The 72,089-nt window shown below is 32.6% G+C and overlaps 4 protein-coding genes and 1 long non-coding RNA gene across 9 annotated transcripts in view; 2 read left to right on the top strand and 3 right to left on the bottom strand.

Annotated features, from left to right (window-relative positions):
- LOC126739726 (ATPase family AAA domain-containing protein 5) overlaps positions 1–6,581 on the top strand; it is an 18,771-nt gene extending 12,190 nt beyond the window's left edge. Inside the window, exons 5-6 of the mRNA XM_050445524.1 lie at positions 1–978; positions 6,222–6,581. The exon at positions 1–978 is cut by the window's left edge and continues 49 nt beyond it. Of these exons, the coding sequence (XP_050301481.1) occupies positions 1–978; positions 6,222–6,477 (1,234 nt within the window). The 3' untranslated portion in view covers positions 6,478–6,581. The remainder of the gene's footprint in view (positions 979–6,221) is intronic.
- Positions 6,582–12,623: 6,042 nt separating this feature from the next.
- Positions 12,624–25,349, bottom strand: LOC126739839 (uncharacterized). Of its 2 annotated transcripts, none has more exons than XM_050445665.1 (5): positions 25,046–25,349; positions 24,571–24,848; positions 24,296–24,514; positions 13,029–13,268; positions 12,624–12,971 (listed from the first exon to the last, which is right to left on the bottom strand). In XM_050445665.1, exons 1-5 carry the CDS (start codon positions 25,093–25,095, stop codon positions 12,811–12,813), a joined length of 948 nt encoding a protein of 315 aa, XP_050301622.1. In that variant the 5' UTR covers positions 25,096–25,349; the 3' UTR covers positions 12,624–12,810. The 2 variants fall into 2 exon arrangements, with proteins under 2 accessions (XP_050301622.1, XP_050301615.1); XM_050445658.1 differs by having other exon boundaries at positions 24,571–24,861; positions 25,046–25,345.
- Positions 22,602–24,042, bottom strand: LOC126739917 (uncharacterized). The gene is made up of 3 exons (XR_007661732.1): positions 23,936–24,042; positions 23,748–23,825; positions 22,602–23,688 (listed from the first exon to the last, which is right to left on the bottom strand). It is a non-coding gene; the product is annotated as an uncharacterized LOC126739917 (long non-coding RNA).
- Positions 25,350–29,009: 3,660 nt separating the features above from the next.
- Positions 29,010–55,323, top strand: LOC126739757 (scoloptoxin SSD14-like). Of its 4 annotated transcripts, none has more exons than XM_050445567.1 (10): positions 29,010–29,281; positions 37,681–37,839; positions 42,909–43,129; positions 43,816–44,008; positions 44,068–44,274; positions 44,329–44,563; positions 44,615–44,805; positions 51,843–52,080; positions 52,135–52,251; positions 52,343–55,323. In XM_050445567.1, the coding sequence occupies exons 1-10, from the start codon at positions 29,271–29,273 to the stop codon at positions 52,505–52,507; spliced, it is 1,737 nt and encodes a 578-aa protein (XP_050301524.1). In that variant the 5' UTR covers positions 29,010–29,270; the 3' UTR covers positions 52,508–55,323. The 4 variants fall into 4 exon arrangements, with proteins under 4 accessions (XP_050301524.1, XP_050301533.1, XP_050301515.1 ...); XM_050445558.1 differs by lacking the exon at positions 29,010–29,281 and adding an exon at positions 37,318–37,470; XM_050445576.1 differs by lacking the exon at positions 37,681–37,839.
- A 13,342-nt stretch (positions 55,324–68,665) lies between these two features.
- LOC126739748 (E3 ubiquitin-protein ligase MARCHF6) overlaps positions 68,666–72,089 on the bottom strand; it is an 11,893-nt gene continuing 8,469 nt past the window's right edge. Inside the window, exon 6 of the mRNA XM_050445551.1 lies at positions 68,666–70,057. Coding sequence (XP_050301508.1) covers positions 69,153–70,057 — 905 coding nt within the window. The 3' untranslated portion in view covers positions 68,666–69,152. The remainder of the gene's footprint in view (positions 70,058–72,089) is intronic.

Below are 72,089 nucleotides of genomic sequence, written 5' to 3'. Positions count from 1 at the left end.
GCGTAAATCAGACGCTTTGGCGAAATTCGTCGCTAAACAACCCGCACCACAGCAACAAAATAAAAAAATGTGCATTTTGCTCCTGGAAGATATTGACCTAATTTTCGAGCAAGACGACGGATTTTTATCATCTCTGTCTCAGTTAGTGGTAACCAGTAAGAGACCCATTATCCTTACTACAACTGATATTACGCCACCCCACGTGCAAAAGTTCATGTGCCAATATGATTGCGTCAATTTTATGCCTCTATCGGTACAATGTTTGGCAGTTTGGTTGCAAATCGTGTGTCTAGTAGAAGGGATTTTAGCGGACAAAGACGATCTGGGCAGTTTATTGGAGTACAACAGGGGAGACATAAGGAAAACGCTTCTAGAGGTGCAGTTTTGGTGCCAAAGCGGCGGCCAGTTGGACAAAGAGAAACCGTGTCCATATAAAACTGTTACAAAAAACGTTTCTTCATTAGTTAAAATGGTAGATGATGATTTAAAGTTTGAATTGAGTGAGGAAGAAGTTTCCAATGATCATGAGTTTGTTCACAAAAACTCCCTTAGTAGCTTTGAAGTAATACATAGCCAACAAATACCTGAAAAGTTTGACATAGGATTGTTATGGTGGAACATTCCTGATTTACTTGGGGCACCTCATAGACAAGATAATGACGATCGGACGTTGACAAATGAAACAGATAACAATAACCTGAAACTAGTATCAAGGATTTATGACTCCCTAGCATTAACAGATATTTTATTCAAACATAAACCGGATAAATATTGTTCAAAAGAGCCGGTAATAAACAGTTGGAGCTCAGAGGTTCTGAATTCCCTTGAACTGACCGACAGAAGGGAGGACAGGTTGCACAGTGAACTCTCACAAGACTTATGTCATAATTTAGTAAATGGGAGTATAGAAAGTTATAGGAAAATTGAGGGAAAATGGGGTCTCTTTAATATGGCTGCACCTGATATTAAAGAAAGAAGGTAAGTCGTAAAATAAGTTTGGAATTTTTAAGTTTGGGAACTTTTGTCAAAATCAACTTAATTTAGTGGGATTTTTTTTATATAATGGTTTAAACTTTACCAAAATACATCATTTTCATAGTACCACAATGAGAGACCTTTAATTTGTCAATTTTCGACTATAGAATATTTTACATTATTGCCATACTTTACTAAATTCCATACTGTAAGGTTAGTTAGCTAGTAAAGGTTCGCAATTTAAAGTAGAATAAAGTCGAGATTTTAAATGAAACATACCAGAAATATACAAACGGCATGTACTTACGATATTGGAAATATTCATGTAATTAAGGTGTTATAAACACCTGAAGGTACTTACTCACATGTAGGAGATAATTAATAACTAAAATCTAGAAAATACCGTAACACATATAAATTATACAAGCCATAACCAATGTTAGATAATTGCAACAGTTTACAGTCTATAGCCAAGAATATCCAAGCCATGTTGCATTGTTAAAGTGCGTGTTTTTAACATTTAACTAAAGAGAGAACAACTGCACAAGTTATTACAAAAATCTGCCTGCATTTTTAACCTTAGATTGATATTAAGAACTCTTATTTATCAAATACTAGTCATTGTATGAAATATTATTAATGATGAGGTAAATATTGATACTTTTTATTCATGCTAAGAAAAAGTATAATTTTTTCCACACGTCAAAAATATATCTAGGTCTAAAATAACAGAGTTCGCAAAATTACAACATAATAAACTTACAAAACAAAAGTAAAAACTCCAAGTCAGGGTCCTATTAAGCATATATATAATTTTTAAAACTTTTAAAAAACCTACACGTGTTTCGCTCCTAATGGAGCATCTAAAGAGCAAATTACAAAAGTACAAAAAATTCTGAACAATTTTTAATTGATTTTTATAAATGTTTTAAAAATTATATATATGTTTAATGAGTCTTTGACTTGGGAGTTTTTACTTTTGTTTTGTTTTTTGTGTGGTCTCTTGGAGAAAGAATGGATGATATGTTTCTATATAATACACTTTAACCTATAGTAACATCTAACATTAAGACAAAATCCTACACAAATCAACTATACTAAATAAAATCCCTCAAACGGTGCAGAATTAAAATTTTGTAAATATAAAGTCAGCAACAATTTTATAGTTATGTAAAATCAAGTATTCAGTCATTCTACTAATATATCTAGAAAATTTATTAAAAAAGATCCTCAATACTGTCACTACGTTGAAGAATCTTACCATTCAATTGCTCTAATCATAAAAAACATGATGCAGTTTTTGTGTAAAGATTATTACATAGCATTTGTCAACATTTAGTGACAATTTGTTTGTAGAAAATCATTGAGAATCAATTGAGAAATTTTTTAGTTAAAACCTTAAAGATCTTGAAATTATCTGCAAAAAGAAGGCTTTTATAATGATTAACGACATTATTCAATACTAGGCAAATAATGAAAAGGGTAAACAATACATGTCCAAATTAATTCCCTTCTGCACATCAGACGTTGCTACAATTTTTTTTGAATAGTATCAGTTTAAAAAAAAATTTAATTAATTTATTAATTTCAAATTTAAACTACTTGCATTTTATCCCATAGATAAGACTGAACTAATAATTTTGCATGAATAGACAATCCAAAGAGCTTTAATGTTGGCAGCAACAACAGGTCATCCACCTTATCGAAATCTTTAATACAAACAAATGTTTTATCATTTGCTTGTAAAATATGATCTGTAAAGATATAGATGAGTAACTATTGACTTTGTTATTAACAAAACCATGTTGCTCCTTACATAACATTGGTGTAAAATGGGTTTTTATTTTTCTACAAGCAAAAGCGAGATTTCGAAGATTTTAGTTTCGACAATTTTTTTAAATAAGGTCACAGAAAATTATGTTAGAAAAGGGTTTAACAAGAAAATCAACACAGCCTCTATAGATATCTTAGAACATTGAAAGGCCTTTCAATGTTCTAAGATAGATATAGTAAGGAACGTTATCCTTACAAAACTTTTGTTTAGATTTAATTTCATAATTGCTACTCTTACTTGTTCGTCAATTCAAAACTCAAAAACACCTTCCATTTTCAACAAAGCAAAAAAATTACTAAATGCGTGTGGTATTTCAAGAGAACCCTGGAATATTATATTAAAATTCATTTCCCCAAAAATACCATTCTTTGATTGAAGTATTCTTTGTCAGTTTAATGGTTCACTTCATTTCTTAGAGTTAAAAACTTCATATGTTGAGAAGTATTAGCTGTTCCTGCCTTAATTAATTTATTTTTTTGTATTAATTTTATTTATAAGATGATATTTAATTTTATTGACAATATCCCTATACTGAATTGGCTTTTTAGGAATTCGTATTCGTAGTCAATAAATTTAAATATTTTTCTGAATACATTTACTTGACATACATCGATAGCCAAGTTGCGATCATAATTACACTCAATTGTCTGACTAGTTCTTATTACAGTCACTGGTTAAAAGTCATCTCTCGCATGTTTATAAGTAAAATACTTGTACAATGTTGTATACATTTGAATTCCCCAAATCTGGAAAGTCAAACTTTAAATGATAAAGAGGGATGGTGACTATCCTTCCCCTGCCCCTGTGCTATATTTATTTGACGCACATTTATATTAGGTATGAAAAAGCGCATTACTATGGCACCATTAGGCCCAATACCAGCAACAATCCATATACAGTATTGTGCAAAAAGATAGCAACATTGAACTTTCCTGTTATATATCTTTTAGTATCTATTTTATAAGTATGCATAGTATAAGTATAAGTATATATTTTCATATTATCATATTTTTTGTATCATAATAAATAAAACACCAAATTGTTTTATGCAAATTTATGATTCAAAAATATAGCAACAAAAAATAGTTTTGATTCTAAAAAAAATATAACCCAACTAAATTAAAATCAATTCAATATTTCGTGTAGTACCCCTTCTCCTTTATAACATCTGCACATCGTCTTGGCATGGACTCAATTAATTTCATAATATAGTCATTGTTCACTTCTTTCCAAGCCTTTTCCATTATTTCAAAGAGAATATTTGTATTAGAGCATGTTAGGTGCCTGATTTTGGTGTCAATGTAATGCCATACATTCTCTATAGGGTTTAGGTCTGACGATTGAGATGGCCAGACCATTACATTTATTTTTTGATCGGATAGTTGTCATGCTGAAATATGGCATGACTTCATCCATTTTGCCCACTATTCTTACTATGGGTCCCACGCCACGAGCCGAGAAACATCCCCATACAAGAATATTTCCCCCTCCATGTTTACCTGTGGGGCAAATGTACTTTTTGTTTAATCTTTGTTCACTGGGGCGTCTAACGTACATCACTCCATCAGTCCTGAATAAATTATATTTAGATTCATCACTAAATACGACTTTCTTCCAATCAGCTACAGACCAGTGGACATGAGATTGGGCAAAGTGAAAACGAGCCTTGACGTTCTTCTTTGAGAGTAACGGTTTTTTGGCGGAGCGACGAGCAGGGAAGTTGGCATCAAGTAATCTTCTCCTTACGGTACTGGAACTGAGGTTTACTCCTCCACCCTCTTTTAATTTTGCCAAAATTTGGGAAGAAGACAAAAAAGGATTTTCTTTGGAAATTCGTAGCAGCTGCCTATCCATCCTCAAATTTGTTTTTCTGGGTCTACCAGGAATGGGTGCCGGTGCAGCTGTTCCAGTAAGGCGAAATTTTTTGAAAAACTCTGGATACGAATGACCTGTAAAGCCGTAAGTTTCTTGCAATGTCACTCTGCCTAACACCATTTTCGTAATGCTCCACAATAATTTTTCTTACATCACCAGAGACGGTTTTTGAGCGACCCATTTTAAGTTAATTCTGAGATTCAAAAATAACAACTTTACAGCAGGTAAATCGATATTTAACTGATAAAATAAATGCGAAACAAGAATGTTGCTATATTTATGCACATTGTCTAAATAAACAAACATGAAGTTCCTTACTCTGCATTGGCATTCTTATGATATCTCGGTATATTTATAAATAATACAGAGGCGTGTACTTAAAAGTAAAGAAATAATATGGAATAAATAAAGGAGCAAATTATATTTTTGAAAACATCGCTTGTTGCTATATTTATGCACAATACTGTATATACCAAAAATGGTTCTGCTCCTTTTTAACATTTTATTGGTCAAAAGAATCTATTATTTAATTTTGGTTTAATTTGAAATAAGTTGGATTTTCTGAAGCTAGAAGAGGGAATTTTGAGATTAATATTGTTAACTAGATATGAACAATTTACACAACCATTCAAGAATTTAAAAGTGAAACATACGTTGCATGCATTACACAACTGAGGCGTATTCTGGGTGGGATATTGGAAGAGAATAATATAAGCTTTAATGTATTAATTATATAAACCTGATCACCTGCAAGGCTTGTAATATAGTAGTCTTATAAGCTTGCTCACCGGTCTATAACAAGACTCAAAAAAATGCCAGGAACAAAAATTAATTACTTCCAAAAGCCTGGAAGCCCTAACGAGATAAAAAAAATGCCCTCAAATACCTGGAATAAAAGCAAACTAAATTCTAAAAGCCTAGAACAAAATTTAAATTATTCCTGTTGAATTGTTGGTACATTGGATTACGCTTCGTCAGCGAAACCTGTAAAATAGAACATTTAGACCCGATGTTCTTGGATTATTCCCACGAAGAGGTGACATTTTTTTTAAAGAAACAATGCATTTGAAGAATATCTATGCCTGGAAATTTTGAAGATCTAAATTTTCCTCTACAAAAGTTTCCTGATCTAACACCATGTAGATACTGCCTAGTTTTCTTTGATATCACAATCACCTCAGACCATCCCAAAATATAACTCCGTACCGCAGAACAGAGTATACGTATCGCAGAACATAGTATAGTGGGTAGTTTTTTAATCTCCTCAAAGAAAAATAAGCAGAATTAAGTTATTTGAAGGCTTGTTCTCTCTGTGATGCTATAAAACGCCGAGAATGAAAAACATGAAAACTTATCAGTAGGTAAAACAAATGAACTCCCCGTACAAATCACATCCCTCTCTTGGCCAGGAGAGAGAAGAGATAAATCTTTTCTAAAATTGTCAAGTCAACACTACAGGAGTAAAGTGAGCCATTCTAACAAAAAAAATCGATTGCAGTAAATTCTTCTGTTTTATTTTTGTGTGATTTGTTTTTAGATGTCGAGAAAATCAACACTCATCTGAAGAGTTTCTTAAACGAGCTCTTCCGCTGTCCAACATTCTGGATCGAGGTTCTGTCGCCATGGATTTCCTTCCGGTTCTTCGGGATATCGGTAGGTTCGAGGATCAAAGAGCGGCTACCAACACGAAACGGGGCAATAGATTTAGGCATTACTTAAGAGATTTAAATATTAATTTCGACCCGGAGCTTTGTAAGTTAGCTTGCGGTCAGTTGAATTCATTAGAGAATTAAGAGTGCTTGTAGGTAAGATTTTATCGTATTATGAATTTTATTGCTCGTAACATTTTGGTTGATTTTGTAAAAATTCATAAAGGAATAAATCTGTACAACCATTACTTGTTTCTTTTCTAAATATTAATATTAATAAATATTTTTGCGAAATCAGTGAATTTTCATAATCGTTTAAGCTAGTTTTCTGGAATATTATAATGTTTAAATAAATTATTGATTAATCAATGAATATATTAAAAACAAAACAGAGGTAAAAACACAAAGTCACGGTCTCATCAAATCCATATAATTTTTTAAAGTTCAAACGTGAAAATATCGTTCACACACACAAGGACAGGGCTCTTCTTAGCTTTAGTAATTTCCATTTTTTCTAACAAGTCCAGTTTTTTGCCTTTTGAGCACTCATGCAAAATATCCGCTCCCTGAGTTAAAGAAAAACCATGTGAGGAGGCCAATAAATGATTTGCAAACGCCGATTTAGTTTCGGTCATGTCAGTATCCCTATACCTGTCCACCAAACTTGTATGTTCCTTTATTCTGGTGGAAATTTTTCTCCCCGATTGCCCTATGTAAATGGCATTACAGTCATTACATCTTAATGAATATACCCCTGATTTTGAAAAGAAATCTGCCTTATCTATTGTACTAACTAGCTGACTTTTTAAACTGTTTGTAGTTTTAAAAGCAACTGTAAGATTTATAGAATTTAGAATAAAGGCGATTAATTATATCAAGTGGCAAACCATTATTAAAAGCAATATGTTTAATTATATTTAGTTCATCAAGGAAAGCTTCTCTAGAAAGGGGGATGTTGAAAAGGCGATAGAAAAGGGAATTAAAAGTGGCAAATTTATAGGAATAAGGGGAGTTTGAGGAGTATTGGATGACATTGTCCATAGTGGTGGGTTTGCGGTAGATCTCAAATTCAAGTTTGTTGGTATTTTTTGAAATAAGAACATCAAGAAAAGGTAATTTTTCATCTCTTTCTTCTTCAATGGTAAACGAGATATTTGCGTGAAGAGAGTTTATAGAAATGAGGAAATCCGCCAACTCCAGATCATTTCCATTCCATACCACAAAAATATCATCCACGTATCTCCTATATACAGTGAGAAAAGCACCAAACTTCCCATTGACAATCCTTTTCTCCAAATGGTGCATAAAAATCTCACTGAGAAGAGGAGAGAGGCAAGACCCCATTGCTAGTCCAGTAACTTGTCTAAAAAACCTGTTGTTGAAAACGAAAAAATTCTGATCAAGTACTAGCTTGAGGAGTGTTAAAAGATCATCAACAATAAATCTGTCAAGCGGTGACTTAAGCAAAAGGGACCTGACTAGATCAAGGCAATCACCAGGTGGAATGCTTGGAAATAAGTTCTTAACGTCCAGAGAAATTAGTTTTGAACCCTCTGGTATGCAGATATTTAAAAAAAAATGTGTCAACTCTACTGAATTTTTTGTGGAATAAGTACTTCTAAAACCAGTTACATCTCTGAGTGTAGTATTTAACCAGGCTGACAAGTTGTAAGAAGGTGAGTTTACAAACGATACTACTGGCCTAATAGGGAGATTGGGTTTATGGATTTTAGGAAGGCCGTAGAGGGGAGGAGTTCTGGGATTCATAGGGTATAATTTTTCTTTCCTAGTATGAAAAAATCTAAAGTCAGATTACACCTATCAAGGGTTTGTTTAACCTTGGAGAAAAAGAGCTAGTAGGATCTTTGTTTACATTAACAAAGTCACCCGAACCCAAAAAATCCAAAACCTGTATGTAATCATCCCTCTTAAGTATAATCAAGCAATTACCCTTGTCAGCTTTCGAAAGGATTAAATCGTGATTTATTTTATTTTTAAGAGAAGTTAGATGTTTATTATTAAAATTAGATTTATTACAGTTTGAGTTAATATTAGAATTTAAAAAATTTATTATTTTAGCACGCAAAATATTTTTATTATGAATATCAGTAGTCTGCAAAACATTCTCAGCCTCCACAGCTAAAGTCTCCCGCGTGCGCAAGTCAGTCTTCTTAGAAAAATTATATTTTAAATTAAGATTCAAAAAACTTTCCTCGTCCGGTGTGAAAGTCACATTTGCTAAATTCAAGTACCTTTTATGAAATTGAAAGTGACATTTTCCTAGCTGCCTACGGTATACATTATTATTATTTTTTCTTAAAGATTGAACTTGAGATGTCTTAAGGTGATTTAATTTGCGGTTTAAACGAAAAAAAGGAGTTTTTAGAAAATATTTGAACCTTATCTCTAAGTGCTGAATCTAAAGTACAAAACTCCCAATGGGCTAAGAATAAGTTCAACGTAAAGTAAAGGTATTTTAGTACAGAATTCACCTTATTCAAGCTTCTATAATGGTTTTTGACTTCCTCCCTCAGCCAAGCTCTTCGGGCCACTTCCAATGCTCTGTCAGAGGAGTTGTTTCGTATGTTGCACCTTAAGTTGACAAATTTCGGTGTTAATCAATGAAATAAGCACTGTTGTTTTAAGCAACAAATTTTTTCTTGCGATAAGGTTCTTCTTGGATGATACGTTTCTAAATGAATATATTATTGTACAACAATATAGTTTCTATAGTGGTCAATGTATCTTGCATTGGCATAACTAATTCTCATTATAACTAACTTAAGATAATTCAGAAACAGTTTGAAATTTTATATTAAACACAGCATAGATATAAAATTTAAAAAACAATATAATTATAATAATAATAATAATAATGGAAGGCCTTCATTTTTAACTCGACGAATCTCAGCAGAGCTGTTTGGTTAACCGACCATACATATTACAATCGAGAATTACATACCAATAAACATAATTTAATAACAGAGCAAAGAAAATAAGTTAAATATATAAAAACATCAATGCTAACTAAATAAAACGATTTTGTAGAAGCGGAATAAGAAATTAAAGAACGCCTGTAACACAATCTAGAAAGGTAGTTTATTTAATTACCATTTAACAAATATTCATTAAAATTAGTCTTAAAGGTCATAAAGCTAACACTATCCCATCTTCCAAGCAATTCTGAATTTAAAAGTTTTGGAGCCAAGTATGAGAAAGATCGCTAAAAAAGTTCTGTTTTATATATGTTTCAAAGTTCAACCGATAGTATCGCGGACATGAAATATCTAAATTATTATAATTTAAAATCATTTAAAACGACATCACAAGTTAAAAAATCTGACACACTTGATAATTAGGAATCTCTTTACAACAACTTTGAACCTATTGAGTGATTATTCACGAATTTCTCTGGGTTATCTATTTGTAAAGGTAGGTGCACAGTGGAGAATAGCATTCTAAGAACTTCTTAGTCTAAGAAAAGGCACACAGAAAGCAGTTTCTCTTCTAGTGTGTTGATCATACGTCTCATCAGTTCTATATTGGCTCTTATTTTTAAAAGCATACAGAAGTGATTTATAGGTATACTGTGACGGATTGGTAAGTATCTCAAATTCTCAAAACGGTGAGAGAGCCTTAGACAAGTAAGCCATATAAACAAGCTGAATGCACAATAGAAGATAGGCTACCAACAACCTAACTATATTTGTGTTCTGTGCCAACAACCCTTTTACAGTTATTTTGTCAGCATATTGTTTAGAGAGTCGGGGGTGTTTTAATGTGAAAATCATGTATTCAGTTTTATTTTGATTTAGGTTAATATGATTTGCCTTGAACCAATTACTTACAGAGTATTTTAAATAGTAAAATTAAGCAGAGCTTCTTTTAGGATTTCAAAGTTATTGGTCTTCGTCATGAAACTGGTATCATCTGCATGGATCACAAAACAGTACGGCAGAGCTGTTATGCCTTTTATATAAATGAGAAATAACAAGGGGCTCAAAATGGAACCTTTTGGTATTCCCTGTCTCACAAATTTGACTTCTGAAAGCTTCGACTGCAAAAACTTGTTTGTCTCCTATTTGTTAGGTAGCTCTCGAATAAACTTAGACCATTCCCAGTAAGATCATAGCAAGAAAGCTGTTTAATTAAGATGCATAGTGATGGCTTTAGAAAGATAACAGAAAACTGAATCCAGAAATGTGTTTTCCTCAAAGCCCCTGACTATATAAATAATTACAAAACCTTCGCTCAGACACTGCAGTTGACCTACCTTCCCGGAATCCAAACTGTCCAGCAATAAAAAAAGCAATGCTTTTAAAGAATGCATAGTTGCTTTTTAAGTAGCACTCAAAAACTACCAGGATCAGGGAAATAGGTCTATAGTTATTGACACAAATTTTATCACCATTTTTTATACACTGGAATAATCTTGCTGACCGTGAAAGGAATTTGGGTACGCTTCTTCATTAATATTAAACTTAAGCAACTTAGAGGACACTTTCTGACTTTACAAGTCTCTAATTACTTGATAAAGATAGTCAGATTTGGGCGATATGGCTATCCACAATTTATAAAATTAATATTTACAAAGAATTTATAAATATTTTTTATTTCAAGAAAATCATTGCCGTACCCTTTTCTTTAAAAAAATATCCAGTTTAAATGAACTTCATGAACGCCAATGGCGAATATAAAAATTTAAATTGTGTATACGTTAAAACGGAAAAACGTTATGGATACGGCGTACCAATTTTCGGAAAAAATATCTACAGGAGTATCAAACTTGTCGAAGAAAGTAGGTTTTTTCTCTCAAGTGTAAAATCTAAACCGTTTAGGATATATGTTCATAGGAACTTCTTTGCTTGATTTCGTGCAAGGAACACGCCCCTGAATTTTGTCGCAATATTTAAAAAAACTGCCTATATACAGTGCATCCGTAAAGTAGCGGATAAATTGAATAAAAATTAAATGGACCGTTTCTGAAAAAATGCCCGAACCCGTCGATTTTAATATTGGGTTCATTGAATGGCCACCCAGATCGCCAGATTTAACTCCCCTCGATTACTTTTTATGGGGAGACTTCAAAAAGTGTATGTCACTAAACCAGCGAGTTTGGAAGATTTAAAAGAACAAATACGCCAGGAAATTAGAAATACTACTCCAGATATCATTGACAACATTCAAAAAGAATGTTTAAATCGCATTGGTTATTGTCAGGTTGTTAACGGTGCTCAATTCGAACATTTAATTTAGATAAGTATTTCTTTGATTTTACATTTTATCATCATTTTTCGTTTAAAATTGCTTATGTAACCACTATTTGTGCCATATTCTTTGTAAAAAAATGCGTTCTTTCTGATTCTGCATTAAAAAATATATTGATGACATCTTTTTTGAGTCACCCTGTATATTTCATTTCCACGTAGAAAAATCCTAATCAAATCAAATCGTTTATTCCCATCGACATCATACCAATGTAACGGAATTGTCAATAAAAAACTACAATCCTAATAAAAATAGTATAAAATTACAAAGATATGAAAGGAAACAAATTTAACTAAATTTAATCAATAAATCTACAGTTAAAGAACTCTGTCAACGAGTAAAAAGAACAGTCAGCTAGCATAGTCCTAAGAGCTTTCTTAAAAGTTGGAAAAGTCTTAGCTTTCTTTATTCTACATGGGCGATTATTAAAAATTTTGAGGGATGTAATTTCCGGAACATCCTGTACCTGCGACAACCGGGTAAAAGGGATGTATAATTTATCTGCATTTCGAGTTTTATAAAAATTAAGATCTCCAGATATTATGTGGTTGAAAAGATTTTTATGTACTTGAGATGCGCACTCCAAGATATAGATGTTAACTATAGTTAGGATTTTTTCTTTTTTAAAAGTACCAGGACAAGTTTAAGTACAAGTTTAGTAAGTTTACGTACAATGCGCTTTTGATTTATTAGCACTCTCCCAATACTGGAGAAATTACGCTAACTTAATAAGGCATAGGATAGAGTGGAATGCACTGAGGCATAATAAAAGCTTTTAAACTTGCATCCACATAGTCTCGAAGCTGCAAGATGGCATAATTGCGGCGGGACAATCTATTGCACACAGATTAAAATCGATGGACTCGGGAATTTTTTTCGTTTTAAAATTATTTTTTTCAAACGATCCATTTTATTTTTATTGAATTTATCATGAATCAGCTACTTTACGGATGCACTGTGTATGAACGGTTTTAGCAACGTTATACAGCTTGTTTCAAACAACTTCATAATTAAAAGTCGCATTACAAATGATAATCCTGCTATATTCATAGTTTATTAACAATTAATTTGAAACATGACTAGAATTTAATATTTACACCTTCATACTAAAAACAGTAATACGTCATAATAAATTACAAATCATGACAATCCTTATATGTCTGGTCCCAATTACACACAAATAAATACTAACAAACTTAGAAAAAATATTTAAGCATTTATTTTAACATACACCTTCGGCCGTTGAAACACTTTTATACCTCCGTCGATCCGTTTTAGTTCCTCCTCGATTTCCATCTTTCGTTTCCTCATTTTTAAAGTATCATTCCTCACCGGCATCATGTTCAATTCCTGAATTCGATCGGCATAGCCTACAACATTTAAAAACGAGTATAATATTACCGTCACTAAGGCTTACATTCCCTCACTTTGCCTTAACACCCTCAGAGTCTCCTTCCTCTCCTCCTCCGGCAGCAACACATGCCCCGGAGGACACTCCGCGTCCTGTTCCCCCAAAGAGGCATCGTCCTTCCGGTCGCGCAGGTATTTAGGCACGACCCCCCGTTGGTAATTCGCAGGTGCCTGCGCCAGAACTTTCACCGGGCTCTGTTTCACCGTCTTCGGCTTAATGTTCTTATTTTCCCTAATGAAATCTTTATCCTCCATCGCTAAAATAAAAACAGAACTTTAATCAATGTCAGTTTTATACGATATTGTTCAGATTTAATTTTATACCCAGAGGAGAGTTCCGTAAAAAGTTTTGCTGTAAGTAGCCAAGTTCACTTTATTTATTTATTTATTATTATTATACGGGACCAGTCCCATTACAAAAAAGAATAATACAACAAAATAATTCATTTATAATCTAACCACAATAATAAACTATTAAATTCTAACAGAATTAACAACCATATTAACCATTTAATTGTCATTAAAGCTGCGGACTTTCTGAGAAACGATCCAGGGGTCTTGTACATCTCTGCTCGCGTATCTTGGGTCATCAGGTGCATTTGGTTTGAATTGTTTAAATTGTTTTTTTATTGCTTAAACTGTTCTTTTTAAGTTGTTTTTTATTTTTTTTTAATTTCAATTCTTTATTGTTTAATTAAATTATTTATTTTTTATTGTAATGATACACGTGCTGCAACTCCGTCCCTGGACAGGTCAAATGACCTGCAATTCCTCAAAAAGTTGCCTCACCACCTATAATTTAAAACCCAAAAGTTTCATTCAAATCGCTATAAGCGTTTTTAATACAGAGGTAAAAAAACGATTTTTCTTTTAATTTCAACACCCTGTATTTTGAAAACGGTGCTCGTCCGACCATCGGTGTCCTATCTCAAACTACTTCTTTATGGCTCCTGTATATACTCTAGCATTTTTGACCATTTAAAAGGGGACACCCTGTATATGATCAGGAATTCTCATATTTAGCTTAAAAAAATATAAAATCGAATAAACCCATTCCAAGGCTAAGCAGCTGTTCATGTAAAATGGTGACTAAACCATTGAATCATAATCGAGCAAAGAAACTCCAAGTGAGAAATAAACTCTCTTGCAGGTCTCCAGTGAGAAATCCGTACCTACACTTGCGAAGCACAAAGCCGACAACCCTGGACGATTTTAAGATTATATTATTAATGTGTGTATAAAAGGTTAGTTGTTCATCAAACCATATTTCAAGGTCCTTTACTGTGCTGCAGTACTGAATATTATGATCAGCAACACTATAAGATGAATCATTCCTCTTATTTCCTTTAAAAAAATTATTAACCATTATTAATCAGTTGTAAAACAGTGAACAACTTAAATTTACAACACACTTTATATTTCTTTTAAATCTTCATCTTTTCACTCGTGTATATACGACAAAAGTATAAAATATAATATAAATAAATCCATGCTATTCAGTTTATTATTTAGTCTAATGTAAGTAACGCCATCTAGATAATATGTACAATGTAACACATGTTCCATTGTTTCTATTTCTGTTGGTTATTTGCTGTGTGCGGTTAACGATTACTACTTAGAATAAAAGTTGTCAGTTCTATTCTAAATACTTAGCAAGCGTGTCGTTTTATTTCGATCCACAAACCCGTTTTTCAACATTCTGTTCATGCATCAAAAACAATCAGATCAGGATTCACAATATTCAATTAAAAATAAAACCTCTATCAAAACTAAAAATCATTAGGCACTATAATAATTAAAAAACTTATTGTCATAAGAATAAAAAGCATTTGCTACCAAAATTATTTTTGTACACTTAAACTTAACCGCAGGCAATTCTCTAAAATTTACTGGTAGGGCATTAAAATATTTAATAGCCCAATATCCCTGACTATCACATCTTTTCAGACTTCAATATACCGGTACTTAATTTTCTCTGACCTGATTTTTATAATCTGTAAGTCTGGTAATAAGTCTTTGTAAAAACTGAGATAATCATAATAATAATAATAATAATAATAATATCATTTATTGCCAACAAAATGATCTCTTATAAAAAAGCAACGTCAAAACCATTATAGTACTGTGTGTGATACAATTTAATAACATAACAAATATATATAATGCTTACTTTCACGCTTAACATAATTAAAACTTAGTAACAAAATTTCAAATATGCTAAAAAAGATAAAATACAAACGCACAGTTAAGATACATCAACCAGACACCTAATAGGTAATAAAAGAGGTTTATTTATCCATAGAAATAAAAGAAAAAATACAAGGAATAGTACCAATACCAATGCATTCACGTACCGTAATATCTACCACATATTAAAACTATAGAGACATTCTTCTTCAAGGACTTTCATTGCTTCTAAACATTTTGACACTGTTTATTTCTCTAATGCACTGTGATAAAGAGCCTTAGGCTTTTACCGCCCTGAAATTAAGCACTCTTTCAAAAAAAGCTGAATGATGTAGAGGAATGCGTAAGTGACCACAACCTCTCGTAATCATTGACATTTCCTCTGATTAGTGTTGTGTGTGTTGTTGACAGACATAACCAATGCCAAAAAATATAAAGATGGAGCAGTCAAAACCCCCAGTTTATTAAAATATGGCGTACAGCTAGTGCTGTACGCCATACATACGCAACTACTTGCTGAAACACCAAAAACACATCTACCGATGCGATTCTGTGCTCTAAAAACACCCATAGCTTCAATAGACGACCCCCCCAAATACAATTCCATAGTTCAATATTGATTGAATGCAAGACACATAGTATAATTTAAAAGGGTATCAGTGAATAAATTGTATCGAGCTTGCGGACCAGAGCATAGTTACTGTTTAGTATGGAGATTAGTGTCTTGCAATGCTGACTCCAAGTTAGCAATGGATCAACATGCATCCCGAGAAACTTAAAGGAGTCCACTATTAGAACTGTTTTATTGACTCCCTTGACATTCATGAGATTGGACTTGTAAGACGTGGGTTTATTTTACTTATTATATTTTATCTGGTTTTTGTCGATCATCAAAAATTAATAAAAAAAGAAAACGATAACCGATCGGAATGTTAAGGGCTGACATGTAAAGATAAGGACGATTTGTGAAAATCTTTAAGTTTTATGGTTTTAAGAGGTTTTTGGAGATAACAAAATAAACAGAAATAACACTTACTAGTACCACTTACTGTGCTAGTACTTATGCGGGTAAAAAGGTCACTTCGGAGAAAGTTATAATGTATGGGAATGTTGGTATTTACAAGTTCTCAAAAACATAGGCGATGACAGATGTTATGGGATATTTCTAATATGATCCTTTTTAGAATTCAGTTCGACGGTCAGTTTACTTGAAAACAGTCGCGCAGCAGTGCCCACTTGTTCTCCCGTAACTTTTCTCTAGTGTTGTGGTTAGTGCCTTTATTGAACTATCAAACCTGTCAAATTACAAAGGTGAGAGTTTTCACTGAGCATTGTTTTACCTTATGTTTTTCCCATTATTTAAATCATTATCAGTATAAAAAAAGTTATATTTAAATGTGCATCCTTCCGTGCTAGGTGTAGTGACCTGATACCTTGGTACGTAAAACAACGTTAGCTAGTGTAAGTAGGTATGTGGCACTAGTGCAACCCAGAGTGTTTTGGCACCTGGGATTATTTTGTAGACTGTGTAATTGGCCATTACATCAGTGTGTTGTTTTGTGGAGTGCTTGCTAGCACTATCCCATCAACTCAATTTCTAATGCTGGACATCAGGTTTTGTTCTGCCTGGATTGGAGAACAACTATTTAACAAGGTCTACTGATGTCTATAATTTGAAGGATGTTAATCTTATTGATAGTTTTATGGTATTGTGTACAGGTGCTATAAATCTGAAATGGCCTTGTGTAAGCGTATTTTACTTTTATTTAACAATCACAATAACTAGGGTAAAATATTTGCTCACAGGTACCTTTTACTTTTTAGGTATGTAGTATCATGTCATATCAATGATCTCGAATCCTGACGTAAGCAATACATCTATCATTCTGTCTTCTTACACGTTCCAAATATACACCACAAGTTACTTTAAGTACATTTATCGTTTTGCTACAGTTTAAAAGTTTACTGATTACAAGTTTATTGTTGTAATACATCCTGACAAGATGTTGTACATAAATTAAAATCAAATAAAAATAACTGGAAGTATTATATTACGCCCTCTTAAGAATTTGGGGCCTGACAGATTTTATTAAAGTGTATGATTGCAGTTTTATAGACTAGGGAATCCAATCCCGCAATACAGGATCCTCCAAGTTTCTGCGGGATCTGCGGGAATCAATATTAAAATTCCGTATTCGATAACAAAACTACAAACGTCTTTTAAAACGCCCCAGAAAGTAAAAAAACCACTCACAAATAATTGCGGACTTAGTCGTACATCTGTTATATATGAATTGCATTACTGCACGGATTTAAATCCAAGGGAAATCCCCGAGCGCCGACGCTTCGTCGCCCGGGATTACTATTGGATTGACTATTGGAAATAAGTCAAACAAATAGGTTAGTTTACTTTCCGATTTATGTGTGTGCGTATGTGCGTAAGTGGAAAGCGTTTAACTAGTGACTGGAAACGATTTCTTCAGTTAAATAAATTACGTATTACATCGAATGTAAACTAATAATCGCTAAAATGAGTGTCAGTGTGGTTTATAAAGAGAATAAAGGCTCAAGTTTAGTTTGGAAACATTTCTTAAAATCTGAAGATGGTTTTACAGCTAAATGTAAGTTATACCCAAGCATTATTAAAATCTCTGCTCGTTCTACCAAAGGTCTACACACCCACTTACAAACGAAGCATAATATGAATTTAAAATCCAAGAATAACAGCGAGAGTGATGTTATTGACATTGACATTGATAGTGCCGTGCCAGTATTGCCAGTAGCTCGAAGAGTTCCTTTACTAGTTCTACCCTTATTTATAAGCACTCAGGCTCAGATGACATTAGTTCTTCTATGCTACTTCTACTGCTCTTCTATGGAAGAACTCGAGGCTCTATAAAAATCCAAACAGCGATTCACAATAACATTTGATGACTGGTCATCCTTAAGAAATCGGCGCTATTTAAATCTCAATCTGCATGCTTATAACGCTGGATCCGTTAGTCTTCGGAACTTAGGACTAGTGAGAATCCTCGGTAGCTTTCCTGCCGAATCATGTGTAAGAGAAATTAAAAAAAAAAACTGAAGGAGTTCGGCATCCACCTTGAACGAGATATTGTCGCAGCAACGACAGATGGTGCTGCAGTCATGAAGAAAGTGGGCAGATTGTTATCAGTACATCATCAACTGTGCTATGCTCATGAACTGCAGCTAGCTGTTTGCGACGTACTTTACAAAAAAACACATTAAGAGGAAGAATATCTACAAGAAAAGAGTGGATCAGATTTAACTTGTAGTAGCAAGCCTGACAACAGTGACAGCGAGGATGAAGAACAGTGCTACTTCCTTTCCGTAGATCAAGAATTTCCAGAGGTAGATTTACTACCAAGTTACAGGAAAAAAAAAATTTCTCAACTTAAAATAAACTTAAATAATATATTTGTTTCAGGATGCTGATTCAGAAAGTACGACAAATTGTAAAATATTTTAGTTCAAAATCTCCCATGAGAAATGACTTATTGCTAAAATTATATTAAAGGAAAATTTGGCAGAGAATTGCAAATAGTCAAAGATTGTAAAACACGTTGGAGCAGCCTTGCAGCAATGATTTCAAGGTTCAACCTCATCAGAGAGTGTTTATTTAAAGCTCTCATTGATCTTAAAATTACATCATCTTCATATTCATTTACTGAGTATGAATGTAATACGTTGACAGATATTGAACGTGCATTAGAACCAGTTAAGCTGGCTGTAAGCGTTTTGTGCCGCGAAGATGCAACACTAGTTACTGCTGAAACTAGACTGCGATTCATGATCAGCAAATTGGAAAGTCATCATAATTCTGCACTGAGTAAAGAAATGGCTAAACCTTTACGTTCTAGGATAAAAGAGCGCCGTTCATCACTGACAAGTATGTTACTGTATTTGGAAAATCCAGGCAAATATCTGGAATTTCTGGAACAAAAGTCAGCATCTACCAACGGTCAAGAAGATACATTTTTACTTCATAGCAAATCAAGACTACGAACAGAAATAAAGAGTTTGATTGAAAGTCTTTAGAAGGCCAAACCAAAGCCCAGACCACTTATGTTGAGGAGGATGAAGAGGATAATATACCTTGAAAAAAAATAAAAATATAAATGAAATGACCCTGTTTGAATGCGGAGGAAATAGGGGTATATACTGGGAAGCTGTTTACAACTGTGTAAAGTCTATTCCGTCGACAAGTGTCGAAGCTGAGCGTGCGTTTTCAGCTGCAGGATATATTTGCAATAAACTAAGATCAAACTTAAAAGATGATACCTTGGATATGTTATCTTTTCTCCGAAAATAGTTCCAAAATCAATGTGACAAGTGACCTTTAAACTAAGTACTTGAACCACTAACTAATGTATTTTGTATATGAAATAAACATTTTTTGCATCTACTATAGTTTGTTTATAATTGCATAAGACATAAGACCTTTTCTTAGCAATTAGCATTGTTTAATAGGTTTATTACAAAAACTTATATATGTATATTGGGCGTGTCTAGCCGTTTGTCTGCTTCTAAATCCCTAAAATGCGGCGTTCCCCAGGGTTCAGTGTTGGGACCACTGTTATTTTTACTGTATGTGGATGACTTGAATTCATTGAAACTGCAGGGCAAGGTGGTTCAGTTTGCTGATGATACCACCATACTATGGAGCCATAAAAATTCTGATTATATTAAGACTTGTATCCTTGAAGACCTTCAGATTTTATCAGGGTGGTGTGCTTCCAACAGGCTCGTGTTTAATGTAAGAAAGACGTCTATTATGGGGTTTAAGTGCGATGTTCAGGGTCTGATGTTTGACGAAAATTCCCTTTTGCAGAATAAAGAGTGCTGCAAGTTCCTAGGAATTACCATTGATGGTCGCCTTCGGTTTGAAGATCATAATTTACATTTAGCTGGGAAATTATCTACTGGATGTTTTGCAGTAAGAATGGCAAAACAAGAGCTGGGAGGGGTGGTTGCACGTTCAGTGTATTTTTCACTTATTGAATCTCATATTCGGTATGGCTTGGCTTTTTGGGGTTTAACCAATAAGGGGCTATTTAACATTGTCTTTGTTATTCAAAAAAAAGCAGTTAGATACCTGTGTTCTGCTAAGTTAAGAGATTCTTGCAAACCCCTCTTCATTTCTGAAAAAATCCTAACTCTTTTTTCACTCTTTATCTTAGAAACAGCTGCTCTTATTCACAAAATTCCTAAACTACCCTCTGACACTGGCCATTTGACTCATCGTGTAAATGATGTTCCCCTACCTATTTCTACGTCTTCCCTTACCAAAAACTCTTACTTATGTAAATTAATTTACATAAGTAAAAAAATTTACAATCATGTTCCTCTATGTGTTAGACATATATCGGATGTTAAGAAATTTTTTCCTTCTTTTTTTCTTCTCTAGTTTTGTCAACGAGTTTACCTTTATTTAGTAATTGTTGAAAATTGATTTCTTAGAATTTTCATTGATAAGCTCAAATTTCACACACACATGAATATGCTTGCCTATTCTATGCTTATATAAAAATTAACATTGAGGTGCTTTGCTGTCAGGATCTGTATTCAGGAACTTGGTCCAAGGATTGGCAAACATAGTTTATTATTCATTATTTCAACTGCATCTCCGGTACAGTATTGCATTCTGGGGATACTCTAGCAGTTATATTCTTCAAATGTTGTTTATTATCCAAAAAAAAATAAATTCCAGGGTTTCCAGTCGTCTGCTTTTCGTCCAAGAAGAAATATTAACTCTTCCATGTCTATTCATTCTCGAGACTGCTTGCTTGATCTATAAGTACCAAAGTTTAAATTCACAATTCCCAGTATCCAAGCAGAAAACAATTTCTCTGCCTTCCCCAGCCTACCTCAACCTTAATAAAAAAGTTGATATTTTTTGACAGTATTAATATATATAATCATCTTCGCATCTTGATTAAAAACTCCCTATCCCTAAGAATGTTCAAAAGAGAGTTGAGAAGGTTGTTGATTGCAAAGGCCTACTATTTTCTCAGCAATTTTTTTTTAATTCCCTGTGATTTGGGATTGTGAATACTGTGTAGTGCAGCTTTTTAAATTTGTGGTTTGTAACTATGCATCTTTTAGAACTTTATTGTGATGTGTCTAATTTTAACATATTTTAATCTATTTTTATGTGTTTTAGGCTTATTTCAATTAGTAAATTAACTGTATCATGTTTTGTTGTTTAAGTAATTTTTTTTTTATTCTAATTATAAATTGTATTTTATGTTTTGTTTATGACATTTTATGTATGTTAAAACAATAAGAAAAAGAAAAAAGAATTTTAAGACCACATGAGAATTTGGTAGGCAGATTCATCAAGAGTTAAAATATTGCCTGATGATCTGTTGAATTTATAAATATTGTGGGAAAATTGGTTTGGAAAGTGAGTTTAGGCTGTTTCTTGTAGGCAAAACATTAAAGTGTTGACTAAACATATGTACAATTTTGGAGGGGTTACTTATTGTTGTAATATCAGACTTAATAATTATTATATTAGTTCGAGATTTTAATATGTAATATATATTATAATAGAAAATTAAATTTTATACAGGGTGTAACATAAGTGATGACTTTAATTTTAAGGGGTGATTCCTTGTCATATTTTAAGTAAAAAAGTTCATATAAACATATGTCCGGAAATGCTTCGTTTTCGAGATACAGGGTGTTAAACTTTTTTTTTTACATCGATTTTTTATTAATATTTCATAGACGCATTTACTGAATTTGTTGAAATCTTTACATTTTGTTAGTAACTTTATAAAGTGACTTATTACCTTATAAGGTACCTTTTGGAATTCTCACATCTGGCCTAGAAATGTGGCGTGCCCACGGGCTAAGTCGGATGATTTTTTTGTAAAAAAAAATATCGCCCGGTACATTTTTTGTATGTATGATATTTCTTTTAAATAAAGCATCTAAAAATGAAACTTTTTTGTCTCTTAAATTTTTTGCGTATAAAATAGAATTTTTTGTTTTGTTTAGAAATAATGAATATCTCAGCACGTCTCGGGCCTCCATAAAAGAAAAATAAAATGCTTTAAAATTAACTGACAAATTACCAGCATGTTTATTATTTAACAACTAAGAAAAAACCTTAAATAATTTTTTTTGCAAAACGCATACTTGACCGAAAACAAAAATTAATAAGATGCTATTTTTGATGTTTAAATTTTAATGCAATGGCGTCGCAAATGGTTATCTATTTAAAATTTATTTGTTGTTTGTGTACACCACCATTTTTTTGTACAAATTTAGGCAATTAAAAAAGCGAAGGCTTAATTTTTGTGAAAAATAATAAAAACTTACTTTTAGTTTTAAATATCATCAAAATTTTATTAAATCAAACGCTCGAAATGAGAACCACGATGTCAATACAAGCACGCAATCTTCTTCCCATCGACAGGCGCACACGTTCGAAAATTCCTGGTGTGTTGCGTATGACATTAGAAGAGTTTACAATCCGGTTTCTCAAATCGTTTTCATCCACAACTGGCGTCGCATAAACAAGCGATTTCAGATATCCCCAAAAGAAATAGTCCAGAGGATTCAGGTCTGGAGATCGTGCTGGCCATAGGTGAGGTCCCCCCGACCTATCTATTGCTGAGCAAAAGTATCATTTAGATAGTTTCGAGCGACAAGACTAAAATGAGCAGGTGCACCGTCGTGCATAAACCACATGGTATTTCTTGTTGCTAGTGGTACGTCTTCTAATAAATCTGGCAATATTTCTTCTAAAAATTGTCTACAAGTATCACTATTCAGCCTAGGAGGGAGAAAGTGCGGTCTGATAAGATGATCACCGATAATTCCGGCCCAAACATTCACGGAAAACTGCTGTTGAAATCTACCTTCTCCAATGGCATGGGGATTTTCAAAGTCCCAAAGATGGGTATTATGGAAGTTTCTGATGGCTTCCCGTGAAAAACAGGCCTCATCTGTGAAAAGAATTTTAGCCGTAAAATTTGGATTCTGGGCAGTTTTTTTAAGAAACCACTGGCAAAACTCTAATCGTGCAGGAAAATCTGTTGGCAACAGTGCTTGCACCAGCTGAATGTGGAATGGATAAAGTAAATTTGTGTGCAAAACCCTCCAAACACTTTTGTGGCTGATGTTAAACTGTAACGATAATCTTCGCGTGCTAGTTGACGGATCGTCTTCCACTGCTTGCAGAATTGCTTCCTCTAGTTGTGGCGTCATTATTACCCTCGGTCTACTAACGCGCTCATCATGAGTATTGACAGATCCAGTCTCACACAGACAGGCATGGAGTCTTATGAAAGTTCTTTCTGCTGGAATTGGTCTATAGGGAAAGCGTTCATGATAAATTCGACGGGCTTCTGCACCATTTCCATCTGCAAGGCCATAAATGAAATGCATTTGAGCTAATTCGGCGTTATTCATAGTTATCTGCACAGTAAAACACATTCAACTAACAGTACCCAGTACCTGGTAAATGTTAATGTAAGACATAGGAATGTTCTTATCAGAGAAATTTTTATACATACCTGCATAAATATGTAGTATTCCCAATAAAATCAATTTTGAAGCATTTTAGGGTTTTTTTTATGGAGGCCCGAGATGTGCTAAAATATGGTTTTTAAAATTTATTTCTAAACGAAGCAAGATACAAAAAAAAATTAAGAGACAAAAAACTTTCATTTTTAGATGCTTTATTTAAAAAAAATATACTTACAAAAAATGTACCGGGCGATATTTTTTTTACAAAAAAAATCATCCCGACTTAGCCTGTGGGCACGCCCCTGAAATTTCTAGGCCAGATGTGAGAATTCCAAAAGGTACCTGTGACTAACAAAATGTAAAGATTTCAACAAATTCGGTAAATGCGTTTATGAGATATTAATAAAAAATCGATTTAAAAAAAAAAGTTTAACACCCTGTATCTCGAAAACGAAGCGTTTCCGGACATATGTTTATATGAACTTTTTTACTTAAAAAATGACCCCTTAAAATTAATGTCATCACTTATGTTACACCCTGTATAGATGGTAGTTTCATCTCTATACATAAATAATTAATGAACCTAATTACTTACAAATTGTGTCCAGATCTTTTATAATATCATTCACGGGATCTCCCTGTCCTCCCCTATGAGACTTCAATAGTCCAGGGCTAGGGTACTTGATTACACCAGTGTCATATAATTTTGAAATATCTTCTTCTCTTTCAGTTTGCATGGCCCTATGGGTAATTCTGCTGTCATCTGAGCTGTGTGCTGAGGTGTTTTGAGTATCTTTTTTTGTAAGAGCTTTAACTAAAACAAAATAAAATAATTATTAATTTTTTTTTAACACTGTACAAATCTCATACTTTTTGTTTTCATGATAGGATTTTTTATGGTAAAAGTGTTCCGCGCCTTAGTCGCAAACTTATCAGGGCCTTGGGAACTGCTGTCAGACTTGCCCAACTGTTTGACACTTTTACTTATATCACTTTCTTTTGATTTAATAATTTTTGGTGCAACTGGTTTGGTTTCGCTCTTGTATTTTTCAAACAATGGGTCTTTTCGAGAATGGATTGCCCCTGCTTCCTGAAGAATACCCTGCATCTGCTTGATCGACTTGACATTTTCTTTAATAAAATTTCGCCTGTAAACAGTTTCTGAAATTAAAATGGTCGATAAGTATAATAGGGTATTAAATTATTAAATATTTTATAGATAGATGCTTATCTTTGTTCTTGTAGATTTACTAGAAATTGTGTTTTCTTTTCTCAAACACAATCCCATAAGAGTCTTTGTTTAATCTTCATTATGCCTTAAAGGGGTAGATGGTTGGGTACTTACTTGGCTCTGGGAAAATGCCCCTCAAAGTTGTAGAATGCATATTGGTTCATTGGTCTCCAAAATTTGGTAATGCAATATATTCAATTATGACATATTTTCACGAATATCTATTCTATTGACGTTTTAGTGCCAGGCATGGTTACCTTAATACCTTCAAAATATACCTTAAGCACCTGGTTAATATAGGGCCACTCGGGAAAAAAAATCACATTTTGGAGCTTTCTATGGGTAAATAATTCATCGCAACTGATAAAATGTGTTATATAACGCGGAGGGACATTAATAAATTATTTTATTAAATCTTTCGGCACTGGTGACAATCAAAACAAAAGAAATGTAAATATAAACAAACATCTAACCTCAATTTTCAACGGATGTCAACTTTGACAAGAGTAGAGAGCGTTCGAAGTCAGGCACAGAAGCGCCATCTCTTACATTTTTATTTTTAAATTTTTGGTGGGAAAATACGAATTTTTCTACGTTTCAAAAGGTTTTTTACTAAAAAAACGGGAGAAAACCCTCTTGGTTAATTCATATCAGTATTATAAATTTGTTGTTAGAATTAATTAATGTTGGTGTATACTGTACAATGGGTTATTTCATTTTGTAAATACAATAGAACAATATCTGTTGAAATAAACCCTTTTAAAAAAAAATTAAAATTTTTGGTGGGAAATTACGAATTTTTCTATGTTTAAAAAGGTTTTTTACTAAAAAAAAAGGGGAAAAACCCTCTTGGTCAATTCATGTCAGTATTATAAATTTGTTGTTAATTAAAAAGAATTAATTAATGTTTTCCAATTTGTGTATACATAATTCATTATTACGTACATATATAATTTATTAAAGGTTGTATACTCTACAATATAAGCTAATTCATTTTGCAAATACAATAGAACAATATCGGTTCAAATAAACCCGTCAATAAAATAATGTAAATAAATTAAATCTTTATATTGTGGTTTAATTTTTATGATATACACGTCGCATAATTTTTTTTTTAATATAGAAACAATTGAAAGAACATGATAAGATTTGTCAACATTTTGTAAAGATGACAAAATCTAAAAATAATCAAATTTATGTATGAAATAAAAAATTAATTATGAAAGACACGCTTATGTCAATACTTTATGTCAATATGTGTAATAAATAGAGTGGTTTATGCAAACATTTTCATGACTTCAAATTTCAATGTTATTATTATTTTACTTGTGATACATATTGTTGACTTTAATTATTCTAAAAAATAATAAAAAAGCAGTGGCGAAGCGTGAACTTTTTTTTCGGGTAGACAAACAATAAAAATCGTTAATTAGAAAAAAATGTGTATTCAATATTATTCACTTTAATGAAATACAGAATGAAAGCGCATGAAATATTAACTCAAAAAATTATGTAGTGATATAAAAAAGAAATAAATAATTACTACTAGCATAAAAAGATAGATAGATAAAAATAAATACTACCTACAAAAAAACACAACTAAAATACAATTGCCAATATCGAACAGTCGTTCATAAATAACCACTAAAAAAACCATACTATATACTATAAACCAAAACTATATACACCCAAAAATAAAAATACTAATTATTAAATTACTATAGCACGCGCCCCCACCAAATGCAGACAAAACTGAAGATGTATTGCGGCCGACCAGATCAAGCGTGTCCATAAATAATAACCCTCAACAGCATAATAAAATAAGCTGGTCGACTTCGATAGACAAAAGCTCGAATGTCTTCCCCGCGAGTACATTTTGCAGTGTTGCCAGGTCTGGTGAAATTTCACCAGATCTGGTGATTTTATGATGAACCTGGTGATTGGTGAAAAACTTTTTGTAAAATGGCAATTTCTGGTGATTTTTAAAATTTCATCAACTTTGAATATTTTCAACGGTTTTTGAAACCTGTCGAAAAGCAAATAGATTCAAACACAGAAAAGCCTGGCACTAGTTCCTCTGCCGGTTCTATCTACTTCCGCTTTGGACTCATCTAATTCTAATTTATTAGACACCAATGATGCAGAAGAGACTCCACAGAAAAAAAATGCTATGTTCACAAATTTAATTCAACTTGGGAGCAACATAATCGCAAGCATTGGATTTAGAAAAGTACTCTAGGTAACACTTATTTTAAATGTAAAGTTTGGGACAAGGATTTTATTGGCGGCATTGGGGCAGTAAAAAAACACACTTCAAAAAAACATGAAACAAACCTTCTTAGTTTAAAAAACCATTCCGATTTGCATAAGAACTTGTTTTTTCGAACTAATGAAAAAATTGTTAATCGAAATAAAATAAGAATAGCGGGCATTATTACAGAACACAATATTCCTATCAATGTAGGGGAACATTTGTCTGAGTTAGTTAAAAGTATATGTAGTTCTGGAATTTTTGCCAAGTATTAAAACTATCATGTAGCAGAACCAAGTGTACTGCAATAATTAATAATGTAATAGGTAAAGTAAGCTTTGAAACTTTAGTAGACACACTGAAAAAATAAAAATTCTCGTTGCTTGTTGATGAACCTACTGATAATTCCGCGGTAAAAAATTTAGCAATGGTGGTACGCTTTAATAGTAAAGATTTGACAATTAAAGATGAGTTTTTCGCGTTAATTCCCGTGACCGATGCAAGTGCCAAAGGTCTATATAATACTATTATATATTTTTTTTAACAATTACGAAATACCGTACAAAACAAATATGGTTGGTTTTGCTGCAGAAGGTGCTAATACCATGATGGAGCGAAAAAATTTTCTGAAAGCTCATTTATCAAAAGACATTCCCCATTTATTCATTATGAAATGTATTTGCCATTCATTAGCACTATGTGCTTCTTATGCGTGTGAAGTTACCCAATGCATTAGAAAAGTTTGTTAGAAATACTTACTCTTATTTTCAGCATAGTTTTAAAGAGAGTTCTTGAGCAATATGAAGCATTAAAGCTTTACTTTAGAGAAGTGAGGTATTTGAGGCATCATCCCTTGGTGCTACAAAAATTAATGATATGCTAAACGATCCCACCACTAAATTATACTTACAGTTTGCCAATTTTTAATGATTAAAATTTATTTTTTATACCCAAAAATTAGTGCTGCCTATAAAATGTTACTGAGCTATTATAGACCGGAATATTTAAAAAACACTGATATAATACAAATCCAATATCGGAATCCTGCATACTATCTCCCTCTCGAAAAATCGTATATGGGACCCAAAATAGCAGTAGCATTTCAGCAAAATATATTAACCGAGCAACAAAAAAATATTTCAGATTAAAGTGTTTAGAGTTTATTACCAAGTTGTATGTGTCTTCCTGGGGCTCGTATACATTAATTGGGTGTCAGCCCTGTATTTTTATCTTAATCGGTGTGGCAGGCACCTTCGGATTAATCATGTTTAGATACTATATAATAATAGTAAGGATAGCGACTACGTTCTGTGTTAATTTTTTTAAAATTTTTATTCAACAATTACATGAAATAATTACGTGATAAATTAATGACAAATAACTGGATAATTTTGGGTAGACAGTGTCTGTCTACCTTGTCTATTCGTACGCTTCGCCACTGTAAAAAAGTATAGTGTGTTGTTTGCTATTGATGGTCACTCGAAGCCGAAACGTCGCGATTTAAGTTTATAAAATCATCTTATGTAGCAGAAAAATTATCCATAACAAAGGGTCAATTATTTCAACAAAGTATTCATATAAACGCAGGAAAAAAAACCGAGGCGCATAACTTCATAAATATCCCGCATTTTCAAATTATCTAAACAGTACTTTATTAAACATTAACTAGAGTAGTTTGCCGCAATTTGAAATTTGAATGACCAATGTATAATTGCAAATTAACAGTGGTTTCCAGAACGCCCTGTATAATAGAAACGTACTTAAAATTACACCGCCGTATCTCACATAATATTAAACGATTATAGCAAAAACCCGCTCAATCCATTCATCAGTTTTTCTGCATCAGTCGGTTCTTCGGTACCTGGCGGTCGGGTGCTTTTTTCAAATAAATAATCCATTCACAACATGTTTTTAATGTCATTGGAAATTACAATTAATTAAAGTTTTGCACAATTACTTTGGTGGCCTACACGCTTATTATTATTACTCAATAAGTTTGAATTTTTTTAAATCAATTGTAATTTAATTATATTATCAGTGAAATTTAAATTCATCAGTTTGCCTATTTTGGGTCAGTGGTTGCGAAACATGAGGACCAAGTAAGTATAAAATATTTATAATATAATTTGTGCACGCTGATGTTATTTCGTAACGTTATTATTTTTATTATTATTATATGGCTATTCATAAGTGATTTACCGAATTAATATGATGATAATGGGGCGGTAAATTGGAGTAGATGGATATAATTCTGGCTATAAATAATAACCAAAAAAAATTTTTTTCCATGTCTTTTCTTATTTTCCATTTAAACGAAACAACTTTACGGAACTTAACAGAACGATTTATTTAAGCCTCCGAGAAAAACTTTTTCCAAAAAACATACAGTAAACTGAAAATCAGATATAGGTAGTGACCTAGCGATTTTTGTGATTGAATATAATAATACGAGTGTTCTACGACACATACCCATCCTTGTTCCACTGTTAGTTCCTACAAGGTCACGCAAAGCTCCTTTTGGACGGTTGAACGTTTTCAGATATGCCCTTATACACCCTATAAGAGTTTTTTAGTTTAAAAAATTATTTAAAAATGATCTTATTTTGACGTTTTTCTTAACCAATAAGCTGCGTCGTAGATATCGCGATTGGGCCGAAAAGTCGAATTATTTTTCTTTTTTTTATATTACATACGTAGATATTGTTTGGATTTTCATAAATGTAGCCCTTTCTTATATACATCAACGTACATTCATCCTGCGGTTCCAATCACTGTAAACGTTACGACCAGGAAATTTTAATTATTTTTAGATTTTTAATTCTAGAAATATTAATACTGGACGTTTTGCTTATTTATGTCCGTTTATCAAGAGTAGATTTTTGTGGAAGCAATAATTTTTTTTTCCGTTTCCGCATATACTATCCATTTTTGTTCCACTCACTGTAAAGCTGCAAAACCACGGCACAATTATTATACTCCAAGGATTACCACACCGTTCTAAGGGCTTCAACCTCTCCAAATATAAAGTCGAAATTAATGAAATTATACCCATTTGTAGTTAGGTCATTCAGGTGAGAAAAAACTTATGGCGTAGATATTTTTGCCAATCAATATTAGGTTAGAAACTTTACCATCGCCTTCAGAAATTAATAGTTTGCTATGTATTTTTATACGTTCAGAAATTAACAAATGATGAAATTAACAATGATATTTTAGCAGCATATTACTATATTTTTATATTCGTGTATATACTTTCATTCCCAAAAAATTTAAAAAAATCTTGTAGTATTTATTGTATTATTAACAAACTTAACAATTAACAAATATTATTATAATTAATCATAAATAATGGGACATAAACAACAAATCCGAAACGGAATTGCACTTCAAATTGAGAATGTGATAGAGCGAGCCGAACGATAACGATCGCAAATATAAAGAAGAGTGGGATAAAATCAGATCAGGATTACGCTGCTCATATATTTTTCAAGCAAAAGACCGCAAAAACCAAATCTACAACATATTTGAAAAGTAGAATTCGACACGAGCAGTAGACGTAACAAAACCGAGCTTACAAAAATTGTGAATAATGGTATAAAATTATTTTAACTCACTGGGAAAAATTTAAATACTTACAATTTAATTTACTTGTTTATGAAAAAAAATGCTGCTTGAATGAGTATGTTAATACCTTAAAATGAAAATACCATTCCAAGTTAATGAAATTGCAACGATATGATTGAATACTTAAACGACGATCATAAAATAAAATTTGCTAGAACAAAAAAAGCTTACTAAAAGCTTAATAATTAAGCCAATATTCTTTTTCTTCAACCATTCGGTCAGTCTCTCCTTTGTCCAAGATTTTCTCGGGATTCCTTCCAATAAACGAGAATGGTAACTTGCATTATAAATGACTTTGGGGGAACATTTGGAACCAGCTGAGTTTTAAACCAGTTTTCGCAAGTTTTTCCTGTTCATATTGTCATGATAATCTCCCGTTTTTAATCCACTCTTGAATATTAAATTTGCACCCTTGATGAAGCCATCTTTGGTTCCGGCGTGGACCACGATATATAACGATGACCTTAAAAATAAAAGATAATTCAATTCTCTTCTTTTAGAAATCATTCTTCCAGAACATAAATTTAATATAATTAATAAGTAATGTTCCATGCACATACGAGCAGTGTATGGAGTTAAATTCCCTCATATTGTCTTAGAGAGAAACAGGGCCGAGCCTAGGGTATTTGCCGTCCGGGTGCAAGAGCTAATTTTGCCGCCCCTTCTGCAGTGATTTTTATAAAAAGTATTTTAAAAAATGCTCTTACCAAAGTACAACGTTTAAAAAAAAGGGTGTAATAAAAAATCATATTGAATTAAATTCCAAACACACATATATTAATCAATATATCAATATTATCTATACAAAAAATATACATAAAAGCATATATTATTTACTTATATAAGTATTTCTATATTAATATGTAATTACATCGATATAAACACCTAAAGAAAATATATTTTACTTACATACTAATTTAAAGAAATTAAAAAAAAGTAATTAGAACCCTGGTTTAACTTTTCTTGCCTTTTTATATGCAAATTCCCTAATTAGGTCGGGTAACATCTAAATTAGAAACAATGTCTTCCTCAATACTTATTATTGATAAATTTGATAGTCTTGATTAGCTCATTGTGGATCTTAAGTAGTTTTTTATTAATTTTAGTTTGGAAAATGAGCGTTCCCCATGAGCTACAGTGACTGGCATTGTTAAAAATATTCTTAAAGCTACGAATAAATTTGGAAATATGCCTTTCAAATCGTTAGCAACCAGATATATTAATATTTCTTTGGCCGAGAAAATATTTCTATCATTAATGTAAATTGATAATATGTCGATTTCATTATAGAGGTCCAATCCATTTATGTCCATATTTTTTGTTTCAGGGTCAGTTAATTTAGCTTCTAAATTCTTACAATAGGTCATTATTTCAGGTTTGGAAAATGCTTTCAAATTGTTTAAAAAACCAAATAATTCAATATGTTTTTGTAAATCGTGAAATCTCTCATCCAATTTTGAGGTTGAAATATCGAGAATATTAAAAAAAAAATGTACTTTAAAATTTATTTCTGGAGATTGGATTGGCTCATCCTTGTGTTCATAATCAAAAACGTTTTTTTTTCCTTGGTCTTATTGAGTGAATGGCTGGAAAGGAATTTTCGGCGTCTACTTCTTCCGCAATTTTCTTAGATTCATTTATCATGTCTAAAAACCCGTTTTCCGATCTCATTTGTGTCAAAAATAATTTGATTTCTTTTAGCATCTGTACAGCTTCTGGTAAAATAACATTAGACTTTTGCAGTGTTTTGCTTACTATATTAATTTTTGCCAAAATGTTGTACCAAATACCTAACGAACAAATAAATTTAAATGATTTTATTTTATTTATTAGGGACATTGCAATATTCTTTGTTTCTGTTTCATTATCTCTGCTTTTCATCATACACTTTTTCTAACTCAAATCTAAGAGTTTTTATTGCCTCAATACGGCTTTCCCAGCGGGTATCCGATAAGGGCTTTAGTGTTAGCCTGGGCAGCTCTTTTAAGAGAGCATCCATTTGTAAGTTGAGGCCGAAAAAAAGACATATATTTCCTGAATAATGCTTAAAAAAATTAGTTACTTCTAGAGAGCTTTTTGCTGCATCATTAACTACTAAATTTAAACTATGGGCGGCACAGGGTACAAAAAAGGCTCTAGGATTAATATTTAAAAAATTTTTTTGTAGGCCATTGTGCTTGCCTTTCATGTTTGCTCCATTGTCATAGCCCTGACCTCTTATATCGGCAATATCAATATCCAGTTCTTTTAAATAATTTTATAAAAAATCTGTTAACCCCTGACCAGTAGTGTTTGTAACTTTACAAAATCCTAAAAAATGTTCTCGAATTTCTATACTTTTAGAACAATCATCAATAAAAACGAATCTAACAATAATGGTAATTTGTTCTTGGCGACTAACGTCAGGTGTACAGTCAAGAATGATTGAGGAATATTTGCATAATTTTAAACATTCAACAATACACTTCTTTACTTTTTCTCCTATTAAAAAAATCAATTCATTTTGTATTTTATCTCCCAAATAATGCGGCATTTTGTTCCCGTCTTTTTGGACTCTATCAATATGTTCGGCCATTACAGAATCAAATTTTGCAATCGTCTCAATTAATTTCAGAAAATTATCGTTACCCTTATCAAATAGTTTTGGACTATTACCCCTAAGAGCTAAATTTTGTCTAGCTAAAAACTGGATAACAGATATTATTCGCTCTAAAATCGAAGTCCATCTTTTTTTTCCATTTGAAATAAATTTTGATTGATGAGTCCACAGTTAAACCTTTTTCTATTGATTTTTTTTAATTCAAGCCATTTCCTAACACTTTCAAAATGCCCCTTACTGGTTTCGTCTCTTTCTAAGGTCCGAGATAAATGCCGCCAGTCACTATAGCCATTCCCCTCATTAAAACTATTATCAGAAACTTTAAATAATTTACAAGGAAAACAGTACACTGAATCTTTAGATTTTGAGTAAATAAGCCAGGTTCTAGGAACTTTTTCATTGTTAGTTAATTTTTTTTCAAAGTAAGCAGCGCTAAAACATCTATTTAAATTATTAATGGGATAATTAATATTTTTAATTTGAACAGGTCCTATTCCTAAAAGCAATAATCTAATATTATCCGTTAATATTTCGGGCCAATATGCTGGATCTTTAAATCGTTCTTCATTTACCTGAATAGCTTCAATGTTCTCAGTTTGCGTATTTGCTGGCGTATTCGTCGAGTGATCATCTTGTTTCAGTTCATCTCCTGATGGTTGTTGATCTCCATCATTTGGTTGTTCTACATCGGCATCGGCTTCAGTTGACGTCAAAGGTTGACGTTGAGGTTATGCCGGTTGTGGGTTCGTTGATGACGCAAAAAACTTTTTTAACGAACCTGCTTACCGCCTGTCATCTTCCTCCTTTTCTAGCTTCCTTTTTCGGTATTGGGAACCAGAAAGCCTCTTTCGACCATCAGGCATCTAAATCAACAAATATTTTTTTAAGAATTGGCACAAAAATCAGACATTACTTTTTTCAATGAAAAATTGCTTAAGATATGAAGTTCTAAATATTTGGCAGATTTTAATAAAATATTTTAAACTTACCGTTAACAACACAAACACAGTTTTTATATAAAATGTATTAAAAATAAACACTAATCGACAAGTCGCTTTAAAACTCTCAAATTAAAATAAATTAAAAACAAAAGGGTAAGAATTTCTAAACATTACACCCCCGCTTATTTCTGCAGCTCCAAAATACATATTATTTATTACCCAAAAGTATTGAAATTCCGCAAGAAATAAATTTCGAGGAATTACTATTGGTGGTACTTTACGCGGCTCTTTTAATTACGCCGCCCTTATAACATCATTAGCACCGGCGGCGGCGCCCTGGCTGAACCCACCATAATTGCGGTGCTATTGTTTTTATTACCTGGTCCTGGTACCTATTTATTTATCTATATAGATTATTATTATTATAGCAACGATTCGGGGAACAATGCTCGGTTTCAGTAAACATTGTATTCTGTTGGCGCCTTAATGATAAGTTTTAAATTTTATAAATTTTTGTTATTCATAAGTTTGTTTTCATTACTTGACGCTTTTTTATTTTATTTTTCGGATATTTTGCCGCCCCAAATGAGCGCCGCCCGGGTGCGGCGCACCCCCTGCACCCCCGGCACGGCTCGGCCCTGGAGAGAAATTATATGAAACTAAGAAACAGATGAAATTATGAAGTTAGAGGGCCCTTACAAGCGCAATAGTTTTTATTAAAAAAAAATCTAAAAAGATAACCAGATAATTTTTACCTTCACTGTTTTTCCTTAAATCCGTGTGCTAAAATCCCTTGCTAAAAATCCACGTGTCGTCAATGAAAACTGGAGTAAAACCTTCCGGACCTACATTTCTATTTTTGATATACTCCCTTATAAAATCGATTCTTTTATGAACAATATTTGGCAAGTCCATCAAATATTTTCTGTTATTTAATTTTTTCCACTTGAAGCCTATACTATTGATCCATCTTCTTAAGGAGTCAATGGAAAACTCAAAATATTCAATTTCTTCCCTGAACTTTTCTCTTGTTGTTGTCAATATTACATATTCTTTTCTGGCGTACATAGAATAAATTGTGTCCCTAATTCTATGTTGTAATTTTGGTTTTTGCTGTCTTTTGCTTGGAAGATATACGGGCTGCGTAATCCTGATCTAATTTTATCCCATTCTTCTTTATATTTGCGATCGTTGTTGTGCTCAATTTTGTTGCATCTGCGGCTCGCTGTATCACATTCTCAATTTGAAGTGCAATTCCGTTTCGGACTTGTTCCTTTTCCAGTTAAAAAAAAAGCCAATATATTTAAAATCATCAACTGCGATTGTTCATTATACCTTAACATTAACACTTTTCGAAATAACTTTCAAGAACAAGTTGACAAACCAATATTTTTGATTGACAGTGACGGATATTTCACCTAACCTAGTATATAAAAGATGAATAATCATCAGACACCAATTTTTTTCAAAAGTTTGTTGTCGCCGCTGTTTGGAATATGCTAAACAAAGATAAACAAAAATGACGTCATTACAAATGGGTATAATTTCGACTTTATGCCTATAGACCCCTTAAGCTTTTTTAAAAAGTTTAAAAAATTATTTAATAATGGCGTTAAAACCTGGCGTTTTAGCGGGCAATTTTAGTTATTTTTTATATTGAAAATGATCATCATACTGGGCGTTTTCATTATTCGGATCCATTTTACTTATAGTTTTTTCCAAATTTTTGTTAAATTATGACAAATCAAACAAATTAATTTATTTCCAAAAAGGTTCGAAACACCGGAAGTAAAATTAAATATTTACACTAATTAATAAACAAATAAATTACTTAATTGCCGTTTCTTATCTAAAGTAGTAATTCGCGAGATCATTAAAAAAAACACATTTTTACCATATAACTATTATTATTATTATTATTATTGCCAGTATTTAGCAACAACAAAACTAAAATTTAGGTGGGTATCCTGTCGTTATGGACCTAAAATTTCCCAATATTATATGATAGAATTTCCCGTTAAATGTAAATACATAAATTCCATAATGGTTTTTTTTTTGCGGATTACACGGCAATATAAGCAGGTGATCGCAATAATAAGTACTATCGTTATATAAGTGGTTTTTCAGAGATTTATTTAAACAAAGGTACCTAACGTATATGAGAGGCACTTCCCAACAAATTTTGTCGACTCATGGATTTACTTAAATTATGATAAGAGTTCCAGTGACGTTTTTAAATACGTCAATAAGAATACATAATCTATAGGAAATCACAGCAGATTACTTAATAAGATAAAAAAAAAAATCTTATTAAGTAACTTTCAGTATATTTTTTTACAAAAATCCTAAAATAGGTATTTAATGAAATTAAATGAAGCCTGTACAAAAATTCATAATTCTAACTACCTTGGTTACATTGGACACTTTGCAAGTTTATATGCAAAAAAACAGACATCCTTATTTTTTTTTCCAATTTTTATATTTTTTATATAAATCCTGAGATAGATGTTTAATGAAATGAAATGATGAACCTCTATACAAAATTTCAAGATTTTAACTGCCTTGGTTTTTAAACCATAGACACTTTGGAAAAAAAAATAGGCACCCTTTAAACTTCCTGTTCATTTTCAGTATATTTTTCCTGAAATAGTTGCCTAGTGAAATTAAATGTAGAAAGTCAATAAAAAATTTCATTTTTCTAACTGCCTTTGTTTATTAATTATAGGCAGTTTGTGACTTAATTTTTTCAGATTTAATTTGGGCGTGGCTTTGACCTCAAAATGACAGTTCGAATTTTCAAATCTTAAACTGGTATGTCCAATTTATTCTTAAAATATCCCTTGTTAGTACTTTTTACCGATAAGTATTAAAAAAAAACACATTTCACAAAACAAATGCGCATTTTACCTAATTATACAGGAAAACCTATATATCACTGATAATGGCACAAAATATAATGGCAGTAGAACATTTCTCAACGTAGGCTTCCGCATTCAAGCCTTATCATGGGCCATTATTACCATGCCCATCATGGCCTTTTCGAGTATCTATTCTGGAATTCGTTTATTGTTTGTTATATATTGTGTGTTTGTTTATTATGTATTATGGTTATGCTTAAAAAAAGGTAAAAGTAATTAATAAAAATAAATTAATATATAAAGGTTCAATAGGCACAGCTTATATAACATTCCAATATAAGCCAAATACACTTTCTCCACATAAGGAAGAACTTTGACCTCACAATGGTCTAAGTTAAGGACGTGCTAAAAATTTGGAACATATTTGGGATGTCCCTGAAACTTTTCTTTTACAACATTCTCCTGCTTATTTTCAGAGTATCAAAATGCAAAATTATGACATTTTGTCTAGCATCCGCCGCTATAGTAGTAGTCACACTAGTCCTAGTGTGGGTGTTTGTCTTAAACAGACAAGATAAAAAGACAATTACGGGGGCAGTAGTCACCAACGGACATGGATGCTCTGATATTGGAAAGTAAGTACAAAATAGTAATTTAAAATACCGTACTAACACATTACACTAATAAGTTTATTGATCCATACAAAATTAAAATCACTAGTAATTACAGTGATGGGCTATTAAGTAATATACAGAGTGTTCCTTAAAGACGTGCTAATATTTAAGGGTGTGATTCCTGGACCCATTTTAAGAAAAAAAGTTCCTATTAATATATGTCTTAAACGTCTTAACTTTTGAGACACAGGGTGTTAAAGTTTTCAAATAAAAAAATCAGTTTTTTTAATAATAACTTAAACAATATTGTAGATATTTTTATGAAATTTGGTACATGTATTCTATGCATCTAAATCCTAATACCATGAAAATAATGATATTCATTTAAATTTTTGCTTGTATTTACTTAAAAAATTTAGTTAAAAACACTTTTTTTTCCATTTTTACTATTTTTACGAGTTTTACTTTCCTTCCATGTACAGTGTTTCCACATTAATAGGTACAACCAACTATAAAAGTCAAAATATAGATGGTTTGTAATTAGCAAGGGTTTATGTAGTAAAAATATATTATTCTATCAACAACTCTGCATATTATTCTATCATAAACAACAAAGACAGACAATTCACAATAATTCGGTTTTGAGAAACAGTGAACCAAATAATAAACAGTATTAAATAAGGTGGTCACAGAACACAAATATATTTGGTGGAAGTTATACCCAAGCGTCGTTTACAAATCGCCAAAAACTAGGCAATTCGCTATACTCACACGTCGAACGTCAGCGTCGTCAAAAGTTCGTGGCTCAGAGCATCTAAGATCGGTATCAATTAATAAACCCACATTTTTGTAGGTATCACGACGGCTTAATAACATTTCGCTATTTATCTGCAAGTTAAGGAGATGCGATAATCTCTTCCTAATAGTTTCCGAACAATGAACATTCTTCCTAATAGTGGCGTCCCTACAGGTCTTCTATTGAATATTTTTTACTGGAAAAATGCTACGCCACTTCTTTTTCTTAAAATAAAAATTATTTTTAAAATCCTCAATCACTTTTTAGCAAATTTGATTTCTTGGTTTTCTTTTGTCCGACGCATGGTTTTTGCTTAAAAAAATAAAAACAATTTTACTTCCCTAAAAATCTGATGCGGTGTGGAAATGTTTGTTCGTCGATTGTAAGCAAATTAAGGGATCATTATTATTTATACTCAAACTCAAACTCAAAAATGCTTTATTGTCAATATAAACATAGAAGTTGTAGACAAAGCCAATAGACTGTACATTAAAGGAATAAAAACGAGAAACTAATTTAAAATAAAAAAAAATATATAAAACTTTGAAAAATACTTAAATGCTAATAATTAAAAAATTCACTTAAACTATAGTACGCTTTACTAGCAAGAAATATTTTCGTTCTTATACGTAGGCTTTTTTCAGTCTTAAGTTGTCTTATTTCTAGTGGAAGTTTATTAAACAGCTTTCTACCTCCATTTATGATAGAGCTACGGACAAGTTCAAAATGAGGAATGGGTAGCCTCAACAAATAATTTTGTCGCGTATTATAGTGGCTTCCTAAGTGGAGTTCCTGTTTATATTTTCTAAAAACTAAGCAAACTGTTTCCAAAATAAAAATACAACACACGGTTAAAATATTATGACTTACAAAAAGCGAGCGACATAAGTCACGAGGCTTGGCCCCACATAGATATCTAATGGCCCTTTTCTGGAGTACAAACACTGAACTAAAAAGTGAATTTGAACATGAACCCTAAAAGCAAATTCCATATCGAAGGTGCGACTCGATAATGGCGAAGTATGCAGATCTGGCGATGGAGAAATTAAGACTGGTGGCAATAACCCTTAGGGCGTAGCAGCCTGATGAGACTTTTCTACATACATTCACAATATGGTCTTCAAATTTAAGGAACTTGTCTATGGAAAGACCCAAAAACTTACTGAACGGTGGCATGGTGATGGCTTCATTATTTAAACATATATCATTTGTATTACATTTAAAATTAAGGATGTTTGTTTTGGAAACATTAAATGTCAAAAAATTTGCATCACACCAGTCTTTTATTTTTAACAAATCTGCACGTATATTGGCCTCCATTTGAGGAACATCAGAGTCGTGCCAGAGGATGGTAGTATCATCGGCAAACAATGTAAATTTGCCAGTTACCTGCAGTTGTGGCTGATCGTTCACATAAATGAGAAAAAGTAAAGGACCCAGTACTGATCCTTGCGGAACACCCACATTTATATTAAGTTCCTTAGAGATACCACCATTAAATTTGACAGCCTGGACATGATTTGATAAGTAGGAACGAAACCACTCAAGGGCAGTTCCTCTGAAACCATAGAGCTCCAGTTTCATCAGCAGCACTCTGTGACTCACGCAGTCAAATGCCTTGGACAAGTCACAGAATACCGCTGCTGCAATTTCACCAACATTCAGTCGGTTCTACAGGTGCTCTAGAAAGCTAAAGATAGCATCATTTGTGCTCACAGACTCACGAAAGCCAAACTGCTGAAGACTCAATAGGCCAAACCTATTTAAAAATGAAACCATATCATCACCTTAACGAGCCGTTCCACTATCTTGGCTAAAGTAGGTAACAACGCTATAGGTCTAAAGTTAGAAGGACAGTCGCGATCGCCACCCTTGTAAAGAGGAACAATCATTGCACTTTTTAAGCACTCTGGGAAAACTCCAGACATAAATGAAAAGTTAATTGACTCGGCCAAGACTTGCAAAGCAACAAGAGGTAAAGCAGAAAATATTTTAAAAGAAAGCCCATCCCAACCTGATGAACTCTTATTCTTAATATTAACCATTAACTGTTTAAGCTCTTCTACACTTGGGGCAAAGAAAGATTCGGCTACTACCACATTGCTGAGATAGCTCCTGGGATCTATTTTTTGTGAGAGATTGGCTGCAAGGTTACTAGCAATATCACAGTAGAAGGAATTGAGGACATTGGAATGTAAGGTACTTAGAATAACCAAGACATTATTTTTGCCCCTTAGCTTATTTAAAATCTTCCAAGACTCTTTTGCTCTGTTGGAGGAATTATTTATCCTCCTTTGAAAGTAGGTCCACTTAGCCATTTTGATTGAGTTTCTGTAAATCTTGCGGTATCTGTTATAATAATTTAAAAATGTTGCATTGTTCATAGCATATTTCCTAATATAAAAAAGGGAGTGCATATTTTTCCCAGATACTCGTAAACCCTTAATATACCAAGGTTTTCTATTTCGCTTTTTAATATTGACAACAGGAAAAGCAGTGTTAAAATTGTTTAATACCATTTGATGAAAGCTATGCAGTGGGTTAACAGTAGTCAATACATTATTCCAACTTGACATATTGCAAAGCAAATAGAATTTGCGGAAATTAGCTCTAGTATAAAGTCTATCGCGTCCAAACTTATTCTCATTAGCTGCACTATTAAGTTTTATTAATCCCACTATTGCCTCATGGTCAGACAAACCGGCATTGATTGTTGTACACTGATTTTCGTGTTGGTTAAAATTGGTACAGAAGTAATCTATCAGTGAGGAAGAAAATGCTGAAATCCGGGTTGGCTGATCCACGTGCATCTTAAAATTAAATAGGTTTAACAGATTAAAAAGCATTAGATTTGATCCATTAGATTTGTCTAAAAAATTTACATTAAGATCGCCAGTCAGAATCAACATCGCATTAACCGAAATTTCACTTAAGACGATCTCCAACTTTTCTAAAAACAAATCTAAATTACCAGATGAAGATCGATACAATCCTAAAATATACAAAATTTAACTTACTGCTAAATACAATAGAAAACTCGCACACCTTTTCAATCAATAGATGATCAAATCTGTCAATAGTAATAAACACAAATTTAGTTAAAAAAGCTTTCTCTAACATAATAAGAGTACCACCATGTGTATATTGCTTGCGTGAAAATTTGGAAATTAGTACATAACCAGGGATATCAATAGGCTCGTCAGACCTCAACCAGTGTTCAACAAGAATTAACACACTAGGAAAGTTAACCGATTCTAAAAATAGTTCCAATTCGCTAACTTTTGAACGCACAGATTGAACATTAAGAAATGCTAGGGCAACTTGATTATGGTGGGAGTTTCTATTAAAAAAGAAGATCCAATAGCAAGGCTGTCTATAGATTGGTCTAGTTGAGGCGTAACCGAAGACCTACCTTCGATCAAGGGTGTATCGCTGATTATCCCACTATTGCTAATACCTAAAGATGCTAATACTAATTTGGAGGACAGAAAAGTATTTTTAACATATAAAGATAAAAGTTTGCACATAGATTTGGCAGAGTGACGGTACCTAAAATTTTGTCTGACATCAGTAATTATTCTCAGAAAAGTTACGGTTACAGATGAAAGAATTCATAAAATGAATTGTATTGTAATATCTGCTTTTTGAGCACTTATTAAAATCGCATTTAATACAAAAGATTACATTAGTTATCCTGCCATATCTATAATCATTACAATTTTAGAAGTCCTCTAATTACGCACCGAAATTGGTGCTTTGAAATAATATCTTATAATCTGTATTCTGTAAGACAGATGAGGTGTTTTTAAATTATCGATTACAGTTGTGGCCCTTTAACTAATCAAATGGTTCTAAATAAACTTTGGATAAATTAATAATAAATGCCTTCTCCCATAAATCTTTAATGTACCTACCTCTAAGGCGTTTTGATTTAAAAAAATAATGATGTAGCCTACATTTTTATATTTTTCTACCTGCTTTTAAGTGAAAATAGAGTTAGAATTCTGCGGATCCGATTTTAAAATAAACATAGTAAGTAGCAGTATGTATTTATTGTATATTGTAATTTATTTGTTCAAGAAAAACCTGCGACACTTCCATTTCACACAAGGACGTTAAACTGTATTAATAGAGACCAACGCCATAAGCTTTTTTTCCTGTACGAGGATATGCAAATAAATAGAATTTCTTGACTTTAATAGATCCTTTTAAAAACTGAATATTATGTAGTTTTAAATAATTCTCTGCCTCGACTCTTTAAGAAAAAACCCTTTTTTGATACAATTTTTTGTAGGTCGATTTTAGAAAAAGGAGGATCAGCAGCGGACGCGGCGATAGCAGCGCTCTTCTGCGAAGGGGTTTCTATGCCTCAAAGCATGGGGCTGGGAGGCGGCTTTTTGTTGACTATTTACGAAAAATCAACTGGAATCGTAAAATCTTTGAATGCCAGAGAAACTGCCCCTGCCGCTTCAAACGAGACAATGTTTGCTGGCAATGCGAGTCTATCACAAAAAGGTAAATCCGGTTGCATGGTATTCAAAAACTACTAGATACGTTTTTATCATTCTTTTAAGGGAGTGTAGAGGGATTCGTCAGGATGAATTCTATATATAAGACACCTTTTAACATGCAAAATTAGATAATCTGTAGCAGTTTTAATTTATCTGTTCCTCATCAATAAAAAAAAGAGAAAATGTTTTGGGAAAACTCACAAATTATTCTAGGAATTTTTTAACGTTTCCACTCAAATATAAGGCAATTTCTAAGGAACAATTTTATATATGAACAATTTTTGTATGCCAAGAATCTTCTGAGTTAGGGTTAAGTTTACCAGAGATGGACATATACCATTTAAGACACTACATATCCGGGCACTTTTATAGGTGCCACTCAAAAACTACTTCATGAATTCCTGCATTTTTAAATCGAATTTTCTTTTAAGGAAGTGTAGCAGATTTTCTAAGGATAAAATGTGCAAATAAATCTCTTTCTACATGCAAAAATATAGCATTCGTTTACAAATATTTCTACAAAAATGTAACCTTTCCCCCTTTATAATTCAAAAACTATTTGAGATATTTTTATGAGGTTTTTACTCTAACATAAAGCAATCCCTAGTTTACATTTTCATATGAAGAATTTTTATAGCTTAACCATTTTCTGAGAGAGACCTAGTTTTACCCATTTAACTGATTTTTCAGGTGGTTTATCGGTAGCAGTACCTGGTGAACTTAAAGGCTACTGGTACCTGCACCAAGAGTATGGTTATCTACCTTGGAAGGACTTGGTGCAACCAACTATAGACCTATGCAACAATGGCATCTATGTAACAGCTTTTCTGGCCAAAACCTTCTTGGGAAGGTTAAGTCTGTTACATGCAGATCCAGTTTTAAGGTTAGATGAGCATAAATTACCAAAACGCAAAAATTAGACTAAAATAGTTGAATTTATAGTGAAATTTTTATTGATCCAAATACGGGCAGTACTTATCTGGAAGGGCAATTCATTAAAAGGCCAAGACTAGCCAAAACACTTGAAATAATCGCCAATGATGGAGTGGACGCCCTGTATAATAAAAATGGTTCCTTAATAAATAAATTTGTCAAAGATATCCAGGATAAGGGTGGGATTATTACTGCTGAAGATTTGATTAATTATGAGTTAGTGGCCTTGGGTTTATATAAGTTTATAGCTAGTTGAAATGTTAATTTTAGACCTGAGTGGCAGGAGCCAATTAAGGCGGATTTATCAGGGAACCAAGTGCTTTACACTTCACCATTACCATCGTCCGGGCCTGTACTAGCCTTCATATTAAACATCCTGGATGGGTTCCTAGATCTCACTAATCTGTACAACTCTGGGACATTTCAGAGAATCGTGGAGAGTTTTAAATTCGCTTATGGCCTACGAACTCGGCTTGGTGATGAACATTTTGTGGATATCAGTGAGGTACTAGAGTGAGGTATTTAATGTAATTAAATTATTATCATTTGTTTGTAGTTAATACATAATTTAACGTCAAAAGAGTTCGCTCAAGAAATAAGGCGTTTGATCAAAGATGACAGCACCCAGCAAAATGCTTCGTACTATTTCGCAGAGACCAGTGGGTTTGACGATCATGGTACTGCCCATATTTCTGTATTGGCTCCTAATGGAGATGCCGTGGCCGTTACTAGTACTATTAATCAAGTGTAAGTTATTATTTGAAGGATTTTTTGCACCAATAGTACAGTCGTGCTGTATGAGAATGAATGCAAAAATTAGATAAAGGATGAAATTTTGACAGTAAGTTGTATGGGTTGAGAAAGTGCGAGAGTGGTTGAGAGTTTTTAGGGGATAATTGGGGATGGTCTTGGATTGGCGCTACCCGTTTGCACTTGCAACTTTGACTCCATGAGATAAATTGCTAAGAAAAATCAGAGCTACCTTTTCTTCCACAGAGCCAAATTCATCCGAGTTGATTTAGAGGGTGTAAAAAGAAGGTGAAGTTTTGAAAAATTGGTTTTAAATTGACGCGTACATTGATATATATATCGACTATGCAAAAAAAATTTGACACCCCCCAAAAAAATCATCAAAAAATCCAAAAAATTTTCATTTTGAAATAACTCGAAAACTATACATCAAAGAAAAAAGTGTTGGATGTACAGAAGGTGCAGAAAAATGTTACCTTAAATTTCACATTAAAAGCAACCCTCAGCTCCGTATGTAAACCACCCTCATGGGGGATGAAAATTTTGAAAACCTTTTTTGGAGAAAACTATCGACTGTACGATGTCGCTTTTACGCAACAAATTGAAGCAAAAAGTCTAAGCTATTATTTCTTCCACAGCAAAGAGGTGATAAATTGCATTTTAAGAGCTGTGAAATTAAGAGGCGCATATTAGAAACCAGTTTTTTCGAGTTATCTCTTCGGGTAAGAATTTTTCATAAGAATAATAATACTTATAAGCCTTACCCTTAGTTTGAAGGTGTGCAGATGTCCAAGTATTACATTATACTGCCTTGAATAAATACATTGTTCCCGAGCTATCAAATAACTAAACTTTCTTTTACTTTACACTTTACCCGCATCAGGGGGATGCGTGTGTGTTGGAAGAGGGTCGATATTATAATCCTTGGATGCGTTCTTTTTAGCTTAACACCTTTGTGATGTACTTTCACATCGAATTGCCTAAACGTTATTTACAAGACCATCGAAAACAGATACAACCTTATGTTCACCGTTTAAAATACACGTTACCCGCTTAGTTGATCATGCAAAAGTAGCCAAAAGTATAAGTAACAATCCTAAATTATGAAAGTAATGAGTTTCCAAATTTCTCGTCAGTTGAAAACAAAATAAAATTAATTTTGTGTAAAAGTTGAAGGGGGATAATATGTCAGGTGTTGTTTTCACCCCGAAATATTTTGATAGTCGAGTCTTCCATCAAGAACATTCAGAATGTTCTCGCATAAAGCCTGGTTTTAAAAATTATTTGAGAAACAAGACAGTTTCGAATATTTCATCCCTCTTATTGAGGGGTGTAGGAATTGAGACAAAGGAATTATTTCGTAATCAATCGAAGCATCTCTTTGCGTTCTATAACTTTCCTATTTAAGACAAAGTTTAAAAATTCTTACCCGAAGAGATAACTCGAAGAAACTGGTTTCTAATATGCGCTCCTTAATTTTACAGCCCTTAAAATGCAATTTATCACCTCTTTGCTGTGGAAGAAATGATAGCTTAGACATTTTGCTTCAATTTGTTGCGTAGAAGCAACATCGTACAGTCGATAGTTTCTCCGAAAAAGGTTTTCAAAATTTTCACCCCCCATAAGGGTGGTTTACGTACGGAGTTGAGGGTTGCTTTTAATATCAAATTGAAGGTAAAATTTTTCTCCAGCTTCTGTACATCCAACACTTTTTTCTTTGATGTATAGTTTTCGAATTATTTCAAAATGAAATTTTTTTGGATTTTTTGACAGTTTTTTTTGGGGGTGTCAAAAAAATTTTTTGCATAGTCGATATTGTAAAAAAATAATATCTGGTGATAAGAAATTTCTGTCGAGCCGCCGCCGGTCAATAGTAATAATAAGCTGAATCATCGAAATGTAAAAAGGTTTTCGATGATTAAAGAAAGAATTTATGGGTATTATTTTTTCCGTGCTCGGGTTGATCGAACGAAGAAAGTTATTAATTTAAAACCAATTTTTCAAAACTTCACCCCTTTTTACACCCTCTAAATCAACTCGGATGAATTCGGCTCTGTGGAAGAAAAGGTAGCTCTGATTTTTCTGAACAATTTATCTCATGGAGTCAAAGTTGTAAGTGCAAAGGGGTAGCGCCAATCCAAGACCATCCCCAATCATCCCCTAAAAAAAAATCCCTCGGACTTTTTGTTAGCATTTTTGGTTTTTGCACTCTCTCAGTAGAGTAAATAGACTTGGGCAGTAATTTTTTATTCGTTTTTATCAGATTTCCTGGTGAATAATTTCATGAAATATTTGGGATATGATATTATTAAAAGATTTTTATTATGGAAATAAAGAGCATTTCTTATTCAATAATTTCATATATGAGTCAAGGGCCAACAGACACGAAATTCCCAGTTTTAAAACCTATTTAGAGGCAATTGGGCTTAACTTAGAAACCAATGAATATATAATAATAAATTTATTAGCAATAAATATATTACAATCATAGTAACATATCCCCATAAATTAATTAAACATATTCAGAAATAAACAAATAAATAACTTCTTAGATTCCAATCACAAATTAGAGCACCAAGTCCCAAAACTCCAACTTAATTGTACTGTTTTACATATATTATCTAAATACTCAATCAGTAATTTGTTCAATATTCATTTTAATATCAATACTCTGCTAACCACTCGATGCACAATGGTATTAAAATACTGTGTGTGCAGCTTTAAACATTAAAGTTAATGTATTAATCAATTGAGGTTAGTTATTAGTAATAATCTTTTAAGTAAATCGTTTTTAGTGCTAAATCAAACAAAAATAAAAATAGCCCTCAAAAACAAAACAATAAATAAAATATATCTCTTTCTAGAAAATATATCTTATATTAATCATATTAAATAAGATATTGTATAATTATTAATTATCTATTTATTATTTTTTTTTACTTTAAAGTATTTATTGGTCTTAATATTATTTGGGAGATCATTAAATATTTTTTGCCCCATAAAATAAATATGATTCTGACAAAGAGGGATTCGGGATTTTGCAGAGCTTCCTTTCTTTGTGCGGCATTTCTTGTTTATTTGAAATGGCTCAACTTTTCCTTCTGGTAATTGGATTTCAGCAAAAAATTCGAAACAAATTTTCGATTGAATCGAAAAAAAGTTCGAAAAAAATTCGAACTACCGCATTTATGTATATTTGGTTAATATTTAATAAACTACTTTTTCAAAACAGTAGTGCAGAAGTAATACCTTTTGCTTTTAACATTATTTTAATTATCCACTTTTGTACAGCTTGTAATTTGGAAATTACTGTATAGGTCCTGCATTATCCCAAACTACGATCCCATAAGAAATCACAGACTCAACAAGTGCACAGTAAATCGTACTAAGGGTTATCGACGGTAACATAATCCTTAATTCATAAAACTTAAAGGCTAGTTTTCTGATCTTTTGCGTAACATATTTTAAATGTTCTTTCCAGTTAAAGTTTTCCTCTAGTATGATTCCCAAGTACTTCAGATTTAATTTTCTTTCTACATGGTTTGGATAGTAGCAATGTAATCTTCTGTCGGACTGAGAATCATACATTTTTAGTGTCTGAAATTCCGGTAGTGGGCGTGCAGAGAGTGAAAAGGCGATAATTTTAGTTTTTTCTGTGTCCAATGAAAGCAGACTACCATTATCATCTAAATTTGTTTTATTCCTTGTAAAGCCAATTCAGACTTTTGCTTTATTAATTTGCAATTCTCTCCATTAATAATAATGCCTGTGTCATCGGCAAAACAAGGAACAGAATCCTCCCTTCCCATCTGAGTCATTAGTCCATTGATGAACATAATGAACAGCAATGTTGTCAACACTGTTCCATGTGGCACCCCTAACTCCACCTCTAGTTCCTCATTTTCTACTCCTCATATTATGGTGCTTTATTTTCTATTGCTTAAGTATATGACTTGATAAAGTTGTTAGGCACATCTCTACCTCCTATGGGTTCAAGACGTTCTAGCAGAATTTGGTGGGCCACAGTGTCAAATAAAGAAAAATTCCTATCACCTTTCTGCCCCTGTCTAAATCTTTTAATGTTTTCTGTAATTCGGCAGAGATCGTTTTCAGTGCTGGAGTTTTGTCTGAAGCCAAACTGGTTTGTGTTGAGTAAGTAATTTTTTTCCAAGTACTGAATCAACTTAAATTTAAAATATTTTTATTTCATAAGTTATACTTGTAAGTATTGTCAGTGTTTTAATTATTTTTTTTTAAATTTAATTAAAGTTGTAATTAGTGGATTTTTTGTTATCTTGCTTGTATATTGGTATAATTATTGTGTTTGTCAAAATATCTGGAAAAACTCCAGCACTGAACATTAGATTGATAATATATTTTAACGGAATCAACAAATTCTCCCCATACTTCTTAATTAATTCAGAACTGATTTTCAGCAAGGTTTTTTCCTATTGACGTAAAATATTTACATTCCTACATAATTATTAAGGAGTTCCTGATAACGGTTTTAAGGCTAAATATGTGGTTCTTCTAAGATGTCTAAGATAATTTTCTAAGATTTGGGTACTTAGGGCACTTTTGGTTGGGTCATATTTTTTTGCAAATTTTTCTTAACTAAATTTTCCCATTCCTAAGAATATTTTTATGAAATATATAATAGGACTATTTTAAAAAAATAGTCGAAGAAAAAGCATTTCTTATTCAATAATTACCAAAACCAAATAATACCAAAATCGTAGTACCCTTAAAGATTTACCGTTGACTGCTACTACCATAAATCAATTAAATCATTAAGCTCCATTGTGCAAGGTCCAACGTTGTTAAGAGGTGATAAAGGGAACATGGTCGGCTTGAAAATGATTCTAAATTAAACTTACTAATTAAATGAAGAATAGTATTTTATTTAAAAAGATTAATAAGTACAACAAATACACAAATTTATATATTATTATTTGAATAATATTACTAATTTTCTTCTCTAAGGTAAGGCAAAACTAGTGAAACGAGATAGTTAAATTATATTTATTTATAAAAGTATATAAGAAAATAAAATTAATAATAAAAAAAGGAGCGTAATATAGAATACAAAATACAACTATTTCTTATAAATTCAAACACTGTTTAATAAGTGATTCTACCTTCCTCTAAATTTATTTCTGTTTCACTGTCATAATCACTGTCTAAACTTATTATTAAGCGCTGAACATTAGTGTTTATAGACGCATAAGAATGTTCTACCTTTAAAAGATGTTGTATGACGTTTTTTCGGTTGTAATATTATTTACTACACTTTTTATTAATTCTACTACAGATGTATTTAACGTTGGAGAAGAATAATTTTTTCGAATATTCGAGTTTACTTGATGCCATATAAGTTCAATGGGATAAAAAACACAATAATATGGAGGTAGACGCAATCCTGTATGCCCATTTTCCATTGTGAGTTTATCACACACATACTCTTTATTTATTTTAAAAGCTGTTAGTGCTTCCAAAAGTTCTCGTTTTTTGTACGTCTCTTCAAAATATATGTGTGATTATCTACCATAAAATTTTGATTTTCGGATTTAGTATTATCAAAACAGGGTAACTTGGCTACTTGACGACTATGGTAACTAGTATTATCCATAACAGTAACACTATTTTTTGGAATAGTTTTAAGAAGGCGATATTCAAACCTTTGATTGTCCTGGTGGTAATGCAGGGAGAAATCTGCTATATTTTTAGGTAAAAGCAGTATACAGTTTGAAGCTACTTTTTGAGCCTGCATGTATTATTGTTATTCTCTTCCTTTTATTTGAGAGTGCGTTGGTATTACATTTTTTTGAGAAGTCACTCCATCCTTTTTGTGCAGTATCAAGAGTGTCGAACTAAGTTTCGTCAAGGTAAATTATTGGTCGATTTTCATCGCTATATTGTCTTATAGCCGTTAAATATTGATCACCCATTCCCATAATTGTTGAGACTCCACTATTGTTTGGCGTTTATTAATGGTCTTATACTTAAAACCCATTTTAAGCAAAATGATTCCTAAGCTAAAATTTAAAAATCTAATTAGGACTAAATTGTCACACTCAGTTTCTTCTTATTTATATTAGACCCTAGGTTTAGGTACTTACAGACCTAACATTACAAGTTTTAATTCGGACTAAACTCAGGTATATAATATATACACATATTTAATTTTTTTTCCATTAATCGTACCTACCTAATATTTTGCAATGCAGGTGAATATTAAATTTCTAATCCGGCTCTGACTAAAAATATAACAATTTTGGGTATTTTAATGACGCAACAGATAATTAGGAAGATAATTAAGATCAACGCTATATCTTTGAGTGAACTATAGCACTAAAACTTTCGGAGTTAGATGCATTTTTGTCAATAAGGGCTTAAGATCCATCAAATTTTCGGTTTTAAAACCCATTAAGGTACATTCTGGATATTTTTGAATCATTTATATTTCTCTTACATAATTTTTAAGGAGGCTCTGACAATGGGGTTGAGTCTAAATACGTGGTTCTTCTAAGATGTCTAAGATAAATCTTCTAAGATTTGGGTAATATTTTTTTGCAAATTTTCTTAATAAAATTTTCCTATTCCTAAGAATATTTTTATGAAAGAATAGGACTATTAAAAAAAAATAGTCAAAGAAAGGGCATTTCTTACTCACTAACTTTCTATAGAGTTACAGGCATTTTTTTCAATTATTCTTGTGAATTTGTGACCAGAAATTTTCTATTAGAAGTGGTATTTTGTGGGTGTATTGGTCAGTTAGTAAAGAAAACTATTTGTTTCTAGCCAACGTTTTATATTGAATTATATTGAACGAATTATATTGAATTCATCTTCAGGGCTCTATTTTTGTCAATAACCAAGAGCCATGAAATTTCGAGTTTTAAAACCCAATAAGGTACATTTTGGCACATAATTCAGGAATCACTTTCAATTCAAAAGACTTTCAAATTTTTTACATCAAAATAAAGAAAAAATTCCCTTCAGCTTACCAATCCGATAATATCTGTCTCTGTTAGATTTGGTGCAGGTTTTGCCTCTGATTCGACAGGCATAATACTCAACGACGAAATGGACGATTTCTCATCGCCAAACATCACCAGTTACTTCGATATTCCGCCGTCACCAAACAATTATATAATGCCAGGCAAAAGACCGGTTTCCTCGATGGTGCCCACCATAATTTTAAAAGATAAAGATGTGGTACTGGTCACCGGAGCCGCCGGAGGAACCAAAATCACCACCGTGGTGGCCTCAGTAAGCCAATCCGTTTAAAAATTATCCTAAAATATATAATATTATCATTTTCAGATAATTGTTAAACATATAATGTACAATGTAACCCTTTCGGAGGCGACCATCGAGAAGAGGTTGCATCACCAACTGTTTCCAATGATGATAGAGTATGAAGAAGGATTCCAGTTGGATGTAAGTTTAGTTAGTGCCTTAGAACATTGAAAGGCTTTTCAATGTTCTAAGGTTAGTGCGGGATTTTTTTTTAAAAATATTTGTCTTTTAGTATCCTGAATTGTATGGAAATTTAACCCAAATCGGCCATGAATCGAAATTGACCCCCACATCAGACGGATTTTCTGCCGTAACAGTCATCAGTGCCAAAAATGACGATATTGAAGCCTCATTTGATAATAGAAGAGGAGGGTATATTTCTTACGTTGAAAGCTAGTGATTAAATTAAGAAAAAAATTCTCAAACATTTAGGGTAAAACACCCAATCGTTGGCACTCAGCCTATTGTTGGCACCCCGTCTAATTTTTTGCATAAATTAAAGTGAATCTGACAATATTATCGTCAACTTATTAATTAAGGTAATGTTGGCAACATCGCCGAGACTAGTGAACCGCCAATGCGGTATTAATATTCCTTAAGTTTAAGTAAAATTGCGAATCGAATTTGACGTGTCGTGAAACTGAAACAGATAAGAATTTATGATTTTGTTAAGGGTTTGGTCCACATAACTAACGTGAAAACTTTATGACTTCTTAATCAAATAATTATTTTTCTTGTTGGTGATATTGTTAACTATCTTTTAAATGATTTTTCGTTTAAAAAAATACATATTTTTCAATATAAATTAAAATTTCTAGGGTGCCAATGATAGGCAGAGAAAAATGTTATATTGCCAGTGGTTGGCACCTATGCCAATTATTGGATTATTGCTGCTAATAATATTCTCCCAATCATTGGCACCCTATTCTATTTTTTTATTTGCTCATCTCAAGCAATGAGTTTTGTCTTAAAACTTTAAATTTTATTTTATTAAATTCACCAGGTATCATTTTTAAAATTTTTTAAACATTATTTTTTAAATTTAAGGCTTACGATATATGTTCCTATTAACTTTTATTCTCAAAATCAAACACTCCCTTTATTATAGGCTCTCAATTATTAAACACCCTGTATATTTTTTAAACCAAGAATTATTTAACTGTATTTTCATACAGGGTTTTATTTACATTAAAAAAAAATCATGAATAAAATAATGGCATTTGTTATGCCCACAAAAAACAGGAACTATTTGACATCATGAAGGATCCTAGCAGAATTTTTAATGGCGATGAAACAAACTTTTATTATTTGCCAAAACTTGGATAAGTCGTTGCTCTAAAAGGCTCCAAGAACGTTTACGAAGTAGATATGGGAGCTGTGAAACAGAATCTCACTGTGATGTTCACCTTCTCAGCATCGGGTACAATAACATCGCCGATGATTATCTTCCCAAACAAAAGACTTCCATAATCGGTGAAGGACAGTGTTCCGACTGGATGAAATCCGAAACTTTTTTATTTTACCTTGAATTTGTCTTGCATCCCAGCCTTATCAAATCTGGAGTTGTGTTTCAAGTAATAGTATTTGTTAATGGACACAAAACACATGTCACATACCAAGTAAGTCCTTTATGCTCTAGGCTGGTCCTAATAGCCCTATATCCCAACTCCACTCGAATTCTTCAACCCGCCGATGTTGCCAGTTTCAAACCCTTAAAAACTCTTTCGCGTTATTGGGTTTTTCACTGGAGAAGAAATCATCCATTCATGAAACTACGAAAGGAAGATTTTGCTCCTATTTTGTACACGGCAGTGGAAAAACTTGATGCAACAACTTTATCAAACGGCTTTAAAGCATATGGATAATTTCCTTGGGACTCCAATGCAATAGACTATACTAAGTGCCTAGGAAAAAATACCCATATTATTGATAGTGTAGGAGACCCAGAAGCAAATATTAGTGAAGGCCAATCAGAAAAACATATAAGTTTGACTTTGTTCAAAAAGCTAATAGGTGATAGAAAATTTATGGAACTGGGACAGACGAGAATTTTGCAGCCTTAAAAAGATTATTTAACTACCTTAATGAAATAAATAGGGGAAGAGCAAAAGAGCAGTAACGAAAATGCCTTATGTTATTTCGTCGTCGGGTTTCAAAAAGATTGTTGAGGAAAAAGAACAGCTTCAGAGGGAAGAGGAAGAGCAGAAGAATCAAAGAAAAGAAGAGAGAGTCAAGCGACAGGCTGCAAAAAAGACAAGACTCTAACTGCAAGGAAGGATAATCATCAAAGCCATGTTAGAAAAATTTTCAGTTCTCCGCCAAAAAAGCGTCTTTCCCTCTGCACACCTTTGACGGCATCCACTTCATCAATTGAGAATTTGTTACAAAATAAAGTTTGCTGTTTACGTGAAAAATATAAACAGGTCGAAACCAGGACTTAGGTGTGAAAATTGTACGAGAACATATCATGTAGAATGTTTGGAAAAGAAAGGTCTATATAAAAAATTATTTCTTTGTGCCTCTTGTTTGTCTAACTCTAAGTCTTAGGCTGCTTTTTGTAAATATTTTTATAAGACATTATATTATTAATCCTACTTTTAAGTTTAACTATTCGTTTTGTAAACTTTTGAATATTAGCTCGTTTTATTTATAAACAATATTATTTTGATATTGCTTTTAGTGCTATTACATATTATAATCAAGATCAATTATTTTTTTAACAAACCGACATTATATTAATAATATCATAAAGTTTTTAGCCATTAATATTTGAGGTGCGTAGTGGACAATGTGCCAATAACTGGGGGGTGCCAATAACTGGGATAATTTCGGGTGCCAATGACTGTGAAAGCGTGCCAACAATTAAGCTCTACGCTTTTTTTTACTTTTTATTATTTTGCTATTATAATTTCAAAAAAAAATATTTTTATATTTTTTTTTCATTTGAGAACAAAGTAGAATCACCAAAAAACATAAACTAGTCACAAGCTGACTATAATATCAATTTCCTGAAAACTAATGGATATGTGAAACCTAAGAAGTCCTTAAGGTGCCAATAATTGGGTGGTTTACCCTACGTGTGGAAAAACCGGATAGCCGGTTTGATACTTTAGAAAGATGATGTATTAATAATTTTTAATTGTACATACAATTTTTAGGTATATAAGAAAATATTTTTTATTTATTTATTGCTAGTAAAGGAAGAGAAGATTATGAACTTTTTTAATGTATTTTTTTAGGGTAAGAATACGACGTAAATGGAGTTTATTAAAGAAGTAACATACTGACCCTATTGAGTGCTACTCAAATACTTTTTGAGGGTATCTTATAATTCTGTTTAGGAAATATAAGGGGTTCTTGAGCCTTAATTGTATGCGTAAAATACCGTTTCACATTCAAATTTAAAAAGTTAGAATCAATTTGGCTTTTTAGTTAGAGTCAGAATCATTTATCACGGATGACCTAAGAAATTGAGGATTAAAAGTTTTGATAAGAAATTTGATATATAAAATACTTCATATCGATATAGTTTTAAGTGTTACTCTAAAACTTTTTGAGGTATTTTCATGATTCTTTCGAGAAAATGTGAAGCAATTTCTCAGAATTGTTTCCATGTATTAAACAAGATATCTTATACCTCGTTTTACAAGTAAAATTTAATAAGCTAAAGCCGTATTGAATGTTGAAGTTAAGTTTTATAGAAATATTTTCCACGAAAATTAAATTTCTTTCTACGATAAATAAAAAAATATTCTTAGAATGTTAATGAAAACCTCATTCACAAACAGGTTAAAGCAACGAACGAACATTTTCTTATATAAAGAATTTTTGTAGCTCAAGAATCTTTTGAGTTAGTCCGATTATTAGGTGGACCTAAGAATGGTCAAAATTTGTATTTGAAGAATAAAATTTGACATTTAAAACACTTCATATCAACATGCTTTTGAGTCCTAGTCATAAACGGAAACTCAAAGATGGAAGTGTAGAGAGATTCTTGAGCTTGATGTCCATGCATAAATAACCCTTTACAAGCAAAATTCAATGAGCGCCGAAGACATTTGGGTTAAGCTATGTTTGATACCTTTTTCTTGATAACAAATAAAGGTCTTTCTATAATAACTCAAAAACTATTCTAGGAATTTTGATTAAGTTTTCAGTCAAAGTTTAAGCAATTCCGAATAATTTCATATATGAAGAATTTTATAAGAATAATTTTCTGAGTTAGATTAAGCTTTACCAGAGATGGACTTATGAAAGGCTAAAACCTGAAATTGAGGATTTAAAATTTGATAACGAATTCGAGGTTTAAACTATAGCATTGCTTTTGAGTGCTACTCAAAGACCTTTTGAAGTCTCTTATAATTCTTTTAGAGAAATGTAGGATTTTTGAGCCTGCTTTCCATGTATATTAAACTTTTTCACATGTAAAACTTAATGAGTTAAAAGAGTTTTCACTCAAAGTTAAAACAATTATTAACGAATAATTCGGAGTATTTCCTGAAGAGTTGAAAATTGGCAAGATAATACCAGTTTATAAAAAAAAGTAGTAGATCAGAACTTAATAACTACATGCCAATTAGACTCCTAAATACCTTCTAAAAAATCATGAAAAAGGTGATTAAAATAAGACTTTGTAATTTCATTGATACAAGTTTTGGATCTGCCATCAACCAGTCCGTATTCAGAGTAAAAGTAGTACACTTGGAGAGATAATTAATCGAGGAATTAATCTTTAAGGACATATATCAAATGAGTTAAACAAAAATAAGTTCGTCATCATAAAGTAGTTACTTTATGTGCACAGTTTACAACATGCCGGTCTTGCGTCTAAATACTTGCTTGTATAACTTGCTTAACTCTATTATATTAAAGGAAAGTATAAGCAGTGATTTAAAAACGCATGTTAATTGGCTGAATTACAACAAGCTATTTATGAGTTACATATTTTATTGGGTATTAGGGGAGAGTGGGGCAAGTGAATCATAGGGGGCAAGTGCGTTTCTAGAAATATGTCGAGCAACCGGCATCATAGCACGACAATGATCAGTGTAGTGTATGTACATGTCTATTAGCGCGTATTGTGTCCTTAGGCATTTAGCTGAAAATTACTAAAATTAAGGTAAATATTAACATTTTTAAAATTTTGCGTGTTGTTTTATAATATTTTAAGCGAAATCAATAAGGATTTTCCCCAATTTAAAGGCATTTTCTTAACTTTAGGAGCTTGCGCGCGGACTCTCACTCCGCAACTATTTTATTTTGTCGTTAATTTCGATAATCGACAACCTGCAGCGCTGTAATATTAAGTATCTTTCTATCCCGGGTTCTCCTATAGTCAGTACTCATTTGTGAGTTGGTGTGTTCGTTTATTGCCAAATTATAGCCACTGCGGACCGTGAGTCCGCGCGCGAGCGTTCAATTTAAATATTTTTATGCGTTTTTTTTTGTTAAACTTGTTGTGCAATGGTGAGTGTTAGCTTTTATTATTAAAATTTAAGAGAGATTATTGTTATTTGTACACTTTCATAGATGGCGCGCTCCTGGAGTCGAGAGGAGGCTCGTTTGCAAAAGCTCATGCAAGAATGTTTGGAAGAAGATGATGAGGAGCCAAAGAGTGATTTTGAGGACCAAGAAGATGATGGAGAAGAAGACAATTTTATTTAGAAAGGCAAGATTTGGATAGTGATACCGAACAAGAAACTTCGGAGACGGAAGCCACTGATGAAGTCGCTAGGGGAAATTACCCTGTGTTTATTGGCAAAGATGGAACTGAGTGGGCCAAATATATGACGAAAAGAAATGTGAAAACCAGGGCGGAGAACTTGATAAAGCATCTTCCAGGGGTAAAAAGACCTGCGAAAGACCTAAAAAGAGAAATTGATATTTGGAAGCTTTTTTTTACAGACGAACTACTTAATTCGATAGTCGAAAATACAAACAGACATATTGCCATGAGTAGAGGCAATTACCAACGTGAAAGAGATGCAAAAGACACGGATATATTAGAAATACAAGCACTGATTGGATTGCTTTATTTATCTGGGGTATTGAAATCTAATCGACTTAGTATTGAGGAAATATGGACACAGAATGGTACTGGCGTCGAGCTTTTTCGACTAACGATGTCCCAATGTCGATTTCGATTTCTGCTAGATCATTTACGTTTTGATGATTTGGCAACTAGAGACGAACGAAAACAGACTGACAAGCTAACCGCCATTCGGACAGTGTTTGATACAGTTGTTGGTAACTTTGATTCAGCCTATACACCTTTTGAATGGCTAACAATAGACGAGAAGCTAGAAGCATTTCGGGGGCGTTGCAACTTTAGGCAGTATATACCTAGCAAACCCAATAAATATGGGCTAAAAATATTTGCTATGGTAGACGCCAAGACTTTCTACACCTGTAACATGGAGGTTTACGTAGGAAAGCAGCCTGAGGGTCCATTCCAAGCGAGTAATTCTCCCACTGCAGTGGTGCAGAGATTGTGCCAATCAATAAAAGGAACCTGTCGTAATATTACAGTTGACAACTGGTTTACCAGTATGGAGCTACTCAATTCCCTTCAGTCCGATTTCAAGCTAACTTTATTAGGCACAGTTAGAAAAAACAAAAGGGAATTGCCACCTGAATTTTCGAATCCTTTGGGTCGTCCACTTTTATCGTCCATGTTCGCCTTTCGTCATGACTGTACTTTAGTATCATATACACCAAAAAAGAAAAAAACGTGCTACTTTTATCAAGTATGCATTTTGACGATAAAATAGATGCTTCTACTGGAAAACCAGATATGATATTGGACTACAATTCATCTAAAGGAGGTGTTGACTGTGTGGACAAGCTATGTGCGTCTTATAACTGTGCACGTAATACAAGAAGATGGCCCATGGTTGTGTTCTATTCGTTACTCAATGTATCGGGAATAAACTCTTTTGTTGTTCATTCAATGAATAATAATGAAAGTATACGACGAAGAAATTTTTTGCGGTCTTTGTCATTTCAATTAGTGGAGGGCTATATTCGCCGTCGAATGACGCAAACTATTCCTAAGGCTACGCAGTTGAGAATAAAAGAACTTTTCGGACTGGAAACACCTACACCTGAGCCCCTACCAGCAGGACAACGTGGACATTGCTCATACTGCGATAGAAAAAAAATAGACCGATTCGATGAACAAAATCTTAAAATAAATAAAAATTTACTTTTATTGCCAATAATTTTTAGAAATATGCACATTTGAAGGCTGCGGACTCTGAGTCCGCATGCGAGCGTCCTTTCCAAAATACTTAGCGCGAGCTCCGGAAGGTTAATACCGTATAAAGTGCATACCATAACCTTATATTTGCTTATTACCGCGTTATGCTTAGAATGTTGCCACATTTATCTGTCTTTTCAAAATTTAAATTTTTATATTTTAAGAACGATTGGGGTAAGTGAAGTCATGCCTGACTCACTTACCCCACTGTAGTATAAAAAGTTCTTATAAATATATTTTATATATTGCAGAGGAAAAATGGTTCGTAACTACGTGCGCAAAACCCAAAAAGGATCATCCTCAGAAGATGCCATTCGTGGTGCCTTAGAAGCGATTCCAAATAAAGATATGTCAATTAAAAAAGCTAGTGTGGTTTTTAGTATTCCGAGAACCACCTTACAATCACGATTAAAGCGTCGACAGCTCACTCCACTTGTAAACCCCGGCAGGTTCAAACCCGTATTCACTGAAAAAATTGAAAAGGAATTATGTGAACACATAATTTTGTTGGAAAAACTGTTTAATGGACTTTCGACCGCAGATCTTCGGAGGATTGCATTTCAATTTGCTGAAGCCAATCAAATAAGTCATCCTTTTAATAAAGATCGAAAACTTGCAGGAAAAGACTGGGTGAGCTCATTTTTAAATCGTCAGAAAATCCTCTCCATTCGAAGACCTGAAGCAACCAGCATTGCAAGAGTAGCAGGATTTTCCAAATCTAGGGTTAATGATTTTTTTCAAAACTTAATAAAAACCTTGGACAAGTTTAATTTTCCGCCGCATCGGATTTTTAACTGTGATGAGACGGGGATTACCTGCCTTCAAAAACCGGGAAAAATTGTAGCTAAAAAGGGAAGAAAGCAAGCGGGAAGATTAACTTCTTTAGAGAGAGAAAAAAATACAACTTTATTAGCTTGTGTCAGCGCTACAGGTACGTTTATTGTTAGAATGAATCCTGGTTTTTTGAGCGGTTCATTTTCTGGAGCCGAAGGATTTCCTGCTCCATCAGGCTGGATGGATGCTGACCTATTTAACAATTTTTTTAAATTATTTTATAGGCTGGACCAAAACAACAACAGATTGTCCAAGTCTACTGATACCAGATGGACATTCAAGTCATAAGTTCATTAATTTAGTAAACCTGGCTAGAAAATCAGGAGTTTCTATTATAACCTTACCTCCTCACACATCAAATAAGTTGCAACCGCTGGACGTAAGTGTCTTTGGACCCTTTAAAACCTATCTGGCAGGAGAAATGGATCACTGGCTTACAAATCATCCAGGCTCTAGGATCACAGAATATGATATGGCTCCTATTATTAAAAATGCGCTTATTAAGGCTTTTACACCAATAAATATTATTAAGGATTTTGAAAAAACAGGAATCTACCCATATAATTCAGATGTGTTTCAAGACAGTGACTTTGCGCCAGCCGAGAACATTCTTCAAAAGGAATGTAGGACAGAAAACATTAATCCGGTCGAGGGTCCCGTAATAAGTGATGAAGTCTTGTTGAGAAAAGATGATATCCAGAGTACTTCTAAACTAACTAAAAACTAGTTCTTTACTAGTAAACAATTTTGAACAAGAGCAACCATCATGTAGTTATGTTTCAGTTTCAACTTTAAGCCCAGTTCCAAAACCCTCTCAAAAGAAAGAAAATGCCAAATCCAAATCTAGGCGCATAGAAGGATCTAAACTAATAACCAGTTCTCCTTACAAAGATCAATTATAAGAAAAATTAAAACCAGTGAAAGCTAAGCAAGTAAAAAAGAAACTAGACGACAAAGCAGGGACAAGTACTAGTAATGGAAAAAAATTAAAAGATGGAATTTCTAAGCAAAAGAAGCAAACTGCCACGTCAAGAGCAGAAGAGAAACAACACAACATAAAAACAATGCCGGACGAAGAGAAAAACACATTATGCATTTACTGTCATGAGACCTACGAAGACACTTGTTATGAAGAATGGATAATGTGCATGCAATGTGGTGCCTGGTTACATGAGGATTGTTCCGGTAATGAGCCAGGTACTAATAATTATGTTTGTGATGATTGTCGTTTATTAATTAGCATTCGGACTCACTTGCCCCATGTGGGTGACTCACTTACCCCTATATTTGTTTTAAGTTTGATATTTTTCCAAAGAGTTAATGTTTAGTTTATTTTTAAGGTTATGTTAGTTTGAAACCAATTAAGCTTGTGTTACAAACGATGAAAGTTTTTTTATTTCTAAAACTTAGTAAGTTATACGCCGCAGAGCCTTAAGGTGTCTCACTTGCCCCATCCTCCCCTACGTCACTTATAGCAAGAATCAATTTAAAAATTTTTATCTCACACGTTCAAAAAATTAAAAAGATGAAGAAAATAGACTTATTCACGTATTTAAAAGAAATATGAACTCAAATCTGTAAATGATACCGTTCGATATACTTGATTTAATTTAAGTTCAATAAGTTTTAAATACAATAATTTACTTGAGGTATAATAGATTTTTTATATACCTAGGAGCTGAAGTTTAATCTCTGAGCTCGTTTCTTTTTTTCAATATCCTACCTAACTTTGTGATGAATATTAAAATTAAAAAACGATAAAAACAACAAGAAGACCTACTTTTAAAAAAATACCTTATTTGAACCAACGTTTTGGTAGTTATATCTACCGTTTACTTGTCTTCAGCTATGTAATACCATCAAAACTTCTTCATAATTCGAAAATACTTTAAATACTTTTTTTATCTGATTTGACGGTTTATTAATAGTTTGACAAACTATTTTAAAAGATAACAAAAAATTCAAAGGTTACCTCTTTAAAATTAAAGGTGTGATCTTAATGTAAATAAATGAGAGAAAATATATGAATATCAAATATTTTAAATCATTAATTAATTTTGAGATTTAGTTTACGTAATTTTGAAATTACGTAAACAAGCTATTTAGTTAAGCGAAACTATTAAGTTAAACAATAACCCAACGATTGGTATTATAAAGCGTTGTGCACATCAACTAAATCAAGAACCACATTACTTATTGTATAGTTAGTCTCACTGAGCCAAACTTGCATTACCTAATACCCTGTTCGGGAAACACGAGTCAATACGTATAGAGTAAGTTGCAAAGAAAAAGAAATGCAAAGAAATAAGTTGCAATCAAAATAAAGCAGTAAAAAGTATTCTCTAAACCATTACACGCTAACAGAAGGCCGCAGGAAAGTATATTAGGATCACTGCTATGTACGATCTATACATCCGACTTTATTAATGACCTTAAATTTTGTAACTACCACTTTTATGCGGATGACACTCAATTATATTATTATTTTTTTTCAAATTAACTAGATCTGTAAGATGTAAATTTTTTTTTCCTTTGAAAAAAATATTAAACTAGACTAAACACTTCGTCCCATTTCTTTAACGCCGCAATAACTATTAAAATTAAGAAAGAATTTATGGACAAGCCATACAAGAGTAATTCGATACTTGAGGTTCGATCTCATAAACATCCAGTCTAAGAGCCCTGAGATCCAAACTTTGCTTAAAAGATCTTTTTAAAACGCATTCGACTTTTGAAGTGAAAGTAGCATGCGTAAATATTATTTGTTTTAAGTGCTTGTGCCTTATTTTGGATTATTTTTATACTGGTGAGTTTTCTCACGGAGCATAGGGTAAACTGTCCAACAGTGAACCACAGTACACAGAGAACCATTTTCAAATTTGGCGCAACTACGTTTACTAACGGTCGTTAGTGTGTGTGGTGGGGACCGCTTAAAGCATCTCTAACCTATGCTAGTCGATTCTCGTCGATTCATAGAGAAATGAATATTAAATACTTTTACATACTTTTAATTACTCTATGCGTCGATCAGTATTATTTTAAACGCGCCACGTGCAATTGTGTGTTTTCAGGTAAGCAAACTAAATTTCGTTTGTTCATTTACCCAATGTTTTTGGGGTGTTTGCTCAAATATTTTGAAATGTTTGATAGTGTCATCTATTGTTGATTCTTTTTAGCCAACTTATAAATAATAATTCTTTTGTTTTTCATTATTGCTATTTTGTTATTAATTTTTTTTATTGGATAGTAGCAAATTTATACAGTGAACCGGTACACAGTGAATCGGTTCACTGTGGACCGTATTATCTATAAAATGATATTTATAAAAAAATTGACTTTTAGCATCATGGCTCGCAAAAAACGAGAACGTAAAATCGGAAAGCACACTGAGGCACAAATGGCTGACGCTCTTGCTCTCAAGAATACGGGAATTAGCCTGCGAGAAGCCTCTAGAAGGAAATCTATTCCCTATCCAACACTTCGGAGATACTTCATGAAGCAGCAACAGTTAGGAGACGATGTTCGACTTACTCCCAAACTATGAGGTTAACAAAGTATTTACAGTGGAGCAAGAAAAGTCGTTAGTGGAATACATATATGAATGTGCTTATGCTTTTTACGGCGTAACAAATGAAGATTGTCGTAATATTGCTTACCAAATGGCAAAAAAAAATTGTATAAAAATGCCTGCTTCATGGTCAAAACAGGAGTTAGCTGGAATAGAATGGCTGCGTTCTTTTCGCCAAAGACATCCAACCTTGACGCTAAGATGCCCAGAGCGTTGTAGTCTAGCCAGAGCAACCTCTTTTAACCGATCAAATATGGGAAAATTTTTTGATAATCTTTATAATATTTTGCAAAGAGATCCACGGTTTGCCGATGGGAGGCGAATCTTTAATTTGGACGAAACTTCCACTACTACCATGCAAAAACCTCAAAGAGTCTTGGCACCCAAGGGTATAAGATGCTTGTCCAAAGTAACCAGTGGAGAAAAGGGAACATTAGTTACTACATGTTGTATCGTAAGTGCAAGTGGGCAAAGTCTATCGCCAGCTTTAATATTTCCCAGAGTGCATTTTAAACCGCATATGCTTAATGGAGCTCCACCAGGCTCTTTGGGCTTGGCAACGTCCAGTGGCTGGATGAATTCAGATCTCTTTAGCGAGGTGATGCTTCATTTTGTCAAGCATAGCTCATCTTCAAAAGAGAATCCATCCATATTGATTATGGACAACCACGAATCGCACCTGACAATCAGAGCTATTGATATTGCAAAGGAAAACGGTGTTAATATTTTAACCCTTCCACCCCATACAACGCAGAAAACCCAACCATTAGATGTTGGTATAATGAAGCCGTTTAAAGAATATTATAATGCCTCTATTGATTCTTGGATGCTGAGAAATCCTGGGATTCCCGTTACTATTTATGAATTAGCATCTTTTATTGGAATAGCTTATCAGAAAGCTATGACACCATCTACAATTACAAATGTATTTCGGAAAACAGGCATATTCCCGTTTGATCGTAACATTTTTTCAGAAGTTGACTTTATGCCTAGCTTCGTCACCGATAGACCTGACCCTGGGGATCGAAACCTATATATTTTGGACCAAGAGGTGGAAAATGGAAACCCAGATGACAGAGATGATATTGAAGAAAACACAAACTCTTCACAACGTGACATGTCAAAAGAAAAAGCTACTATATCCAATCAACCAGATGGTATCGAGAAAAACCTAAATATCGAGTCTCCTATTCCATCCACTTCGTATCAACAAAACAACGAAAATATTTTTATATCTCCCAAAGAATTTCAACCACCACTCTGTGAAGCCGCCAGAAAAAATACAAGAAAAACACGCAAAGCGGGAAGGAATCTAATTGCAACTGACACTCCTGAAAAGGACCTCTTGGAAATGGAGCAACAAGGTAAAAGACGAATAGTTCCGAAGAAGACAAAGAGAGTCCTAATGGAAAGTTCATCGTCAAGCTCAGACACATCGTTGGTTTTAGACAGTGATAATGAGTCATCAGAAGATGAAGCGTTGCCAGGTATTAAGTTTGCTCTTGAGAGAGCCCCACTTCCTGATGACTTTGTGCTTGTAGAATTTCAATTAAAGAAAAATATTATTTATTATGTGGGGAAAATTTTAAAAGAAAATAAAAATAGTTTTTCTGTAACGTTCTTGCGTAGAAAAGTTATAGGCAATATGTTTTACATGCCTCTTGTTACAGATATGGCAGATATAGATCTAGCGGACATAAAAACTATTTTACCAAAGCCTCATATTAATGGAAGTACCTCAAGGCAAAATTCCTATTTTAAATTTAATGTTAATTTAGGTTTATTAGATGTTCGTTAAAATTCCTATTTTTTTGTAAAAGTTAAGTTTTTTTTGTTTTGTTTTTTGTTCTTAGTTTTTTAAAAGAAGTTCTTATTTTTGTTAACTTATTTTTAGAATTTAAAACTTTAAAACTGGTTGTAATTATTGAAAAATACATAATCATACTTCATTCGTTTTTTTTTGTTTTTGGTTCACTGTGAACAGTGTAGATGCTTCATTGTACCCACAAGGTGGTACACAGTAAACCACAAAACAGGTTTTAAAAAAAAAATTATAAAGATTAACTCTATATTATTTTTTGTTAAATGGTGCCTGTATTTAATACATCATTATAATAACTAATATAAACTGAAGTTTGCAAATTTTTACCTTCTCTATTCTCTTTAAAAAATGAGTAAAAAATAAAAATGGTTCACTGTTGGACAGTTTACCCTATCCAATTTTCATTATTTTTTATTTCCTATTTTTATTGTTGTTGCTATTTACATTTCAACATTTTATTTTAAATATATGTATTTTACAAGATAATAATAATATTTGACATAAAACATTTAATACCTGTTTAATCTACATAAAATATTTACAGATAATTTATTTAATAAAAGCAGAGTGCTAGAGCTGCATATTATCTTTTTCCTTTTACGTAAAATGGTTATATAACGTAGATTTATTTACCAACAAGTTGCTTATTGTGGAGTGATTGAGCCACAGAGCAATCTTTCTGTATTGTGAAGTGTTTAAGCCACTGCAGAGCAATTATTTTATTTATTGCTATTGTGGAGTGTTAGAGCCACTAAGCACTGTATTGTGGAGTGTTTGAGCCAGAGTACAGATTTGTATGTTGCAAACTACGTTTTCCTGTACTATTTATAGTATGAAACTATACCTTTCCAAATATCCTATTTTACTATCAGTTTAAGCAGTTAATAGCACATTTATATTGCGCTAGTGGGTGACAGACACAATGCGTAATAATATTCCAAATATAATAAATAGCTGTTAAATAATAATTTAACTAGTTACAAATGTTTAAATCTTTTAATAATCAAAATATCTAAATACTAAATAAAATAACATAATTAGGAAATTGGTTGCTCAACACATTTATTTTTTCCAGGTACGTATGTTATGTCATCTTACACTTGACTACATAAATCAACATATTTATCAACATAATCAACAAGTAATTAAAGTATCATGGTTTTTAAATATATAATGTAAGTTATTATCACTAAGATTAGTATTTGATTTATTTGATTAATATTGTTTTATAATAAAAAGTGGTAAACGCCCCATATATTAAAATTAAAATATTTATTTCCCGCCACCGGATTTGAATTTAACATTTTTTGGCCTGACAGATGTTGCTAATGAACGCATAAATCTTGACCTAAAGAGTATTGCATTAAATTCCGCCAAACATTAACTAAAAATTAACCCTTTAAAATCGAAATTCATCTTGCTTGGTAATAATATCTCAGAAAAGCCGTCTAAGAACGCTTAAATCTCCAAATCGACAATGTTGTTATTCCTTGTGTGACTCATGCGAAAAGTTTAGGTTTGGATATTGACAGCGATTTGCGGTTCCGGGATCACATTACTCAAAAGTTAAAAAATGCCTATTCAACGCTTCGTTTTTTTTTATACTCGAGTCGTCATCTTCTGCAAAAGGACATAACAATTTTGTTATGCGATTCATCGTATAACAAATAAATAATCGTATTATGCGAGGCATCGTAAAGAAATCTTTAAAAGATCTTTTTCACATACTGCTGCCAAAGCTATAAATTTATTACCGCAAACGTTACTTGGTTTTTCCTTAGCTACTTTTAACAGAAACTTTAAAAAACTTTTAATCCGTGAACAAATAGGCGACTAGCTAAAGTTGGTAGGTGATCCTGACTTCTTTGCTTATAGCGACTGTTATATAAAATTTTACTATCTTATGATTTCAAATGATCTTAGCTGATATACACCTTACTCTTACGTCACTTTTCACATATTTGTTTTACTTCTTAATTTTTACTTTAGTTTTTTTTTCTTTCTTAATTATTTTACATTAATTATAAAAATTTAGAATGTCATATGTACTGTTGTCCAATTTTGAGGGGATGTAATTGAAAATAAAAATCAGTATACCTATATATTTTTCTATTGGAATGATTTGTTGTATTCTGGAATTTAGTAAGTATTATAAAATTTTAGTTAGGTTAGAAAGTAAGAGGTACAAGCTAAATATTAATTTAATACTTTTGTGAAAATGCATATTTTGTCCTAATGAATACATTTATTATTATTAGCTATCATTTTTGTAGAAAAAATATCAATTATTTAAAAAATAAAGAGGTTAAGGGCCTTCAATTATTTTTGCAATAATCTGCTTTAGCTTCTTAACGGTTTTACCGTTTTAACAAATTTGTATTGTTGAAAAGCATTCCTTGGGATATAATAATTGACCAAAATATAGTTAATTTAGTCGAATTCTTCGCCGCTAGAAGCCTAGTTTTGACATCATGATCCAAAATCCAAAGATTTTATTTGGTTAATTTTTCTTCATGAAAAGGTAGCTAAATAACATACAAAGAAACCAGTGTTTTTTAAAATCTCGTTTCTAACCTCAAATATTGGAAAAATTAGATTAATGGATTTTTGTTGGTCAAGGATCGCTCGGTAAATTTCCTAAAACTATTAAAAATTTAGCTACAAAATAAAAAAAATGTTAAAGAGGCAATTGTGAGTCTAAAAAATATAAATCATTAAAAAATTTAATCATCAGAACATTCAAGTTGTTCTAATGAGATTAAAGGCAACTTGAACTTATTAAGTCACTTTAATATTATAGGTATAATCAAGAGTATATTATAGTCAGTTTACTGAATTCTTTTTCTGATATGGTGCAACATGTGCTGATTAGAGGTCAGAAATAAATTCTTTTTATGGAAGATACAGAAATAATTTTTATAGTACGAGAGCTTTTTGATCGTTCTTAAAATTAAATTTACCAGGCATACCTAAAAAGTCTCAAAATGTAAATTGAGTGCTTCTCAAAAACTTATTTAGAGGAATAATCATTCTTCTAAAACAGTTTTAAAGTAATTCCATGAATTAAACGAAATTTTTGCTATATACAGTTTTTATTAAATTGGCGATTTATCACAATGTCACTTAAAACAAACAATTGCTAATTTAACACAAGTTTTAGGGAAATGAGTTATAGCAGATTTTAAAAATAAAATCATTTAGTATATATATATATTTATAAATAAGGAGTTGATAGGTTTAGTCTCTAACAATACAGCAAAATTAATGTTGATATTATGTTAAAATATATATATTTACTATTAAATTATCCCTTATTAGAGTCCTTAAATTAATTTGTTTGCAAGATGAATAAGGTTCTGATCTTACCTTATTTCATAGTTGTTCACATGGAGCAAAATGATCTTAAAGAACGTAATCTTTAATATCATATAGGAGGGTTTTTAGGGAGGTTTGATTCAATTTTGTAAAAATCATTCAGTTGACACTTCAGGTGGAAGAAATTCCTTTTTATAATATATTAATATAAATAAATTATTTTTTTGTTTCAATTCATCTTAAAGTTACGTTGCGGGCGTTTGAGAGCGAGCCTTCCGATGGTCGTAATTGACCAACCGTTGGCCTACTAAATATTTATCGTTCTTAATATGCTCGTACAACTTCTTAAATTGTCTAATTTGCAATACGATTATGATATTCACTGTTGCTACGAGCAATAAAAACGGATAGAGCCTTCTGGCTATTAAATTCCTTAGTTGCAAATTGGAAACGAACAGCGGAATCACGGAATAAGCGAGTACATACGGGACAGCCAAAGCGAACCCGAAACAAACTATAACAGGCAGGGCGAGTTCCTTAAAAATCAAAGAGAGATTCATATCCCTTATGCCATCGCGATAAACTCGTTCAATTGCCGCTCTTAAAACCCAATCTGGTCCCATCATGGTGATCGCACAAGCAATCTTCGTATAAAGCACTCCCAGAGCCCAATCTTGCCATATAAACAATATCGGGGTTTGATGGATTGGCACCCTCAAAGGGATAATCACCACCAATTCCAATAATAACCCGAACAAAAGCGGGATTACCCCCAACAATAACACGCTGGCCGCGATCGTTTTCAACCCCAAATAAAACCACTGTCTCAGTCTGCCCATCATCGCGTCACGCCCTTGCGGCAACCACCCGAGTACCAAAGTGACCGCCCTGGCCGCCAACCAACACAAATACAGGCCGCATGCGGCCGTGTATAGTTCGTGGACTTTTACTTCCGTTTTGGCTTCGGTGGTGGAGATTTGGGGAGCCGGGGGCGGAGCACCCACGAGCCACAGGGCCATCACTCTACGTCCGAGCCATACTGGTACCGTTAGGGCGACCACTGAGAAGAGAACCAGGGACCAGCAGACGGTTACTAGGAGCAAGAAGAGACGTACCAGGAAGAAGGTGGGGCGTTGGTACGGTTGGTAACCTGAAAACGAAAATTGGGGTTTTTATTTTTTTCATAAAGTGGCTTTTCGGGTTTTATTAATCAATTGATCCGCGTAGTATTCTGCCTTACAAGTCAAACAAGTAGTTCAATCACTTTTTTGACGAAGATGAGTTTTTTATATCAATCAATAGCCAAGTATATTCCACATCTATCTGCGAAAACAAAAATCTAAAAAAATTACCGTTTTTCTTTTAATTGCATGTTTTGTGACTATTACTCGAATTTTTCAAAGGAAAAAAGACCCAAGTATAGAAAAAGTTATAAATAGTGACGTATCACGTGTGCTCCGTCATCATTTACAACTCAGTTTCGTAAGTCGCCTCAAATACATCAAGTGCAAACGTGCATAGACTTAGGTCCGTTTTTCCTTGTAAAATGCTCGAGCGTCACGCTTTGTGATAAGAAAAGAAAGTCCTATGTTCTCGTTCGGTCTCGGGAAACGAGCGAGGAACATCAGCTGTTTTTCACCGGAAAACATTTCGTGAGTGAAATGAACATTAAATATTTAAATATAGTATCTTGGACTGCTTGTTCTTACAGAGTAACTTGGACCTAATTAGGGGGTGGTGCAGTCGAAATCAGTTATGTCATCTCGAAATGCTGTGTGATCTCCTTTCACCGAACCAAGGATCCTGTTTTGTTTAATTACAATATAGACAATCAAATCCTCTGTAGAAGTACTTCTATTAAAGATCTAGGGGTTGTATTCGACGATAGGCTCACATTTGTGCCACATATTGAACAGACAGTGACCTCCTCGTTGAAACTTCTGGGTTTTGTCATTCGAAATAGCCGACTCTTTAACAACTCAAACTCAATAAAACTATTGTACTTTTCCTTTGTTAGATCAAGACTGGAATACCGTTCCTTGGTGTGGTGTCCTTTCTATGAATGCCATGTTGGCTACATCGAGTGTTCAGAGAAGGGTTTTAAAGTTTCTTATGTTTCGTGAGGATGGAATATATCCTGTTAGGGGACATGATCATGATCTGATGTTAGGTAGATTTAATCTGCAATCTCTGGCCATGAGAACAATTCATTTTGTAACATTCTTATGGAAGTTGGTCAATAATCAAATAAATTCTCCTCCTCTCTTGAACGATATTCTATTTCATGTACCACGATTTGCTTCCAGAGCAAATATCACTTTTGCTTTAGATCGCGCCAGAACTAACATTAGGTTTGAGGATCCCGTATATCAAATGTGCAGAATTTTTAATTCAGTATCATCAACCTGTGACATATTTGTATGCTCCATAAAGGATCTAGTTTTGTCTCTGACAAACCAACAGTTACCATAATTCCTTTTCTCTTCCTTTCTTCCCTTGTCCCATGAATCCCTTTCTTTGTTCATTCTAATGTTAATTTACATCTCCTTTAATTTTGATATATACATGATGTTACTATAATAATTTAAGTTTTCCTTATTTTTCTTTCTTTTTGTTATTTAATTTATAGTAATTTAATACTCGTTTACACTTTCAAAACATTAATTGTAGATTTTCCTGTAACTGGGCTTTGCCTGTTGGAAATAAACTGCTAAATAAATAAATAAATAAATAAATAAATAATTATTTGTGAATTAACATTTCGTATTAATATAATCAATAATCTTTGAATCTTCATGAAATCGGTTTTTTTTCAACACTCAGAAATTCGGCATCTTGTATTTAAATTATGAGAGTTTTTGTGTCAAATAAGTTATAATTTCTTTTTGCTTCAAATATTTATTAGAACGATTGATTTCTTTTTTGATATGTATTTAAGCGGATTATCAACAATTAACAATAAACACACCATTAAATAAAGAAGGATGTACAATATTTAAAACAGGGAAGACCCTTCCATGTTTATGTTTAAATTGGGTTAAAAGGCGGAAAATACAACGTTAAAATAGGTTACAGTCATCCTACTGTCAACTAGTGTCAAACCTGTCGAAAATATAGTGGCCATAAATCGATGTAGAAACATTGACCAAAAAATTGTCACAAAATTTAGATCATAAAACAAA

The sequence above is a fragment of the Anthonomus grandis genome, chromosome 1 (genome assembly GCF_022605725.1).
Source record: "Anthonomus grandis grandis chromosome 1, icAntGran1.3, whole genome shotgun sequence".
NCBI lineage: Eukaryota > Metazoa > Arthropoda > Insecta > Coleoptera > Curculionidae > Anthonomus > Anthonomus grandis.
The sequence above is the reverse complement of the archived record's forward strand: the minus strand, read 5'-3'. Positions and strand labels throughout refer to the sequence as shown.

Excerpts from the sequence above, each read along its gene's own strand:
- LOC126739839 (XM_050445658.1), bottom strand. The coding sequence starts at position 25,085 with ATGCATTCTACAACTTTGAGGGGCATTTTCCCAGAGCCAA. Across the intron at positions 24,862-25,045 it reads GGGCATTTTCCCAGAGCCAA|AAACTGTTTACAGGCGAAAT; the intron begins GTAAGTACCCAA and ends TTTTAATTTCAG. Across the intron at positions 13,269-24,295 it reads AAAAGATCTGGACACAATTT|CGATGGAGGATAAAGATTTC; the intron begins GTAAGTAATTAG and ends TTTTTATTTTAG.
- LOC126739757 (XM_050445558.1), top strand. The coding sequence starts at position 37,352 with ATGGGCCATTATTACCATGCCCATCATGGCCTTTTCGAGTATCTATTC. Across the intron at positions 43,130-43,815 it reads TGCGAGTCTATCACAAAAAG|GTGGTTTATCGGTAGCAGTA; the intron begins GTAAATCCGGTT and ends CTGATTTTTCAG. Across the intron at positions 44,009-44,067 it reads CATGCAGATCCAGTTTTAAG|TGAAATTTTTATTGATCCAA; the intron begins GTTAGATGAGCA and ends TTGAATTTATAG.